This window comes from Lagopus leucura, unplaced genomic scaffold (assembly GCF_019238085.1).
Source record: "Lagopus leucura isolate 7727_CA_CO unplaced genomic scaffold, USGS_WTPT01 Super-Scaffold_100004, whole genome shotgun sequence".
Classification (NCBI taxonomy): domain Eukaryota; kingdom Metazoa; phylum Chordata; class Aves; order Galliformes; family Phasianidae; genus Lagopus; species Lagopus leucura.
This window is the reverse complement of record NW_024962264.1, coordinates 45,413,499-45,485,587: the sequence shown is the minus strand read 5'-3', so window position 1 is coordinate 45,485,587 and position 72,089 is coordinate 45,413,499. Positions and strand designations below refer to the sequence as shown.

Genomic DNA, 72,089 nt, shown 5'->3' with positions numbered 1-72,089 from the left:
AGTTGAAATGTAAATTATTTCTATGATTCATGTGAAAGAAGTCGCAAAGTAATTAAATAGACACGGTTTTCAGCTTTTACTCTTAGCTTCTGCTTCCTGTAGCACTGGAGACTGAAAATTAAGAGTTGCAGGGGCAAAATGCAGAGATGAGAGGATCTTGCAGGAAAGAGTTGGAGTGTGTACCATTCTATCAAAAGAATGGCAACTCAAAAGAATTTTAGAGTATTTTCTTTAAGATTTTACACGTGCTTGTTCCAAATTCCCTTTGCTTCCTGTGTCAAATGGATGCTGGATCACAAAGATTGGAAGTTGCTCCTCTTCAAACTCTTTGCATACAAGCTGTTCTTATAGAAGTCTGTAAGTTATGGCCAGGTACTCAAAGGAGGGGGGGAAAGGAGGACCAACCTCCAAGTCCAGCTGTTTCATGACAAGTCACACTCCTTCCAGAGCTGATATTCCCCAGACACCTGGTACTTTTTCTGTATTTTCTGGCTCATGTTGTCTGGAAACTGTCATGGAAAGCACAGGCAAAATTGTCAGAATGCTTATTACCGCAGGAAATTCACCAAAAGCTGCCAGGGTCTGACATCTCTACACTATCTTTTCAGTATAGTAACACACACTTAGTTACAAGTATTATATATGCACTTAAAATTAACAGATGCGTAGTTTGTGGCAGTGCCAGCCAGTTTTCCAGCACAGCAGAATGAAGACTGCTCACACTGGCTCCAGTGAATGCCAAAGAACATGCTGACTGGTGGAGTGTAAAAGTCAGGATTTCTCCCCCATCTTTTCATGTGTATTAAATATTACGTGAATTTAGATGATGATAATTAATGCTGATTGAGAGTAATTGGATGTGGTGTTCTGTTTTGAGCTCATCTTTCATTATATCATGTTCACCAGTGCCTGGATCTGTTTCATCCCCTGGCAGCTGGAAGTTTTTGAGGTGCAGAGGGGCTGCATTATTTGGTTTCTTGTCATTCCTGTTGCGGAAAGATGGCAGGTTGGTTTGGGAGGAAGAAAGGCAGCGTAAGAACAACCCACAGAATTAGTAAAATACAGTTACAAAGTGGATGAGAGCAATATCAAAAGACATCTGCTGCCAAGGAAATGCACTATGTTAGACAAATAATATCACAATTTTCTCCTAGAATCATAGAGCCATTTGAGCTGTAAGGGACCTTTAAAGGTCATCTACTGCAGCCACTGTATTCTGGTTGATATCTATGTTACTGTCTGGATGAAAAAGCCACATGAGGAAAAGCTGCTATTGTGAAATAATGGAGCACACTTGATATGAAGAGTAATCTTTTTTTTTTTTTTCTTTTTTTTTTTTTTAAAGTGACCTTAGAATTAGACTTGCTCTCATTGGCTCTGTGGGATGCTCTGGAGCACAGGATTCATGCACACCCTGAGGTTTGTGTCTGAGGCAGTCATCCATCCCTTTCTTCTTCACTTTTTTGAATTGATCTCAAACCTGATAGCCAGAATGTTTCCAGAAACATTCTTTGTGTGAGAAACTGTGTGTTAACAGAGGAGCAAGTAAAAGTACTTTATGATTTAACTGATCAGATAGGTTTGACTTTTCACTTAGAATTTTCCATGTTACACAACTTTGTTATTTATCTGATCCATGGTTTCACCCTTTAGGAGATTAAGCACAAGCTATCTAGCTTTCTTCGTGTCTAAATGGACTTGATGCATGTGGCCCATAAATACCCATAGCAGTTCTGAGGTGAATTTAGTAGGGACCCAAGTGCTGCTTCCAAATACAAAAGGCAAGTGTTACAAACGTTGTAATATTAAACCTGTAGAACTTGGAACTGTTTTTAGATCTGGGTCTGACTTTTCACAAAGTCTAGGAATGCTGAGATAATTGTTTAAAGACCGAGAAACCGAAAACTAACGGTAACACTTGGTAAATGTCCACAAAGAAAAGCCCTCAGAAGAACAAGATATTTTCATGTCCCATAGCTGATAAAGCTCAAAACTAAATTACAGTGACTCTCTGGTGTCTTTGTCACTTATTCAGCAAAATATTTCTCTGCTAAGCAGAAAAGCCACAGAGTCACGCAGGTTTTTTAGCTAAAAAGACAAGGTACAGTCCCTTCCTATTTGTGGACATGTTAAATGAAGGAAGGAAACAAAACCAGAATATTCCACTATAGTTGGATAGCATTATAAAATTCTTGTGTAGCTAAGTTCACATTTTCTTCTACAAAACATATATTTGGAAGAGAATAGCTCCTTTTTCCTTGCTTGGTGACCAGTAAGAAAGGTCTTGTAAGAATGAACACTAAAATGAACAGCAGCTCTTGAAGTCATCAGTTCGTCACAATTGTTGAGAATAGCTTATGTCTGTATATTTTCTAGGATTTATTCCAGCCTTGATATAGAGATTTCTGGAAACATGATCCAAGGATTTTTAGATGCTTCTGTGTGCTGCTCTGATTAAGGGATAATTTACTCTCATTCTACTAACGCTTTTTCATTCTATGTTGCCTCCTACCATTCCTGCTTTTAGTCCATCCAGCTTCTTCCCACTATCATATATCACCATACCTGCAGACTTGTTTTCATTGAGGCTGAGTACTGTGGTGGCTGCTACCTACATCACCCATTGTCCAAGTAAATTCTGAAAACACAGTGAGATGACATGGGAAAATCTGGATGTGACAAAAGTTGGTAGATGACTAGATCCTAAAAGCAAACTCTCAACCTATATAGCAACCATCAAGGCAGCTGATGTAGCAAAGGCCCATGGGAGCCATGTTTCAGGATGAAACTTAATAGGACATATCAAGCTTTTTTATGTAAAAAATAAAAATCAGGAGTATCTGTTTATTTCGCAAGAATTCTATGAAGAATGTAGCCTGATTCATTTTCAACAGAAATCAGAAGTAATGTTTGGGAGAGATTCTTACTGAAGCAAGTTTCCTGAAGGAACCATCAATATAGAAACTCTGAGTGTTAAGCCTATTTTAAACTGGGTTTTGGAAGAGAAAGTCGGGCACAAATTTATCTGTGGTTCCAGACTCAGGTCTCTCTAGTCCAGGGACTCGCTTTTCTGTAGAGAGATTTTGGCTCTGTAGAGTAAGCTTATTTTTTTTTAACATAGACAACTCTTTATCAAGCATGAAATAAGTCATGAGAGGGAAGCCAGTCTTGCACAGAATCATGAAAATACTTTGTCTATGTTTCTTAGAGTGGTCATAAATATATCTCCTGAATACACCAAATTATGTTACAACTTTTTATACTAGAGAGACTATAAACTTTAGCCCACTTATTTGATTGACATGAATTGGCTTGTTTCCAGTCAATTCAATAAAGCACCATTTCAAGGCCAGGCTTCATGGGTTCCTGGGCACTCTGATCTAGTGGTTCGTAACCCTGTCCACAGCAGGGGGGGCTGGAACTAGATAATCTTTGAGGTCCCTTCCCATCTAAGTCACTCTGTGGTTCTATGATTTGCAAACTCTTTCCATAGCAGAGCTGGGGGGAGATTTTTCTGAGGCTGAAGGACCCTGCAATTTGCACATGAACATCTTCACTGTTACCGATGACATGTGCTCTGATGTTGCAAACAGGAGACCAAGGGCTATGTGAGTCCTATGAGATCAGTAGGACATAAAGAAAATAGAACACAACTGCCCATGAGAGAGATTTTAGGAGGCATGCAAAATAATCAGCTTTTTCTTTGTGAGGATTATTTGCTAGCTTCTGTGCAAAGAAACTTGAAAATCTCCTCGTTACTCAAACAGAAAAATATCTCAAGCTGCCCTGAGTGTCTGTAACCTGTCTCAACTATTTCTGCCTAAGGCTGGAGAGACTTGTCTGATATGTGTGAAGTCCTGAATTACTCTGCAGAGCTTGTGCTCTGGATCCCTGGGAGATGGATGCCCTCACTCCCCCATGTAGTGCTCATGAGGTGACAATGTCTGCCACTGGAGTTGTGTCTTAGTAGCAGGGGAAAAAACTCTAGTTTATTTTTATTAAAAAGGAAGAGTATCTGGGGATGGTTCACAATGAAAACAATTTGTAGCAAAACTTTGCTAGTTTTAGATCATTGAAATTTATGGTGAATCCTGGGAGTAGAGTGGAATATGGGAGGAGGTGAAATATGTTTAACTTTGTCTGTGTTGGGGCCTATATTCTGACCTTATGGCTGAGAAAGAACGAGTGTATTTTTCCTGAGAGGAACCGTAATACTAATCACAGTTCTTCTCCATTTCTCTCTTCCTGTTTAGCACTGTAAGAAATAATGCATTATTGGGACATATACCAGCCAGTGCTGCTGCTCCCAAACTGGCTTATCTATATCTTACCATAACTTTTCCAAGGGATCTTTTCTGTAGAGATCCACTTCAGTGTTATTTCTTCATTTAACTTTCTGAAAATAAATATGTAATTAAATTCTTCACCTCAGATCTTTTCCTTTAAACCTCCCTTGAGTGATCCCTACTGTTGCAGATTCAATTATCTTGTCAGGTCTTTATATGACTTTTATTCCCTCTCCTATATCTGACTTGAAAAATAACATTATATCACAGTTTTTAGCCTAGCTAGTACTTTTCTCACTGTTGATTTACTATTAATTTCCCACTGCTGATTCTGTGTTGCTGTGAAGTTAATCTCTGAGTGATCTCCCTGTCCTTATCTCAGCCCTTGAGCCTTTTTCCTTTGTATTTTCTCCCCACTTTACTTTGAGGAAAGGGAAGTGGCAGAGGAGATTGGAATTTTGCCACTCATTAGGGGGAAAGCACTACAACATGGAAAATTAACTGGTCTGAGGTAAGAAGCCTGAAGTGATGAAACCCTGCTTTCCTCAGCTATTGTGCAATTTGACTGCCATTGGGTTTATGTCTCCATCAGAAAATATTTCATTGGGTAAAATTAGATTGAGAGAAGTGGTTTGTGTCAAATAACCTCTTTGGTCAGGACACCGCTAAGGTTTAATTGGCTCAAAATTATATCAAACTATTCTTTTAGCTTGATGTATAAGCCACTCCTGTCCTTTCCAGCTAAAAGAGAAAGCCCTAAGTTTTTTACTTGTCACAGAAAGTGTGCTTTCCTGCAAATAAATTAATGTGGTTTCCTCCTATAGAGTGGAATAAACAGAGAAAGCTGGGAATATTCAAGTAATTGATCTGTTGAGACCACAGAAAATAAAATGTGGGGATAGTAACAGAATAAATATTTCCTAAAGTAACTTTGCAAAAGGTTTGACCAAAACAAAAGAATGTTTTCTTCCTTATTGTTTCATCTCTTCTTTTCATTTCATCTTTCTGAATATTTATTGTGGCCAAGATGTTATTCTTTATCATCTGCCTGGGAAATAGAACAGCAGTTTTGCTGCCTGCAGGAAGTAGAGGAGAAAAAGGACTGATATCTGTAATGAACAATATTTGTAAATAACATGATGGTATCTGATTATCTGTGACATAAATGGAAAAATATTATGCGTAGCAAAACTTTACAAATATCTTTTATAGGGGAAGTGAGCTAAGCAGATACGTAAGGAACCAGAGAGTGCTTGTTGCATCAGCCTAATTCCTATCTGCAAAAATAGCTACCATTAGTTGGATAAACTTGGGAAGGAAGTTTCTTCTCCTTGGACACTTTTTTTTTTTTTTCTTCTTTGGAAGCAAATGGCATTCTTTAATGGGCTGTCTGCACAGAATTTTCTCCCTTCTCTTTGAAAACTGCAGATACAGCCATTATGAGAGACAGTGAATAGAAAGGAACATGCAGTACTTCCATTGCTTGGTCTCCTCTATCTCACCCTGGGCCCAGACTCTGCTCTCTGACTTTGGCTGATGTTATGCTAGGACATGTTACTTGGAAAAAAAACAACAGTGATATCTCCTCTTCAGGACAAATAGGGAGTGGATTTGTATCACTGAATTATTTCCTGTCATCCTGGGTAGTTGTCTGATCTTCTTGCGAAGATCTCCTCTTGTCAAATAGCAGTCAGGTAGTCTTAGTGTCTGCCACTTTCCACCTGTGGAAGGAGAGCTGCTCATTAACAAAAGATTTAGTGAGAAGGAAAATAAATATCGTTAGGACCCAACTGCTGTATGCGTGAGTGACTGAGGCTGCAGCCTCTGCTCCTCCAACCTTAGTCCCATGCATCTCTGAGATGCATAAATAATGGCATACTTATTTCTAGATGGAAGATGGAGGAAGAGAGAGATTGCATGATTTGCCTCATGTAACACAATGAGATTTTCATAGCAATGTGAATACTTGTATTCAGTCTCTTCTTCCTGAACATCCCCTGTTGAAGGCTGCATATGAGTTCTGTGAATGCGTCCAATAAAATATGAAATAGAGTGGCTGGTGATCTGGTACTGCAGTCTCTCAAAAGAGGGAGGCTGAGTACCCATCCACTCATGGAGAACATGTTCATGGATGAACATGTCCAGTGGATGGCCACAAAGATGGTGAAGGGCCTGGAGCATCTCCCCAATAAAGAAAGGCTAAGTGAACTGGGTCTGTTTAGCCTTGAGAAAAGAAGACTGAGAGGGGACCTGATCCAGGTCTATAAATACCTAAGGTGTGGGGGGCAGAGTGGCGAGGCTGGACTGTTTTTAGCAGTGGGAAGGGGAAATGGTCAGAAACTGCAGCATAGGAAGTTCCACACAAATGTGCGCAAGAACTTCTTTACAGTGAGGTGACGGAGCACTGGAACAGGCTGCCCAGGGAGGTGGTGGAGTCTCCTTCTCTGGAGATGTTCAAGACCCACCTGGATGCCTACTTGTGCAACCTGGTGTAGGGAACCTGCTTTGGCAGGGGGTTGGACTTGATGATCTCTGAAGGTCTTTTCTAGCACCTGTGATTCTGTGAACTGGATAGTGGGAAAAGAAGGCGTCTTTCACACTACTCTGAGATGTGCTATTGCAAAAGTGTGATTAATTGATACTTGAAGCTATGTTGCAACATAGACACGCAGTATGACCAGGCACATCTCCATATATTTTAACAGTAGAATTGGCAGCCTGTGCTTGAGTGTATAAAAAACTCATCATTGCAAAGGCAAGAATTCTGTTTAACTTTCTATGTGGAGGATGTTGTCCTCAATGCAGCTTCTGAGGCGCCACTGGATGCTGTTCTGGTGTCCCAGCCAGCACTAGGCTCTGTCTCAACTACTCATCTTGTGGGAACTAAACCAGCAGACATCCAGTGACCTTACCTCAGTATACTTTTGTTGATCAGCAAATGTCAGTAAAAATATCCAGAATAGATAAATAAACCAAATAAATGTCATCATCCCTGCTTTACCTAGCACTCCTTGATGTCATGTTAAAGTTGGCAGTTGCCAGAGAGTTGATCCATTCCTTGGAAAGTAAAGCACTGTCACAACAAAACTTCTGAGCAACCTCAGCTGCCCTGGAGCATTCCAGGCAAGCCAAGCTGTTTCAGAGGTAGAGAGGGATCAGGTTATGCTTTAGCCATGTACTACAAGTTCTGCACTTTGGACTGCATCCAGAAGTGAGTAGGTCAGTAAGGCGCCCACTGGGGAGCTGAGGAAAATGTCCCTACTATTTAAAGTTATCTAGAATGAGGAGTGTCTAGCTTCAGAGCAAGTTGCTGTAGTCTCAAATATGTAGAGATTTTGATACACATCACACAGTGTGTACAATTCCCAGTGAACTGCAGAGATAGAAAGTTATTAAATTGACTGGTAAACTATTTCAAAGATGAAAAATGCTTCATAAACGACAGTGAGGAATATATCACTAGCAACAAAATAAAGTGTAACATTTTGTTTGTGCACCTGAACCACATTCTCAGAGAGCAGAGATCATCACACTTGCATTTATCCTGCACTTAATGTATTCCACACATCGGTCTCCCTTACCACTCCTAGAAAGCACAGCTCTGCACACTGAAAGCTTTGGGAGAAAGTTGTAAGAAACTTTATTCTAGCTCCTATTCTTATGAATCCTACTATAGAACTGCAAACCTGTCTGGAAGTTCTTCAGAGCTACACTGCTGTGGTTGATGGTAGAATTTAGTCTCTATTGCATAGTTTGCAACATTGGGTGAAAACTATATCTTCTTTTCCGACATCTTTGTTGTTTTAGGACAACTTGCATATTTTTTCTCATGTGTGTAAAATGAAATCCAGAGGATAACCACAGAATCCTCTAGTTGGAAAAGATCTTCAAGATCATCAAATCTAACTACTGACTTGACTTACTGAGACCCATTACTGTATCATGCTCCCCCAAATACCTCCATGGGCAGGGTTTCACTCTGGCTTATTCCACATTTCATTTCAGTACTGGACTTTCTATTTTGCACTTGCACCAATTTGGCAAAATCTCTGTTACTTTCTATTTCTTGAATTCTCTTTGATCATGGTAGATCTCTCTGTTCATGCTGCATCGACCTGGAAAATCCAGGCTGCTTCTTCTCTGCTATTTCTGTATTCATGGTGAGATAAAACGCTCAGTTTGTTAGTAATAAGTGAAGTGTTTATGGCTGGCTAAGCTGATATAAGCAAAGACTGTATTAGCTTTGATTGATGATCATTCTACTGCGCTGAATGCCATCAGTGCTTCTTTCCCATCTGAATTCTGACATTGTGCTCAGAGATATAGGTCATCTGTTGTGGAGAGTGGACTGAGAATGCCTCTTCTCAAATGCATAAAGATGTGGAAAGGAACAGCAGTGTGTGTGGTGGTGGGAATTAAATTTGTTACAGTTCGGAAAGGTTTAACCTTCAAGGAAATCAACATCTTCAGAAACACATCTTCCACGTATCTATTTCTAATTAATCACTGTTTTCAATCTAGTGAGTGTATTTAAGCAAAGAATCTTACCGTGTTATCCTACCTCACTTGAGTTTTCAGTTAAGATGAAATTATATTTTTGGCATCTCTCTAATTGTCTGGTATACAGGACACAACACAGTCTAATCTAAAAGTAATTACTCTAACTCATGCTGAAAAATAAGGGAGATAGCTGAGCATTATACAACTTCTGGGAAAATGCAAGTGTGACCAGTTCTTCTGGAGCCAACATACAGTGAGCACAGTTCTTAGGAATATTTTCTTCCTTTATTTATGTGCACACTATATCATGTTTTAAAAGTTGACATTTGAGATTTGTTTCTATCATCTCTCACATTTCAAATTGGTTTCCCCATCCTTCAGTTAAAAACTTACATTGTAATATCCTAGGAATAAGTCTGAAGGAGAGGAAATTTGTGTTGCAAGCTGTGTTTTTCAGCTCAGTCCTTTAATAGTCTGATACACCATAAATCTTTAGGTGTGACGGCTATAAATTTAATAGACAATTTGACAGCTATGTTTGATTTTGCTTCTCTGAAACATTCTGGAGTAATAACAAGAATCCATTCAGGCAAGGGCAAGAATGTCTGGCCCCCTAATTTTCTCACTTTTGAGAAAGTACGTTGTGTTTGTTAATGAATAACTCCAGAAAAATGAACAGTCTGCAGGAATCTCTCAATTCTCTGACCCTTTAGCAAAACTCCTTCCCACTCCAATAGCAACAGTAAGATTTCACCTAAAGGGCTTGGGGTTTTAGTTCTTCTCTGTCACAGAATGTTATCACATTCTAGCTGCTCTTTGTTCTGTTGAGATTTTAGGTGTTCTCAGTAACTTTGGCAAGGTTGGTGCTTTAGCCGGGTACAGCTTGGTCATGCAGTTATGTGTATATTCCACGAAGATAACTCACACAAAATGTGTTCCCTTAAGGCACTGGAGAGACGGTCAGCCCTGGTGGTAAAATATTCCCTGAAGCCTCTCGAAATGCCATGACTGCAGTGAAACAGAAGTCAAGCTTCAGCAGTTTTTTTTTCCCATCTGTAAGCACAAAGACATCTTGCACTCAGAAGCATTTTTGTAGCCATTAAACGTCAATGTCCAGAGCCTTAGTCTGGCTCCAGATGAATTCAAAGCAAGCTGAATGGAAGCAACATCAGCTAGGGAGTTTATTTTATGTAAAATATAAACATGTTAACAGGAGAAAATACTGATTTGTTATGTTACAACCTTAATATCCAACATGAAATTTATCTTACAATTCTGCAGGTAGTGCATGGTTTAATTACATGTACATGATTAAAAAGAGTAGATACTCTGATACACACACACTGTGTATTGTCTGCTTTACAAGAAATTCAGTATTTTTGTGTCCCCAGTTGTATGCCTAATAGTTTTACTACCTCTTACTCTGTTTAAAAAAACTAGCACAGTATTTGTAAGTAGTTTTACTGCCATTGCACCTTTAGGACCAGTTAAATAGGGACTACATATTTACAGATATGCACATCCAAAGCCTCAGACAAACCAACTCTTTCTGTATTTCTGCCTCTGTTCTTTCTTCTTCCCTTCCTACATCCATATTCATGCAGTGATGATGATTTTACTCCCAAAGAGACATGGGTAAGTGACAGAGCTCCTGTTAGTGCTCTTTAATGAAACCACTGGAGCTAGAAAATCATCTCTAGGAAAAGCACTTGAATGTGTAATACAGCTGCCCTGGAGTTGCTTTTACAGTTAGAATGAGAGCTGTGAGAAGATGAGAAAATAACATCTTATTTGAACAGAATCCATCATGGGATGCTAGAATATGAATGCAGCGGCAAATAGAAAGCTGATGTTTGAGCATAGCCTCTTTAAGGAATGTATATGTACTAAGGATTTGGAGGATAGGAGAGAGTGAATTTTTGAATTATCTACTGTGGCAGGCAAGGTATTTTTTGAACTGCAAGGCATCTTCCCAAAGGGTTTGCTTCTGCCTTTTTGGAACCTCTGGGTGATGGTGTAGGGTTATCTAGAATGTGAAGCATCAACTTTATCTGGGTAAGATGGGGGTTAAGGTGCTAGATGCCAGTCCAGAACTAAAGCCCTACTACTCTGACAGAAAAATTTCTTAGTATTCAATAATCTTACATATAGTGAAGTTGCCACCTGTAACAGGCTTCATCGTATGCATTAGGCTGCCAAAATCACCACTGTGAATGGCACAGAAAAGCTAATTTATTATATACTGTGCAGTACTCCCAGCCCAGATAACCCAATGAAGTAGATTTATTAAGGAATTATAGCAACTCTGAGACCGTGAAATAAAGGGAATTATGTGCAGTCTTATATTAAATCCTTCAGGCAAAGCCAGCAAACAAACCTCCTAGGGGGTAAAGGATCATTAGTGTGTAAAAAGGTGCTGGTTTAGCCCAGCTGGTCCCATCAGGTGGGCACATACCTCCTGGTAGGTGTTATTTGACCTTGTAAGCAAAAGGGCTGTGCTAATCTAAATTGTTCTTGTGGCTGGGTTCAAGTAATCTCTTTGAAGTAATGCATGTTAGATGGAAAGAAATTCAAAGCATGTCTATTGAGGCTTGCCAAGGGACATTTAAATATTCAGTGCCATGTTAAATTGAGAAAAAGCACTGCAGAAACAGAAAATTCCAGGGCTTTCTATTGATCAAACAGAATGCTATGTCTAAAAACCTAGCAATTACCCTTGCCCCCAAAATTATGAAGTAACTTTCTGATATGGTTACCACCAGCACTGCTCCATAAGGAACGTCCAGTGTCTCTGATAGATGGAGTGCTATTTTTTTCTAACACTAGCACAAACTCTGCTTCTCATCTTCCCTTCATATGAAACCAAGTGGGGAGAGGAAATATTTGAAAAGATTTCTCTTCTTGCTTGTGCACACACAAAGGCCATAAATGAATGCAGCTCTTCAGATTGCTCATGTTAGAGATTGCACAGAGAGCAGATAAAATGGCAAAGAGCAATATGTGCATTATCGGTTGAATACTGGTTTAACTGTCTGTCTAGTAAAAAAGATTTTTTACTGAAAGAAGTGAAGCTTCTCAAAATTATGATCATTGATAGCTGTAGCAGATGAAAGGATTGCAGTCATTTCCAGACAGGCTAGCAGGTAAGAGTGCAAACAAGACAGTGAAACATGCGGTGTTATTGCATTCATCAGGTGTGTATTGCTATACAAGGTCAGAGGACAGGAAGGTAGTAAATACTGCACTCTTGTTACTTACGAACAAATATGTAATGAACAAATCTGGGCTTCCAAAATTTCCACCCATCTAGAACTCCAAACATAGAGATGGAAATTGGATTGATATGATGGAACATAAGCAAAGGGTTCCAAAGCAAAAGAATACAAAACAAAAAGCCAACAGCAAAGTGATAAGCCAATTGGAATTTCACAAGATTGACGCTGATGCTTAAAGTGCTTGGGTTGTTTACATGTAAAAATTCAAAGTACATAAAAATTAAAATAGAGAACTAATAATATTAACTGCTTAAATTATTATACAGATACATTAACGGAGTAACAAAAAAAGAAATAAATTAAAACAGGATTTGATAAAAAGTACTAACATGGAATGGAGCTAAAACTAGAACTTCTCAGTATTTCTAGTACACATTCAGCTGCAAGATACTTCTCCAGCTCACCAGCCACAAGCAGCAAAAAAAAAAAAAGACTAAACAAGAAGGGTCTGCTGCTGAGAGGTATGATGCTATAACAGGTGGGTGAATGACATGTCACATCTGGAGATGAAGGATCAGCACTTTAGGAACCACTGTGTAACACAGATTTCAGTTGCAGCTTTGATTTTAAATATCTTTACTAAGTCTAGCATGAAGGAAATGCCTACTGCCTTATTTTCTTCACCCCAGCTGCTGAAGGAATAAGATCTTTAAGATGCTATCTGTTTCTCTGTGGTTACTGTAGATTATTAATATAGAATTGGCAGGAGTCATTTCAGGACTGCAACAAGGTGTTCTGCTTCACTGATATGTTTCTCCATCACTCCTTCTGCCTTCCTCTGCTGTGTCCCAGAAATAGAAATTACATAAACCCTGACAGCTTGCTCTGTGGAAAAGTTGAGGTCTGAGCTCATCCTCTAAGATAAGTGATTAATCCGCACTGCAGTGCTTCCTTGGGTTTGGTGGGGAAAAAAAAGGCATAGGATGGAACTCTTCCTTTCTTCTAAGTAAGAACATGATAAGAAGTTTTTAAAGTTTAATAAATGGGCAATACTTCTCAGCAGCAGCATGTGAAAGAGGTAGAGAAGTTCAGATGCCACTAGACCTAATGCACTCAAAACCAAATACTAGGAAAGCAGTAATTTTAGGGAAGCACAGGGCACTGTTAGATAGGTACTATCTTTTTATTTTCTGTCTGCTGGCTGAAAAGCTGTGATTGTCCTAGATATTTTACCGTTCTTCCATAAGGAACTGGACATCTGTGTGTAAGTGTGAGAGAACAGATTGAATTTTATTTAATCAAATAGAACACAGTAGATCATACTGTTGTTCCTGCAACGATCCTAATCCTGCAAAACTCATGCAAACGTTTTTAATTTGGCATAGATCAGAACTTCTCCCACCAGAAGCAAAAGTGTTCACACAGCTTTGATGGACAGCTTTTGCCAGACTGAAGTTGAGACATTCAGCATGCTGTAGGTTGGATATCATTTATAGAATTATAACTGCAACTTTTTGGGATCAAAAGAAAATACCCCTTATTTTAGCTGTTACTAGACTAAAGTGAGCATTCCATGATATTTTAGAGTTCATGTCAGAACAGTGATGGGGGATTGGTGTCTCATCAGTTCCATGATCTTTTATGAGATGAACCTTTCCAATGGTTTGTCATATGTCTTGTGCATTTCTTGTTAGTTATAGTAGAAGATTTGGGAACTTCATTTTTGAGCATGGGTTCCATGGGTTTTACTTGGTAAAAAGCTTGTTCTATTAATTTTGTTCTCAATAACACATAGCAATTATCTGTATGTTTTACAACCCAGAGCTGTTTTGCAGCTGGAGAAAAGCAAAGAGCATCCTATAATTTATCATTTAAATATTACTTCATTTTCATAGAATCATACAATTGCCAAGGTTGGAAAAGACCTCTGAGATCATCCAGTCCAACCAATAGTTAAAAATACTTTGTCAGATAAGTTAATTCAATTTTTTTTTTTTTTTAAATATATCCTACAATTGAACCAATTTTAATGTTACTTCTATGCACAATGTACAAACATGAGCTGCATTAAGGATTTTTTTTCTTCCTTGTTTGGAAACTGAAGAATGCCCTATGAATGTTCTGCAGTAAACTGTGAAGTACAGACCCTTGGACCAACATTGATGAATGCTGAGCTGGAAACTGCCTTCATTCACAAGCAGGAAACACTCCTGTTTTGAAAGGCAATTAATTATTATATTTTTAGTATGGAAATTTGGAATGCACATAAATCCATTAAAAAAAAAAAAAAAAAAAAAAAAAAAAAAAAAAAAGGACTTACAGGTTTAGCTTTTCACTGGAAAAGGCGTCCTGGGCTTCAGTGAGAGCTGAAGTCTCCTGTAGGATGTCTGTCTTTTGTGTTACAGATAGAACATTTCATTTCATCATTGATACAAGAACAAGAATGGCATCGCAATTATGCTTATCTATAGCCTGCATAACAACCTTCATCCACATGAGTGATCTCTGCAGAGCTCTGCTATTCATGTACCCAAGGACCCTAAGGTTAATTTTTTTTTTTTTTTTTTTTTTTTTTTTTGTACTGGTATAAGGACATGATAAGCCACCAAAAAAAAGTCCTATGAAAAGGTCACTTCTGTTTGTCCTTCAGTGTAAAGTGCTACATTTCATTGGTTTACAAAATGGCCGTAGATAAATCCATCTGTTCAATCAATGTTGATGTAGAAACCAGTATTTCATTTTCCCCGTTATTCAACAGCAACAACAACAAATGTTTCACATTCACAGTAGATTGCAGTGAAAAGTATTTTTCTCTTTCCTGTGGAAAACTAGAATAGAAGATTAAGCCTTGCTTCAGAGGCAGTTTTCTGAAGCATGTCTGCCACAAAATGACAAGCAGGCTTCTAAAGGAAAAGTAGCAAAAGCAACATTGTCTAATAAATACTGAACAAGAGTCAATAAAATGTAACAAGTAGAAATACATCTCATGAGATGACAAAGAGTCCTAGAAAATGCTGGAACCAGCTCTCTGTTGCCCTGAAGGCAACAGGAGGTTCTTTGCTGTTGATCTAATTTGAACAGGTATTTGGGTGCTAAGGTTCAAGCACTGTACAACTGTGTCAAACCAAGCAAGAGAGATACCCAGGGCTACCTCTTCCTCATTCCACTTTCCATCCCTTCTCCTACCCTGCTGACACATTCTTTTACATTCCTTCTTTGCTGTAATCCAGTATGTGCGTTTGATAGTTTTATTAGCCAGTGTATTACTGTTACCAGCCCAATTCGCCCAGTAAAATCAGAAACAGCAGAACTAAGTCTGTTCAAAATGCTGTCAAATATTAAAAAAAAAAAAAAAAAAAAATTGTAGGATGGAGCTTGTTTTATGTATATAGTGTACCAACAGCACACCTGGAGCTGGACTGTGGAATTTCAGTCCTCATGGATACATTGCACATGAGCAGTGTTGTTATCTCTGCAAAATCAATGAAGTCAAGAACGTGTTATACTGTTTTAGCAGAACAATAAGCTCAATCTCTATAAAAGTAATTTATCTCTGTGCTACATGTGTCATCTTGCTGATTTTATTCCAGTGCTCTGTAAGTTCTGAAATCTCACCTCATCTGTACTATCATATTGTCTTGGCATATAATATTGCTTAGTTCCACTGTAATTTACATCCTTCTATGTGAATTTTAGGCCTAACATTATACACTGAAAGTTTTTAACAACGCCCAAAGCTTAAATGATTTTGGAAGATTAACTTTCTTTGCAGTTGAGAGTATCATGTAAAAAAAAAAAAAAAAGAAAAATACCCTATGACAATTCCAGTCATTGTGAAGCAGATTTTTTCCCCCTTACATTTAAATTGGTTAAGAAAGTCAATACACTCCAAAATCATTTAGAAAGCTTAAAACAACTTTGGCCTAAATACAGTGAGCTGTTCCACATAAAATACTGCTCTAGCCAGATTTGGTTTAACAGTTGACATTCAATTCTTTCGGTGTTATTCCATATAAATTCTACTAGAATCTGACTGCAATTAACTTCTCAATCAGACTTGAAAACAACAAACTGCCCTCCCCTCCTGAAAGAAAGTTCTGGATGTCAAAAATGAACAGTTACGGTCAATACCACATAGGCCATTTAATGAGAGGCAGAATATATCATTTTTCAGCCATACAAGATGAGGTTTTTGTAGAAGTCAATTCAGTGGGCCATCACCTTCTTTGCCTGCAGAGTTGTTGTGTGCAGTTGTCACAGTTTCCCAAGTCACTCTCTTGACTGGTAGAATAAAATATAACCAGACTCCGAATTTTTTGATATATCAGAGGTCAGTCCATAAAATTCTTCAATAGCTTGAGCATCTATTTTCTGTAAAATAAATAGAATCATTTAACGTACTCCTAAGCAAAAGAAATGCCAAGCATAGATTAGAAGGCTATATAAAAACAGAGGACAAATTCATTTAAGTGCTTCAGAGCAGCAGTTAGCAAATTCCCTTTGCAGTTCAAGCAGTGAAATGTTAATTAATGTTCAGGTGCTAAACCCTACTGATCACTGTCATTGAAATCAAAAGGAATGTTTGCCTTGGAGAGCCTAAAGGAATTAGGCTTTTTCAAATAACGCAGTGTATGGAATGCAGTAGTAAACAAAAAGCACAAATGTGACCTCATCTTTCCAAAAAGCAACAGAAACCCTCTTCAATACGAGCTTCATTCACAATGGTCCTGAAGTCCTACTTTACTCCAATGAATCTAAACCTGGGGAACTAGACTCAAGACCCCTGTTATGCCAGGTTCCACAGTGACATAAAGGGTTTGCTTGGGAACAAATTGTGCTATGTTTAGACAGTCTGTAATAGCTGTGGACCACATGCCTCACTAATTTTCGTCCAGACAATCCCAGACTGACCACAAAATTCAGATGCTCTTGTAACCTCCTAGTTGTTCAAGAAGTAAAACTCCAAACAACCCTAACCTTACCCGGTCCAATTCTGCCAAGTGGTATTGTGAAAGATTGCAAAATAGTTCCTGTATGTTTTAAGTTTTAATGAATTAACTTGATCTTATTATGTATAAAAAACATTCCAAATTAAACACTCTGAATCTGATATTAAAAATGTTTGATGTTGCTTTACAATAAAATGACTGTCTTTTACATTGACAGGGTAAGAACTATGCCATTAATCATTCTTTTTGCAATCTAACTTTCTAACAGAGCCGAGCAAAATGTCACGTTGCAAGCAAGCTGTGGCTTTGCAGACTAGTAATCTGTACCCAGATCTGGATTAGAACTTTAATTCCAAACAAAGAAGAGAGCACAAATGTTGTGCTCATGGGCTTCAGCATACTGACCTCTACAATGTCATCATCAAACAAGAGCCAAAATCCATGACTTTTCACAATAGTAATATAATGCCCACGATTCGGTCCACTGAAAAAGAAAATGAAGAAAAATCTCAAAACCCAATGTAACACTAGAAAGTACTATTAGGTCCATTTTGATAAGTAGCTTGTCTATATAAGAGCAGGTGAAATCATAGTTACATGCTAAGAAGAATACAGTAAACCTATCTCTAGCAGTACAGTATATATGTTCTATTTTTTGTCTGCCCCGTTGCAATGACCTAGTCAACTAAATTTGTAATGTATTGTTTTGATTTGTGTTATGACCATCTGCAAATTGATCTATACAGTACTTAACAATTTCCTCATATCTGGCATCAACTATGGCAAATATTTTTAAAACAACATGAAGTAATTTTAAGGGGAAATATTTTGAAAATACGAGCCATGAATAGTAACTTATTTATGGTTTTTGAGATTAAGGGAGAACAAGACATTTCTCCAACCCCAAAGGTTTATCTGTTTGTTTCATGTCTAACGATGCTTCACTTCTGAGAAGCTTTAATAAAGCTATCATTTTCATTGTCCTGACAGGAACTGGCTGACCTGCTGCAGAGTCTACCTGCTAACAGCCCATGGCCCTCACAGAGTCCTGTCTCCAAGTTCTCCAAGTGATGAGGAAAGAGACATCTTTCTTCTTCCTTTCACACGATTTCAATCTGTTGACTTTTGGGTGCCTGAAGTGCTATTTTTCACAGAGGTACAGATTACTATGAGGAAAGGTGGCTAAGAGCTTCTGGCCAAGATAAACTCAAGCTGGAGCAGCAGTACAGCTTATGTCCCCTCTTCCACTCTCCCTCTATTTTGCCAGGCAAGCCTCACCCTTGACAAATGCCTGGAACCTGTAATAGTTTGAGATGATCAACGTGAGGGAGTCTTACCTTCCACAGTGAACGACAACAGCTACTAAGTCATACATCCGGTCTAAGTTGACAGCATCGCCAGACGTGTTGAAGAGACGTAATTCCAGGGGAAATACAACACGATAAGACAGCTTAGTATACCTGTGCAATTGCTCCATGTACTTGAATCTCTTGAGATGTAAGGCAAGAATCATTGGCAACTTTTTTACTCGCATCCTGTGACACCATAAGAATACACATGGTAAAGACCTGTCCAGTTCAAAGCCACTCTTTCCTTAATGATTAAATGTTTGCATTAGAAAAGGACCTTGTAAGTAACAATAGTATACTAGCAGTAGCTTCTACACTAACAAGTACAATAGCTTTGAATCTGTCTGCAAGTTCTCTGGGCCACACAGAGCGTGTATATGGGGTGCAAGTTCTACAAACACAATAAATGTTAAAGAGAAGGTTTGTCAAAGTCCAGGAGTAACATATTGAAACCACCCTGCTCTTTACTTACCTTTTCTGTGCCTCTTGTTTACTGCAGCAGGTTTCACAGTAGTATTTCTGCTCACTACATAATGTCTCTGTGTTACTGAAGTCTCTGTAAGTAAATACAATTATCAGTTCTTCAAAGTTCTTAATGCTTTTGACCCAGTGCCACGCTTGGACTGTGGAACTGGAATCCTAAAAAGACACACGGGATGAAAGCTTATTACTGCTGAAATCCAGTTTTCTAAAACACCCGAAGAAACTGTACTGGAATTTGCAAGGGACTTACAGTACCTGGCTGTAGTGACAGCTTTGTATTAGGTGCTGAGACCCTCTGTGCAATACAGGGAATCACAGAATGGTCTGGATTGGAAGGGACCTCAAGGATCATGAATCTCCAATCCCCGTGCCACAGGCAGGGCCAGCAACCTCCCCATTTAATAGTAGGCTGATCAGGCCCCATCCAACCTGGCCTTCGTAGGGGAGGGAAGGACTCAGCTATCTCTAAATGGGACCTATATCCTCATCTCTTACATGTCAAGAGGCTGCCAAGATATCAGTGTAGGATCTGAAAATCTGAAGGATTTGTTTAATAATTAGGCATGAAATAAGAGCGGAACTGACTTAAAAACTTCTCATTATAATTTGATAAGATGTGTAGTAAGAAACTTACATGGCACAACAGAAGACTTCTGAAATCTTTTGCCCTCTAAGGACTCTAGTGCTCTACAAAGCACACACATGACTTTTAATATGCACATAAATCCTAATCAACAAAGCACTTGACTAAAAGCTTAAAGATAAGCACACACAAATCTCTTTGAAACCAATTATTATTCTACAGCAATTCTTCAAGATGACAGTGCAATCAATTTTTCCCCAAGAGAGAAATTGTTTTTTCTCTTTCAAACACATACATTGAAAACAAGAGAAAAACAAAATCCATTAGTGTGTATTTTGTCACTAGAGGAAGAACCCAGTTTATAGTAATTTTCTGCTTAGGAAAAGCTCAAAACACAATCCTATTCCATTTCTCTTTTTTGCATCTAGTAGATTTGGAAAATATAACAAAATCTGATAGAAACATTCATCAAAGGGATGCATTCATTTACCTTAGACAGTGTGTAATTGATGTGTTCTGCTCCACATCAACAGAAAGGTCAAGAAAATCTTCATCTTTACTACTAACCTGTAGCAAAAAATATACACGTAAAGCAGATTTAGTAAAACATCATGCATCAAAATGCTGTATGTATCTATGGGCAAATGCTATAAGATGGAACAATTTCTCAAAATAAATTACACAAAGTATTTATTTCAATTGGCTTTTCTTTGTTGTTGTTTTTTGTTTGTTTTTTTCCTAGATCAGCATGACCATATTCATTCTGCCAATTAAGCAACCAGGCCAACCCAGTTTCCAACTTCTGTCTACTCCAATTATCCAAACCCACTGACCACAGACTGATGACGGCACTTTGCTATCCACTAAACAGGGAGCATCATCCTGTACATTAGGCTCTGGTTGGTGTAGTACATATGTTCTATTGTTACAAAATACAGCCCAGCTCCTTATTATACTGGAATTTTATCTGTGTATAAATTGTGTAATCTCAGTTTACGCCCTACATGATTATTTCCACTATTAAGGATACAGTGAAAATAATTTCCATGCAGGCATTCATTGAGAAATGTCATATTCAAATGCTTTATATTTTTTCTCCAGTGAAAATTTAAAAGCTTGGCTTTGTGTCTCTTGTTGGCACACCTACATTTCCCCATGGAATATTACTGTTGATGAATAATTTTAACAAGACTGAATGAGAGGTTGGAGGAAAAAATGGCAAAGTGGCAATATTTTGTAAAATCACTGTGATTTCACCAATGTGGTTTTTTTTTTTAGGTGGAAGAAGATGAGAAAAAGTCTGATAAAAGTATTTTTTTCTAAAAAGTAGTCTTTCGAACATTTTCAGAGTGATAGATCCTGGCTTTGCTTGAAAATGACTTTTCACCTAAAATGTTTAATCTTGAAGGAGATTGAATTATATGTGTATACATATATTTATCTTCTACAACAGATAATTATTGTACTTCAGCTGAGCCAAAACATTTTTCTCCAGAATTCTTTTCATGGAAAATCATGGAATTTCAATATTTCTTTGCAGACCGGAAATATGATTTTTAAATGCCACTCATGTATCCTACAGGTCATCTCATTAATGGTCCTTCATCTTTTGTATCAGCTTTGAGATTCAAAATAAGGAAAATCTTCAATATATATATCAATGATATATCATATATATATATATATCACATAAATATATAATATATCAATATATAATATATTAATATTCATAATAGGTGTAGTTTAGCAACTCCCTGAGGTAGTTGGGAACTCTGAGCTCAAGCTTCTCCAAAATTCAAAGATGTTCTAAACTTTGGTCACATTTGGAACCTCTCTGCAATAAATATTAATGAGGACTCTCTCAGGAATGGTAGACAAACAGATCTGTAAAAGGTGACCCCATTTTGAGTCATCTCAGATCATAAAGAACAACACATCTTACTCAGCATCTTAATAAACGTTTTTGTAAATTAAATTAAAATTAGGACAGGGTAACCAATTAAATCCCAAAATCTAGTGATTTTCTGCTCATCCATTAACTAGTTTTTAAGGCCTTGAACACCTAGAAAAACCAACATGGTTATTTTTCGGATGAGATTAAACTAAGACTGTAGCAGGATTACTACAAATGAATTTAGTCATATTTGTAACAACCAATTCTGATTGTAAATGTTGCACAAACACTCCATATCTTGCTTTCTGTGAATGCATTTCTTTAGAATAACTTAATCTGACAGGATTGCAAAGTTCAAATCCAGAACTTCAGCAAGGGGTTCCATCTGCTGTTCTGACTCCGGACACTCATGCTCAAATTTCTATGCTCAAACTCATGCAGGCCTGTGGGTCTGGAAATTACGTACTGCTCTGAGCTCATCTTCATATTATATCATCCTATAAACATGGTGAATGCAATCCAAATCAACCTTGAACCCAGAGGAACACCTTTAGCAGGATGAATTTTGATATTACCAAGGATGTACAGAGGCATAAAGTACATTTAAATAAAATGAACAGCAGTTCTTCAAGCAAAAATCCTCTCTGAGATATGATTCTATCCAAAGAGCACAGGAAACCACAAAACTGGCAGCAATCAACTGCAGTGTAAACACATGTATAGAATTCAAAAATAGAGCAACAAAACCTCAGAGAACATTGTGTCTCTGCTGCTGGAAGTAGAGTTCTTTCAGGCACACAGCACATCAAGAGGGAGGTTAAATACTTGGAAAAGTCTTTGGCAAATAGAGCATTTCATCTAAATATCACTAAGCAGTTAGGAATCCTGATATTGACTTCAGCACATAACATATTGCTCAAACGGGGAGATGAGTCCAATCAAGCTAGAATAATACAGTTATAACTAGAGGTCACTGGAAACACAGATTCAGACTGCCCTCTTTGTGAGAATAACTACTGGAATCTGCACGATTCCTCATGCACGATACATTCACATTTTAGCAAAGTGTTACCTTTTAATCCATTTCATTTTCCAAAGATTTCAAGGTACAGTAATAAAAGAAAAAACATAAACAACTGTAGAATTATACTGTACAGAGCACCATATTTCTGCATTCACAGGAAGCTGCAGTGCCTTTCTACAGCAGCAGCACATAGTGCTGTTTTTTTCCGTACAGCTTGATCACTTTGAATTACATACTGGTGTTGTGCGGTTTTGCTCTTACTCGGGGACACATCCTGACTTCATTACAATTTGACTGAGCAAACTTAGAGCGTTAGGCCTATGTTAGGCTTCTTTAAACAGGCCACAACTGTTTAAAGAAGCTTGTCTGTCAAAAAGAATCCTATCCTTCCACTTTTTTTATCGTGCTATTACTATGTGAGCTGTCATAACTGAAATATACTAAAGAATTAATTTTCAATTTCTACCTCTCACATTTTCTCTTTAACAGTCTTGTTCCAGATTCGGTCCACCCCATTTCTCAAGCTGATTGTCACTTTATCACTCTGCCCTGTCCCTGAACACAAGCTCCCAAGGAGTCTTTTACTTGGAGTAGAGTTATCATTAAAGAATATCAGAATATGTTCTTCTAGACTTTTATCTCACCTAAATTCGGCTGCCTAGAGTTAGACCTGCAAGTAATCTAAAGCTGTGTTTTCTATAGACAAGTTCCAAAGTAGCAATATTGGTTTGAGTTGGAAACATCATTCTTAGGAGAGATCAGTTCGTTGGCCCAATTCACAACACTGCTGCACAAACAATTGCAACAACTCAGTGCAAGGACTGGAATGAGAACAAGCTGTACTGTGTAGATGGAATACCTGATATTGCTCAGACTTCCATCTCACAGAACAACCTGGAGACAGATGGAGAGAGATTCGTGAAGAAGGTCCTTTGCAAATTCTATCGGCTATAGAAAGTGCTGAGAAAACTAGTTCATCCTTGACACAAAGCAAAAGTTAGGTAAGATTTGCAAACTATGCTGTGCTTTACTGAGACTTCAAATAAAGAGACTTCCACCATTCTTTTAAGAATATTTCAGAAGACAAAAGAACACGTATGGTTTGTTAATAACAAATCCTTTGGCAGTCACATTCTTCGACATAAATTAATGCAAATCCATCTTATCTTTCCTCTGGTTCTTGGAATAACAATGCAAATACCTTCTCCTGAAATTACAGTAATAGAGAAGGATACTGATTAACTAGCAAGGGTTCTAAGTGTAGAGGTACATGCTATGACAGCCAGACTTGGCAAAGGCTAGCCAAGAAACACCTAGAAAAATAAATTTTTAGAAAAGAATATACTCACTTCAAGAAGTAAAGTCTACAGGAATATCCACAATTCTCAGATGTCTGAAAAGATTCATATGTTTATACATATAAAACATATCTATCTATTAAAGGGCAACAACCAAAAAAAAAAAAAGATCTATCCCAATGCTTACGGTTTCACAGTTCAAACATCTAGTTTCGTTAGTCAGTGTTCCCTGAAAAATCTCATGCACCCAGGTGAGTTCTTGCTTATTGTTCTCTTCAGCTTCGTTCATGTTGCCATTTTTCAATTTCCCATTTTGCTTTTCCTGTTTCTTCTCCTCCTGTAAAATGTCGGCGATTGTATTCAGCAAGTAATTCAAAAACTCATGTGCATCCTGCTGCATGTAGTTGTCAAATAGATCTGTGAAGAAGAGAGTCAAGATTTCTAAAGCTGAGTATATCTTTTATTTCAAGAAATCAAACTAAAGTCATTGTCTTCCAAAGACATGTATTGGTCCTTGCTCAGCAAACTACTTACAATCATGCCAAAGAAAAGTACACTGGCTTTCAGAGAAGCTACCTTGAGGGAAGACTTCAACTCACATAACTTTAGCGTGTCTAAAAGAGTGGGGTTGTATTTGGAATTAGCTGTGTAGGCTTCTACTACAGTCAGTGAAGAAAGCAAGAGGGTGGTCCTCAGTGCAGCCAACTATCTGTGCCCACTGTACAAGAAAACTGGTGACTACAGAAGGAACTTACATTAATTGCTTACACCCATTGCTTAACATCAGACTGATTCCCACCCATACATTCCACATCACTGAGTTTGGACAGTACAACCCTTGGCTGGGGAAAACGAAGATGCTGGATGCAAACATAATAGAATCATAGAATCACCAAGGTTGGAAAAGACCTTCAAGATCATCCAGTCCAACCGTTCACCTATTCCCAGTAGCTCCCACTAAACCATGTCCCTCAACACAACATCCAGCCTTTCCTTGAACACCCCCAGGGTCGGTGATTCCACCACCTCCCTGGGCAGTCCATTCCAGTGCCTGACCACCCTTTCTGAAAAGTAATACTTCCTAATGTCCAGCCTGAATCTCCCCTGCCGTAGCTTGAAGCCATTCCCTCTGGTCCTAAGTAATAATAATAATAATAATAATAATAATAATAATAATAATAGCAACATAATCTAACAAAGCTTATTTTTCACACACAAGATGAGTACAGACTTCTCTTTCATATAAAATGCTTTCTGGAGCAGAGACTACCTCAGTGGTGATGAAAAACAGGCTTCTTCCCTAGTGAAGGCTTAACTTACCCAAAACATTAAAGAAAAATAATTTGCGTTCCCAAGAAATGTGTGATTTTATCCCTCTGCTCCTGGAAAAAGCCCACATGGATTTCCTCAAAAATATTGTACAGTCAATAGCTTTGAAGCAGCTAGCCTGAACACAGAAGCACATTAATATATTCCAAATCTGTCCCTAATTTGAAAAAGTTGAAAACATAAGACCAGGTCCCAAAAGGTGATCCCAGCAGAGTAGGGGCATTTATCACTAAGATGACTTGGAGCTGACTTTGTCAGTGTTTACAATGCCTGCTTTGCAATGGACAGTCTGCCCATTTACATGCTGTCACCAGGAGGCAATTTCTCCCAGGTGTTAACTCACAATTCTTTCTTCTCTTCATTCAAAGCTCCCTTGTTTCCAAGTACAACACCCACACTGATACGAATCCAGGTTGAAAAGGAACTGTATGGCAGGCTTCCTTACTTCAAGACATTCCCCCCATCCCTTGGGAAGAAACACTAAAAGACCAGGCATATGCTGTTGCCAGTGTGGTGCTCAAAAAGGGCCTGATGCTTCTCAGTGTCAGACTGCACCCACTGCTCCTAAGAACAGCAGCAGTGGTTGACGTGCAGTCCACTGAACAACTCCAAAACACAGTTTCCTGCCCTCCCAAGGTATTTTGGGCTTGTAATGCCTGTAGCCCTAATAGGCCACACTGCTTCAGTAATGCCAGCTGCCCTCAGCATTTCTCTCTGCCATGCTACATTAAAAGTAAGAAAAAACCTGAGGCAGAATGGCACCTTCTCCCCAGCTCTAACTCACTGCTCAGTGTGGTCTGTCGTACCATGCACTGAATCATCACCTCTGAGAACTCAGGAAATCTGGCATAGCAATTTCAAGCATAGGACTGCATAACAGATACTACAATATTAGTATCTAAAACCAAAAAATGCTAAAAGTTATTTACAGACTTAACCTAACATCTGACTAATATGACCACATTGCTCAATGTTTAGATTTCCCTGATCAGCTTACAGATATCTAAGAGAATTCCAGTTTCATACTTACCATTCTCTTTTCGCAACCTTGATATGAACTTCTTTGGTGGAATAACTCCAACTTTCTTCTTCTGAGTAGCAATACTGTGAAAAAGATCTGCCAGGCAAGTCAAGAGGTTTTCCTTCTTTTTCTGTTGGGCCTTGTATGATAAAACATTTTCCCGAAATGGACGGCAAAAGTACAGTGCCTGCAGCACGGAGTTACAGTAGCAGGTGTTCCCAAACTGCCATGTAAAAGCAAAAACAATCTTAATCTTTGTGTATCACAAGAAACTACTCAACATCTGTCTTCTGTGACACAGCCATTTTGCTAGGCAGCTGCTGTAGGAATATATTTATATAACTTTTATACAACTCCATCACTTTCTACAAAAATTAAAGAGACTGTCCCTCATATTTTATAGGTAAAATTGACTTTATCAATTTAAGCTCTAACCACTGGAAACGCCCATAGAACACTAAACTGTTTTCTCTGGGGAGTATGAAGTTATCTTCAAAACATTTTAAACAATTCTGCAGCCCATTCTGCCTAAAACTGGAACGTGCACAGCACTTTTTAAAAACAAGGCAATCGTGCCTTAGAGCAGCATTGGGATGAAAAAAATAAGTAAAACTCAAAAAAGCATAGTTCTATATAGGATTTGTCCATTGAAAATGGTACTTACATTGACCAATCCAAAGTAGTGCTCATTGATGGGAAACTGCTCTGGGCCAATGTCTTTTTCCAGAGCAGAGGCATTGGTGCCCTAAGGAAAGAGCGAAGAATTAATGTAAACTACTAAAATTCCAAAATAAAGTCATGGACATTAAGATAGAAATGCACTTTTTCCTTTCAGTTACAATTAGCCAAGCTAACTCTGCTCTTCTAATGGCCAAGCACAACAGTCACCCGAGCCAACACAAATATTTGCAGTTGTAGGTAGTGAAGCTAGCCTGACCTGGGTGCTCTGATGATGGCTGACTTGAAGTGAACAGGTCACAACAACAGTGGTTCTCCCCCCACACGCCTCTCCCTTATTTCATACTTCATACTTAAGCAGCTGGATCCCATTATGCTCTTGTTTCATAAAGATACTTGACCTCTAGATGTTGAGCAGGTTTTCTAAGCATTACTGAAACTCTTCTGCATCCCTTCTAATTTGTCAGAGGCCTTTAACAAAACCTGAGATCCAGAACAGCACCTTGTTCTAATAAGAGCAGCACAGAAGTTAAAAGTAAGCATAATACATGTGGTACTTTGTTCTAATGTTGAAAGGTGCATAAGTCCAAGCACTGCCTTGCTTCTTGGTCAGTGCCTCAAATTATGTTCAGCTGTGTCTTCATTTCAACAGTAAAGTCGCTTTCACAGCTACTGGTTTGTAAAGTACACTCACGACTTCTTTGTACATTACCTGTAGCTTGACTGTATGAAAATGCTTATTTTTAACAAGCTTAGATCACTGAGCTAACAGGCCTCATTGCTGCCAGTGCTGTCACTCCTTGCTACTGTGTAAACGTACAGATCAGTCTGGACAGGAGGAGGCTGAGGGGAGACATCATTGCTCTCTTCCAGTACCTGCAAGGTGCTTACAGTGAGAGCAGGGTTGGTCTCTTCTCACTGGTGACAGGTGACAGGACAAGGGGAAATGGCCTTAAGCTGCACCAAGATAAGTTTAGGTTGGATATCAGGAAAAACTTAGTTACAGAAAAAGTTGTTAAGCACTGGAATTGGCTCCACAGGGAGGTGGTTGAGTTACCATCCCTGGATGTGTTCAAAAACCATTTGGATGTGATGCTCAGGGACATAATTTAGCAGAGGGTTGTTAGAGTTAGGGTAGTATGGTTAAGTTGAGGTTGGACTTGATGATCTTTGAGGTCTTTTTCAACCTGAGCAATTTTATGATCTCCGAAGGACATCAGTAAAAATGCTGTACTTGGAGAAGTATTCTCTATGTACAGTTATTCAAGATCTATTGGTTAGCCAGTTCTCAATCTGTCTGATAATTGTTTTACTGACATCAGAGAGTCATTTTCTTACCGAATTTAATCTGCAGTATGCAGTATTAATACACTAAGCCTTTGTAGTTTCTGTCACATAAGAATGGCACAGTTGGCTGACTTTCATTACAACATATAAACTGCCACCACAAAGATGCTAACATGTAAAACTTCATTATCTTTTTGCTTTTTACCAGCTGCCTCCCATACTCATATTTGTATTTTGTTTGTTTTTTTTTTTTTCTGAGATTGACATCAGGTTGCATTTACACAAGTCCATGCCGACTCTATTCAAATAGAGTAAAAAAAAAAAAATTTACATGCAGCGTTTCTTCCTAGTGCTCTGAAATGACCTGTGTTCCTGAGGTTTGTTCAATAATGGCTTGGAGAGCTCATCAGTTAAAATTTTTAAATTTAGTGTTAATCAGATTCAGTAATTCTGTTTTTTCTTCTCAACATCCGACTTTTATTTCCTTCCTCCACCTAATATCAACATTGCTTGCTCTATTAGATTATTTTTTCATGTCAGTCCATTAAAAGAAGATGATTTTACTCAACGGAAATGGTGTGAAACCCGGCACTGGTGCTCTTTAACAACCTATAAGCCTTGAAAGTAAAGAAGCTCCTTCAAGTTGGACCTTTTCTGGAAGCTGCCAAAGCTTCTGTGTTTCATAAACCCTTACCAAATCTCTTTCCAGTCTCTTCCTTTCTCTTACAAGCACAGAGATTATTTCTTAGACCAGATGTAGAGGATTTCCCTTTGAGACTAGGTAATTCATTTGCACAAGGCTCCATGAAAAGATTAAGAAATATGTTGTATGCCCTTGGAGGGCTCTACTAAGCCTCAGTGAGAAACTCAGAGAAGAAAGGATCAGTACAAAGCCATTGCTGGCTGTGTGTCAACTGATATGACAGTGTGATAATTACGTAAGTTCTATATGAGGATCAGGTTTTTTTGCTTGGAGAGGCAGCCTTGCCAAAAATGCTACATTCAGCAAAGCATCTGAGTTCCCATGAGGGAGGAAAATGATAGGCAGTTGCCTATCTGATACTAACAGCAAAGCAAACAGCTGCTGGTTTAATCAACGCCTTGGCTTATAGAAGACAATTCAAATACAGAAGATCAATGCAACTTCTGAAGAAAACCATCCTCATACAGACTTCACAGCACAGCATTCAAACCAATGCATAGGTTTTCTTCAATTATACATTCAGCATTCAAATTAAGTTCTCTAAATTAAGACTGAAATTGGATATGGGTTGGTTTTGTTTTTGTTTTTTCATTTCTGCAGGAAGATTTTTCCATGCCGGAAAAAATTCTCCCTCTAGAACTTGCAGGAAATAATGCCTCTCAAAAGTGACCTCCCACTCTTTTACAGAACGTGCATTAGTGTGTACATATACGTATAGTGTATATGTTAGCAGAATATAAGTGCTTGGCTAACTAATTGCTCCTCTGTTACCTCTTTTTCCCCAGGCCCAGGTTTCTTACTTCAGAGGATGCCAGATGGTTCTGACAAATCTTTTTCAACATTTAAATTATCTTGAACACACTGAGAGAAACAGCAAGACCTAGGATTTGCCAAGTAATTATCACCGAAAAACAAACAAATCCATGATGCGCACTAACTTATCTTCATGCAAAATCTATACACTGCTATGGAGTTTCCAACAGCTCATCATAGATCTGTTCAATGAGTGTTACACGTTTGACATACAAAAGCTCTTCAAAAGTGATTGATATGACACAAGGAATGGTTGGAAATATTCTAACCCAAATAAACCACAAACTGTACATCCAAACCAGGCTAAAGCTAGAAAAAGTCTTATTAGAGACGTGTTAAATGTGTGTGTGTGTTGTTCACCTATAGCAGTGTTCAACCATGACTACTTACATTGGGTTTTAAGCATGATTATCCTTGTCCCCAGGCACAGAAATCACTTTGGTCACTTTTACAAGTGTACAATTGCTCAAACACTCAAGGGTGGGTATCAAATGGATGCGACCAGGCTCTTCTGCTGTTGCTCAGCGACTGGACAATAGGCAGTGGGCACAAAGTGGAACACAGAAAGTTCCATGAGAACATGAGGAAAATATTTACTTTTACAGGAACAGATTGCCCAGAATGGTTATCCTTCTAATGAATACTCCTCTAATGGAGTATCCTTCTCTGAAGATATTCAAAACCCACCTGGATGCTTTTCTGTGTGACCTGCTATAGGGGGTTGGACTGGATGATCTCCAGAGGTCCCTTCCAACCCCTGTGACTCTGTGATAAAAGTTTAATTTGTACCTATCATCATATGAAAGTTTTTTAAGTAAAATAAAAACAAACAAACAAAACCTCCTGTTCCTTTGGACTTAAGAATAAATACAAAAGAACAGTGTAGGGAAAAGAAAACAATGAAAAAACCCACATTGCATTAGATCATTAAGTCATACAAAGCAAAATAACCAAATAAAATTGTTCTATGGAAGATGAGAAATGAAACAGTGCCAAAATGAAAGATGCTGCTAACACAATACAGCAAATCAAACTTAATTTTGCATTCTGACAGAGCTATAAATATGTCACTAAATTTCTAGGAATACATATGTGCTTAATTTAAAGAAAAGGAGTGCAGTAAAGAAATTGGAAACTTAAGTCAACTGTGGAAAACCTATTGCATAGCTATTTTCTCAATGAAACAGAAACACAATATGAATTACCATCAAACCAGAAAACACAAAGTAAGAAACAATAAATACTTTGTTCACAAGAAAATCTAAGCAAAAGAAGACAAAAGTTGAATAGCGAAAACAGATATTTAACAAATACATAAAGAAAAATAGATCAACAAAAGATGGCAAAGAAGGGCTTCAGATCACATACACAGCTGCAAACTAGATATTCTTTTAGTATTCGAGTGAAGTGAAAAGCTATGTGCTAGAAATAGTGTTGTTTCCAGGAGGAAGAAACTGAAAACTTAAACAAAGGGTGATGCTGGAACTGGTAGAAGAGAAATTGGAACAAAATAGATATGACTTTAGGGCCAGGCAGCCTGAGTTTCACAGTTTTGGAAGGCATAGTGTATGGAATGGGAGGGAAAAGAAAGGTAAAAAAGATGTAGAAGCCCCCTGACCAGCAAATGGCTGTGACAAATAACTGGAAAGAGAGCAAGTAATGGTAAAGAAAATCCAAACCTGTTTTCCAGAAGCAACACCAATAGAGTAAGAGAAGAGTGAGGGAGATCATACTGGGCAGTATTTACACAACGGTCCTCAACAGATATATCGCGTACACTCACCGTAGGACCTTGACTTCCCTTGGGGTCAACCTTTACTTCCAAAGAGAAATTGGAATACCTGAACACACCTCCTTCAAAATTCATATATATGAAATGTCAAAACTGAAACATCTTTGTAATTTCTAAAGTAACAAAAAATTGTTTAATTCAGCCAGATTAGCATCTTTTTTTTCCAGCAAATAAATGTTTTATTGTTCCACCAGAACAGCTATTTTAAGTTCTTGTTGCCAAGAGATAAAAGAGGAAAGAGAAGGTGCCATGAAAAACAGAGGGGATCATAGTAAATAGCAAGAGGATACTGACAGACCTAAAAGTGAGTATGTGATCATACTTTTTGGAAGAAGGATGATTTAAAATAATAATTTTACATATTTTCCTTAGAGTTTTCTGACCACAACGACAAATTATACAAGCTTCAGATGCCTGACTCTTTTTTTTTTTCCCCACTGGATGCGCTGAACTGTCTCCAAACATGGATGTACACATTATATACACCATCAATAACTTCAGCTCTTTCATTGCATTGTTGCCAAGAAACAGGAAAAAAAAAAGCCTTGAAGCCTAAAATCCTGAATCACTTGGCTATTCTGTCCAAGATTTTCAAGGTACTCTGCCTTATACGCCTTAAAGGACAAGTATGGGATGCAAGGTTCTAGTGAAGACCTACAAGTTCCACATTTAAATATTTAAATCCAAAAGTAATTTTGTTTTTACGTATTGACCTTCAAAGTTTCCATAATTAGGCAACATTTACCAAACTGCAGTTCAGTATTCTTTTACAAATCCATCTCCATTCTTAGTTTATTTGTTCTTGGATTAGTGGCACTTGGTCTTTTTCCTGGCACAAATAGCAATATTTTTTTTCCCTCTCCCATTTACTCTGCAGAACAAATAAACCCAGTATGGCCTCACAAATGAGAAAGAAACTGAGGTTTGTTCACAGCCTGTAATTTCCTCAGCAGCACTTTTGTGTGGGCCATAGTGATGACACTCATCGTGTCTCAGTGCGTCTTTAGGGTAAGGCTTCTTCTAGACTTCATCACAGCTGCCCCAGCTTTGTTAACATAGAGGACAGAAGATTAAATATCTTCATTAAATCTCATTATAACATGAATTACAAAGGCTGCAGATATACTGGAGGACAGGCTTAGAATTCAAAATGATTTTTTGACCCATTAGAGAAATGCTCTGAAAATGGTTGAAATTCATCTAAGGCAAGTACAACATTTTGTACAGGAAGACATGAATCACCTGCATATATGCAGAATGAAAGAGAGCTAAGCTAATTGTTCCTGAAAACAAACAAACAGCACTGTCTAAGAGACTCTAGCATATTATTCAGATGAATAAATTAATGATGCTGCACTTTTTAAAAAAGACAACACAAAGAAATTCTTACAGACAGAGGCCTAAAAAGTTCTTAAAATGACTTTCCAGTTTAAATTTGTCACCAGGAAGACTTCACACAGGACCTTGTGGCCAGGTTTGGGTGCTAGGCTTCAAGAAATACAAACACAGCCGGAGAGAGTCCAAAGGAAGGAAATAAAAACAAAAAACCCTAGAGGAAAATGACTTGTAAAAAGGGCTGAACGGGGTCATGTATAAGATAGAAGAGACTGAGACAGCACATGAGAATACTTTAAAGCACGTAACATTTATTACAGAAGGGAATCAGTCTGTTCTTGGTCTCAAGAGTGGACATGAGAAGAAGTGGGAAGCTCAAATTATGGTAAATTCAGATAAGACATTAGGGAGTGTTCTAGCCATAAGGACACTGAATCATTGGGATGGATTGCCTAGAGATGTGAAATAGTCACTGTCACCACAAGTCTTCAGGTTAGACAGACATAGGTCAGAAACAATACAGGTTTATCACATGAAATTTCAATGAATGGTCAGGGATGTTGTGGTTTTATGGCAGTTCAGAGGCACATATTATTAAGTGATCAGTAGTGAAATCAAATGAAATAATCAGAGCAATATCCAGAATTCAAGCTGGCCTGAAAACATCAGCACAGCACCCTTCTCTGCAAAGTCTAAGCATGTCCAAGAGAAGGCTTATAACAGAGCTTTGTTATAACAGACACAAGGCTCTCCAGAAGCACTCATACACTGTGGAGTTGGGTGTACACAAATGTACAGAAGTGTATTTAGCAAACAGCCAACCAAGGACAGATTCACGAGGCAGAGGAGATTTTGCTGACTGCTTCTCTAATTGGCCATAGTTTACAATCCATAGACTGGTGTCTTTTCAAGCCCACCAGAATCTCACCTCCCAAGTGTTACTTACCTGCCACACATACTTCATCAGAGCCCAGAGTTGCTTTTTAATCCACCTTTTCCACAATTCAGACTCACTCAGCCTTAATGAACTGTAACTAAGAGGTTCCTTTTCTAAAGTATTTAGCATAACCACTGTTTTGCTCTTAATTCAGCAACTAGAAGCCAATGACTATACGCAACAAAAATAAAATATTACACGGTAAAACATGAATTGTTATGAATTGTCCAAGTGTGCTTATAATTTTCTAAATAACTGGGAAGTATTTGATGACCACTTTTGTCATAAAAGCAGTATGCACGCAAGGCAGTCTCTGTCACTATATTAGGACATTTCCCACCATCGTATATCCTCTAATACTACAAGTATCTTTCCTGGAATTCTGATGAAAAGAACACTTTCTGTTTGTCATTCTAGTGCCCGTTTGCCAGCCATACTCTCAAGTTTTTCTTTACTTCATAAAGATGCTACAGTAATTAGACTTCACATTCCCTATATTTGTCATCTTTCTTTTCTGATTTCCTGTAGGTCATGCTGAAATGCCACACTCTTCTAAAATTGTATTGCTTGAACTGCCTATATTAATATTTTCAGATGTAGCAGTTTATTTTTCTTTATCAAACCACAGCATTTTTTAAAAAGAATACCTATATAACATTTACTGAGAGCAACTGTGAGGTATTCTAAAAGATATTTTGTGTCAGAAGCCATCCGAGTGTGTTCAAAACGTACTGCTCATCAATTTGGCAGGGCATGCTGAAGTGCAGATCAGATTATTTGAAATACTCTTATGAAATTATGAAAGGGGAAACTAATATCTCTTTTCGGCAGAACTCTAAAAGGTATTTAGGAAAACATGGCCCACAGATCTTGCTAGCCATCTTTGCAAAAATATGTCAATACATTCTGAAATGGTTAGATGCTGTCTGCTGCATATAACAGTAATATTGCCCAGGCCACGGCTGCTGCATGAACTCAAGGCTGCATCAAAATCTCATAAACACAGAAACATACTGCAGGGGTTTTTAGTGAGCAGCAATCTTGAAATGACAGCATGCCTCTTTGCCTTTGAACCAGCATTCTGTATTGAGTTGTCTGGAATGTCTCACAAAAATGATACCAATGAGGATTACAACACACCTCTAGTTCATGTCTAGAAACTACAAGGCTGACATGGCACAGAGTGCTGATATTCCTTCTAAGAGTTTCCTCAACTTATCTCATGCTTCTTCACTTCTACTGCATCTGCCCGACCCAAAAGCTGGTAATTGCCCATTGCAGACCTCCTGATGTGGCCACCAGTATACAGACCTCGTAGATGACTTTCCAGCATCTGCAAGGCAGTAAGAGGAGCTTTTTGGGAGCTGGATCTCCATCTCATCGAATGGCCACTGTGCCCACTCAGGAGTGTCACCAATTCCTTCAGGTAGAGGGGCATTCATCACCCTCTAGCCTCAGCAAAAGACGGCTTTGTTAACCAAGTCAGTGAATAACTAATGCTATTGTAATTATAACCAGGGGGAGGGTGGGGGGAGAGGCAAACTGGGAAAAGACAACGAAGTAATTTTAAGTTATGCATTGCAATATATGCAACAAATACATATGTCAAGTGGAAGGGGTAAACCTGTTTTTCTCACTGTGTTCCTACTGTGTTTCCCTCAGCATATGGGAGTTAATCCAGCAGATCTACAGTACTGAATCTCCTTTGCAAGCAAGTTAAAAACTGTCCCTGGCTTGCTTTGCTTCACTATACTTGTATTGCCTATTTCTTAGCCACAGACTGTGAGTGGCTCAGTTCTTCAAGCACTGTGTTATACTGAAGGAACAAGATTGGGTAATATAGATCTTTGATAGATTTCTACACATGCCTTCTGTCAATCTACAACAGCAAAAATAGTTTATACAAACAAAAAGTTTGCTCATGTAACTCTAACCTTCCTAAGTCCCATTCTTATGGAGAGAGGTCCCAGCTCCTCTTACAGTTCACCACTTTATCTGGGCAGGATCATCTTCAGAGGAGCCATAATGGAGTGTTACTGGTACTTTCAATAGTTTATGTTTAGCTTAAAGACCCAGATTCCTGAAACCCAGCTTTTATATCCTAAAATAAATTAATAATCCTATGGGTTACACACAGAAGAATGAATATGACCAGTGTAACACAATGTATATAAAACCACATACGTATAACCTAAGGAACACACAGCTTTCAAACATCATTACTGTCAAACCAACTTCACCCTCTGTCTTAGCACTGATACGAGTCAGAATTGGCTTGAACTATGAGCTCTTGTGTGACTTTAACTCTTCCATTTCTGACATGCCACTTTCACAAGATCTAATGGCAGCAGCTGAGCAGCACATTTTTAGAATAAGCCCAGCAGCTTTGCTCTGTCTATGCAGGTTTTGGGAGAAGCAGGCTGTATGCAAGCACATGCCTGAAGCACACAAGAGAAATCATGGAGCTCCTAGAACTTTAAGCCAATGCTAAAGCCTTACAACCATCTTACAGCCTCCAGCTCCCCTTCATGCAGTGCTTGTTGCAGTATCCCTGACCCACAGGACTGGAAGGTATTAAGAGCAGTGGAAAGCTGCCATTGCCACAGAAGGGAGCAGCTCACAGCCCGCGCTCCCTCCCCAGCTTTGCTGACCCACAGGAGCCGGATCTCTGGGCTGTGCCTGCTGCCTTACCCCGGAGGCAGGCTCCGTTCTCCAGGGCAGCTGAATGGTATGTGTGGCATTGCCAGCACAAGGCATGCTGGGACACCACATGGAGGGAAGTTGGCAACTGTGTGGAGCTGCTCTTGAAGAACCTGGAAATAAGGGGGAAAAAATACAGACTAAACCAACAAAATGTGCAGCAATTGGCTTCTCTTCTGTTTGCGCTGGTGTACTTAGCACTTGCTCGTGTCTTTGGCAGGTGTACCACTTTCTCAGTTCATTAATAAACCTTAAACTGATGTACTTTAAGCTCTCCCCCACCAAGAAGTTTAAGAAATCCAAACCGATCCAGATGCTCTGAGTCAGTAGAGTCAGGACTGCAAACAGACCTGGGCACAGTGAAGAAAAGGTCTTTTCAACTATTCCTGGGATGGGAATGGCAAAGCAAAAATATTAATATTTTCTTATTTCTTCCTAATTACACAGCGGGAGTTAGAGAAAGCCAAGTGTTAAAAGAGTAAGCAGCAGTCATCTCTGGGTGGCACTCAGCAGGAGAAAAACCCTGACAGCAGCTACAGCTGAGACTTCCTAAAGCAGTCCCCAGCCTCGGGACTAAAGCCTCTTACACCAGAACACTCCGTTCTGTGCATTCCCCGGGGGCTGCTGGCCGCATGAGCCCGTAGGGCGCCTGCCTGGAGGGATTTAGCGGGCTCACTGAGCGGGTATGCATTCAGAGCCGAACTCCGGGGTTCCTCAGCAGCGTTCTTAGGGCAGGAAGAGGAAGGACGGAAAGAAGGAAGGACAGGCGGCTACGGCTCCTTCTTCAACGTGCGTTTGCCGGCGCCAGCCCCGCTCCCGTCGGTGCCTCCGCTTCCCCCCCCCCCCGGGACGGTCCGCCGGGCCTCGACCGCTCCCCGGCGCAGCCTGCTCGGCTTCCCGCCGCCCCCCCCTCCCCGAGCCCTCGAGCAGCCCCCTCCGCCGGCCCCAGCAGGCCTGCCGCACCGCCCCGCCCGCGGGCACTCACCATATTACAGATGGAGGCGATGTTTCTGACAGTCATTAGTCTAAAGGTTGCAGCGATCCCACACCGCCATCTTTACGAGGTGAAAACGGCCCCGCTCATGGTGGGAAGAGGGCAGGAAGGCAGAGGGGGCGGCGGCGGCTCCGGCTCAGGGCTGGGATGAGCTGGAGGAAGGCCTGCCCGCGCCCCGCGGCGCAGCGGGGAGGAAGGAGCTCACCGCCCTCCTTCCTCCTCCTCCCGCGAGCGAGCGAGTGACCGGCAGTTTTAGCGGCGTGGCTGGAGCAGCCGCATCTCAGCTCCTCCCGCCCCTGCCTCCCGCACGGGCCGCAGGGTCCTGGGCTCCCGCCGGAGCGCTCAGCTGCGCCTCTGCACCAGCCGGCTCCGCACTAATCCCTGCCTTCCTCCTCCTTCTCCTCCTCCTCTTCCTCCTCCTCCTGCTCCTCCTCGCCCGGCAGCCGCAGCTCCATCGCGGCGTGGCGCGACACGCTCAGACCCGAGCTGGCCGGGCAGTGAGAGGCACTCGGCACCGTCGCAGCCAACGCGCCGCGGGGGGGGGGACGGGGGACGGGGTGCCCTGCGGCAGCAGTGGGGGATGCGCTGCCCGGACAGCTCCGCGATGCCCCTGGGGGAGCCGCCGAACTCGGGCTAAAGGGCATGAGAAATGTCATTTGAGGGCAGGAGGGAAGACGAGGAGGAGAGCAGGCAGGCAGAGCGATGCAGCGTGTGACAGTGACAGCATCAATGTGCTTTGGGATGTGCTCTCTGCACCCAGCTTGAAGGACTCATGAATCCAGGCGTTTTACAAATCATTTTACAGCACGCAGGAGTGTAATTTACTGCCTACCCTATGTGCTTTGTAGTCACTGCCACTCGTGTAGACATTTACTTTTACAACAGCTGTGCAGGGACCATGTCTGTGTTACGATGTATCATAGTGCTCAGTCACAGACTTACAGCACGTGGCATTTACACAACACCGCTGATGCAGTAAGCTCAGTTCATTTTCAGACACTACAATAAATGAAGGCCCATGCCATCCTCCAGGGCGTGAGAGCATTAAAAGCTATGGGCACCTTAAATTTGCACTTGTGGTGAAGCACAAAGATGTTATCTTGTGGCCGTGTGGAAAATCTCATGGAGAAGCATGGATGGAGTTCACCTACAATCACCCCTCCTCTGAGGAAAGGTTGAGGGAACTGGGCTTATTTAGCTTGGAGAAGAAAAGGCTCCGGGAAGACCTCATTGTGGCCTTCTAGTACTTGAAGGGAGTGTATAAACAGGAGGGGGAATGGCTGTTTACATGGGTGGATAGTGATAGGACAAGGGGGAATGATTTTAAACTGAGACAGGGGAGGTATAGGTTAGATATTAGGAGGAAGTTTTTCACACAGAGGGTGGTGATGCACTGGAACAGGTTACCCAAGGAGGTTGTGGAACGAGGAGGCACTGGAACAGGTTGCCCCCATCCCTGAAGGCATTCAAGGCCAGGCTGGATGTGGCTCTGGGCAGCCTGGTTTGGTGGTTGGTGATCCTGCACATAGCAGGGGGGTTGAAATCCGGTGATCATTGCGGTCCTTTTCAACCCAGCCCATTCTGTGATTCTAGGATATGGCTTCAGCATCCCTTTCCTTAGCTGTTCCCATCGGGAACTTAAAGTCCCTGTGTTGTTCTTTCCCTACATGTAAGGGATTCTTAAGAGAGAAAGCTGGTAACATTTTGGTGCTTACTTGGAAACATGGCAGCTCATGTTCGGCTACACTTTCCAGTTCACACTGCTATAATGTAATAATTTCAGTCTGCAGAGCCTGGCTCCATGGGTATTATTTACAGGAAACATTCTGAAATTTTCTGAGAGTTTGGGTTTGAAGAGAAGGTCTTTGATTATTATTAAAAAATCTGGCAGCAGCAGCAGCATCTGAAAGATGCATCCCACCCTGTGAAGGCTGCTAAGACAGCTGGCTGCCATCCAGCTCCTGGTGGATAAGTGCCCACTTTACAAAAACTGCACCAAAACTAGCATTACTTGGCATTCTGTTGGCTGTTTCGGCAAAGAAACTCTAAATAGAGCTGTCACAGAGGCAGAACTCTCTTTCCTCAATAACTGAAATTAACTGTATCAAATCACTGTGGACATGTTTGAAATACAGTATGGAGGAAGCTGTACTTCCAGCATCCCTCATGGAGACTTTTGGATGTTACAGACTGAAGTCAGCAAAGCCACTAAACTGCCTCATAGACTCACAAATCACTGTGTAAAACAATCATCAAATAAAATACTACAGAAGAAAAAAAATCATCTTCGGTGTAATTTTATTAAGTCAACCATCTTGCACTATATGTCAATTTGACTCACTTCAAGTATTAATTTGCACAACCCCTAGGGTCTGGATTAAAAGTAATATTACAGATCTTGTTGAATTAACCAAAGGAAACAGGAGCTCAGCCCAGGTGTCATTTCATGACTGGCCACCTCCAGCTGCAGTCATGAAGCAATTGAGGCCTGAGTCCATCTCCAGTGCATTTCAAAGTAGCCCACAGAGATTGAATGTACTATACTGTAGCTGTTTTTTAAGCCCAAATCCCTTTAATTCAGAAGACCACCTCAATTCTCTTTGCTACATAGTATTTATTTTGATTTACTGTAGGGTATCATGCTCTCTCTCAGTGAAAATCAATGAAGCAAATAAACCATTTTATAAATGGTTTATAAATAAGGCAACAAAGTAATTTACATACATGGTAACAGCAAGGTCACAAAACCTAAAGAAATACAAGGTAGATGTTCAAAATGCCCCAACCCCCGGGGCACCCCAAGGATAAGAGGTATTTCCATACTTCTGCTTTCTTGCTGATCCACATTCCCTGATTTCCAGAGTAAGGTTCCAGGCAGTTTCTGTTTGTTACATGTTGGTGCTGCCAAATAAATTGCTACTAGATAAGCTCTTTGTCATTGTTAAAGGAATTGGACATTGTGGAAGATATGCTTATTTTGAAATATGGACATACAGACACACACATGTATTCACATACTGCTCTACAAAGCATTTAGTACCTTCTGTTTAAGGGTTGAATAAGGAATGTGCTAGTTTAATGATCATTTAGCACCGACTTATTTGCTCTTAAGCCACAGATCAGGCCAGACAAAAAGAAACTTTCCCTCTTGAAATGGGTTGGTGAGTGCTATGGATTTTCTTCGGGGTTGTTGTTTTCAGAACTAGAAAGTTCATTTCTGTAGCTTTTTGAAGATAAAAAACTGCTAAGAAAAGCAACAAAATTTAGCTGCAAACACTATAGGATCTGTGTAAATAAAGAACAGTGAGCAATTGTTCCCACTCCAAAGCACTGCCCTATCTCTTCATAACAAACAAGTAACCCAGTGTTACTTCTGAGTGCTAAACAAAGAGAAGGAAAACAAGGGGCTATTTATAACCTGAGAGCACTTACATAATTTCTGTTGAAAGGTCAAAAAACGTCTCCTGCATTTACTTTTAGAGCGGTCTTTCTCCTCCTGCATTCACTTTCAGGTCAGTCTTTTTTTCATCTGGTTATACATTCCAACATTTGTATTTCACTATATAAAATAAGTACCTATTGTAAATACTCCCTTTGGCTGGCTGAGGCTGTGACTTTCCTAATGGTTTCCACCTGAAAGTCTCAGACTACTTTGCAAACATTCACTTAGAGCTGTCAAATTACTGGGAGACGAGTTAATATCAGCCTATTTTACAAAGAAAACAGGCAGCAGAAACTTCGTGTGAGTTGTCCAAATGTACACAGCATAGTTGGTAGCAAAGCTAATACTGGCTCACTGTTAAGAGAAAACATTCCATTTCATTTCCAGAAATGAGGAATTTGCAGAGGGTTCATTTAAATTTTTGTTGTAACAACCAATCCCTGAAATAAGTCCAGAAAGGGGAGATCATCCATCAATTTTGCTGAAAAAGTCTTTGGAATAATCATATTTGGGTTCAATTTCTAGGAAATAGGGACAAGTTTTAGTGGAAAAGGCAGTTAAAACAAGACTCAGATTTTCTGGGAGGTGGGAGAGTACGTAACAGAAATTAAAGAGAATTCAGCTATCCAAGATAGCTGAATTCATTATCAGCACTACTATCAGTATGGTTAGAATTTTAGAAACACTTTATCATCTTTCACATATCACAATATTTATTCTACAAAAATGATCACTGTAGATTTAAAAGCATGAACAAATATGCTGATAGAAGCATGAGCACTAAGGACAGATACAAACCCCTCAGATTACTGAGACTACAGTTTTTAGGTTGATTTCTGTTGAGAAAAGGGAAATTTCAGTGACTGTTGTTCCCACAGCATTGAATTTTTATTCTAGAGATACAAATCTGCCTGGTATTCCATTTTTCTGCAAGGTAAGACAGTCACACATTGTATAAACACTAGGCCAAAGCTTTTTAACCTTATTTGGGCTACATAATGCCTTCAGCTTTTAGTACAACTCATCATTAACTTCAGTGAGAAAGATCAGCTCTTTGGGCTGTCAGAGTAATAGGAATTCACCTATGTGGGGACCACTGCAAAGCTGAAAAATTGCACTTTCTAATGCTACATCCAAGAAAAAGAGAAGACAGAGTAGAAAGCTCCATGATAATCCCTTTCTAAAGTTAACAACAGATATTTTCCATGAAAGTTGGCTTCCATTGCAGAACAGATTGGAAGCTTTAGTACAATGCCAAATGCCAGCTTGCAGCCCATGGACTGAACTTCCTAACAGGTCCACAGGAGATATTCTATTGACTTCTGGAGTTCTAATGATAGAAGTGTGTTGTGTTCTAAAGTTCATGGCAGTCCATGGAAAACAAATGTGGAGGGGTTCTCGGGCGTCCCTTAGTCCAATAAAAGCCTCAGCTTTCTTCTCTAGGACATTATCAGCTTCATGGCAGTTACTACCCACTTTTTTTTTTCCCAATTCTGTAATTTTTTTTAAGTTACATTGTTATCATCATTTATTTTTAGAATTTTAGCAAACTCAGTTGTCACCTACCAAACTTAAAGCAGAGAAAATGAAAGTCTGCATTAAATTCATCTGTGAATCCAGCCTACCTGTGCTAATATTAACATTATATTGGCAGAGTGGAAAGCACCATTTGAGTTCTAACCATTATGTATTGCTGAGATGACCAGACTTCATAGCCATGGAAGTAATTTGCCATTCTTCAGAAAAGGTTCACTGAGAAAAAACACCAGAAACCTTCAGAAATAACAAATCTGGTTTGCATACCCCCAAGGATTTCTTTTATTGTTTTTATTCTATTCTACAGGCTCTAATTTTGTCTCACATAGAGAGAACAAAACACAAAGGATATTTTGATAGTAGATAGGCTGGAAGCTGTATTTAGTCTATTTTGGGCATGAATTTGAAACGGCCCTTTCATTTCATGTAAATGGTGGCATAAATTAATCAAATTGCATTTTTAATGAATTAACATCCCACGGATTTAATTAAGACACAGTCCTATTGCATCGGACATATAGATTAAAAAACAAACAAACAAACACACATAGAAACAACTGCTTAGTAAGGTTCCAAATCTGCCAGTTATATAATGCAGACGGATACTGACATTTATCAGCAAAGATTGACAGCTATATCAAGATTTTGCTTGCTTGATTTTCCTTCATATCTATGTGGAGAAAAGAAGTGAAACTGAATAGAAACGTTAAAAATAACTGTGCATTTTGATGAACTCAGTGTGATATTTTTGAACAAATGAAATTCTGTCCACTTAGAAAGGTATCAAACCAATGACATAGAGAAATTCATGCATCCTACAAAGAGGGACCTTGATGACTAGGGCACCAACCTACAAAATCTGAACAGCTGAATTCAGATCACCATAGGCTCCTTTAAAAAATCAACACTAAGTGCACAAAATAACCAAGACAGCCAGTTGTCACTTAGGTAAGTTCAAAACACAGACCTCAAAATATTCTTCACGGTGACTGCCTAAAACAGAGGTGCCCTGGTGTCAACAGGAAAAATGGACCACTGGCATGATCAACAAGGGACTTGATGAGCTTTTCCTGGGCACGTGCACAACCTGCCTGCTAACCCCTCACACTCATAAGAAGTGATGGCTTTGCTTTATCAGGAGGTAATCACTGTGGATCAAAAACAGCACAAAAAACCTGAATCTTAAGGTCTTGAAACAGCTCTCCTTAACCATTCCTGTCCCCCCACTCCCCTAATACTTTTGTGTTTACTAGTCAAACTTTCATAGTAAAAGCCATGAATGGTAAAAATGTAAAGGCTGAATGCCTCTTTATGCTGTTGACTAAACTACATGAACAGACTGACCCAGCTTACTTGCCTACCTGTAGAAAAATAGCTATTGTGCAGACCCTCACGTGAAATCACCTGAAGCTAGGTGCATCTGCAAACTCGTAAACAGAGTGGCTTACCTGTAGTCAGGAGGCTGCTTTTCAATCCTGATATCGTGGTAACAGGCATACTGTCACAAAAGGACTGCACCTGCAACAGTGTTTTAAGATTTATATTTTGTATCAAGATTTAGCCAAGTATCTACAAGTGGTAAGAAAACTTCTCTAACTATCCCTTGGTTGTTACTATGTGTCTGTTTTAGCCTGAATCAAACCAACTAGGCTGGTTGACTGTAATTCAGAGATCAGAAACCTCCAAGGCCAGGCAGTGCGTCCAGGGCTGGTGACACGTGCTGTGTGTAACTCGAACGTGCCGGGCCGGCCGGCCCTGCGCCTACTGCCCAGGCGTGCTCACCTGCTGGGAGTCAGCGGGATATTAGCACGGCCTTGGGGCTTGCCTCGCCAGCCTTACACGCAAATCCTAAGTCTCCTAAAGAAGGGCTTAGACGGGAGTTTAGACAGAGATCAGCTGTATTTAGCTTCTTGAAACCGCTATGCAGCTGCTACTTTACACCGAACGTCTGCACGTTAAAGACCTCCGGACCCACGCAGCTGTCATCCGGGCAGAGCTGAGTAGCCACGTCCCGACAGAAGCCTTACAGGCCCTAGCTCGCTCCTGACTGAGAGGCCTGGAGCCCTCCCCGAGCTCCAGCGACCCCGAGACCAGCACGCACATCCCACTACCCGTCCGGTGAGGAGCGGAATGCCGCCTGCGGTCACGTGCTGCCGCCTCCGGTCACGTGCTCCTACTCAACCAACAGGCGACGGCGCCCGTGCCACTGGCTCCCCCTCCCCACCTTCTCCGGAGACGTCGGGCTCGCGCGGATCTCGCGGGAGCGGCGGGCCGTATTTAAAGGCCGCGGAGGCACCGCCCGCCCTCTTTCCCCGCCGCCCGGCGGTGAGGCGGTAAGGCATCCGCCTGGCGTTCCTCTTGTATGAGGGGCGGGTGGCGTGAAGGCTGGGGGAGGCTCGTGCCGGTGGGCGGAGGGCGGGGCGGGGGCCTACATCGCGTCTTCCCTTCACATTTGCCCTCTCGGAGCCTGGCAGTGCCCCGAGGAGTCAACACAGGGGGATAGAGCGCCTTCCTCACATAAACACAGTGCGGAGCCGCCCCTCCGTCCTGCATCCTGTCGTGAGGCACAAGCGTCCCTTCCCTCCGCCCCACGGCTCCTTCCATTCCCTTCCCGTGCTGACTTCTCTCTGCTTCCCCAGCTCCGGCGCGAGGTCCCCACGAGGTCTCCCGATGCTCTCCGGGGTTCTGCCCAGCTGGTCGCTCCCCGTCCCGGCGGCCGCTGCCATGGCCGTGCTGGGGCTGGAGCCTCGCTTGCCGATGCCGGTAGGTGGGCGTGCCGCCTCAGAGTGAGCCTTCCTCTGCCCCCGCTGGGTCTCACAGGTCGAGCTCAACCCGTCGTTGCTCTGCCTCTGTGCGGTAGTTTTCCTTAGGCCCGGCCTCCTCTTCTATCTGATACAGTAGCTTTCGGTGTCTCCCTGTGATTTGTTGCAAGGTATAGCAAGTAGGCACACAGTGGTAAGGAATTAGCCAGTTAAAGCTTCTCCTAAAGCTGAGAACTCCCAGCTTCTGGTAATGTCAGCACCAGAAGTAATTTAAGTGCTCTGTTTAGCAGTGTATTTAGCAATATTAAGAAGATATGTATTATTTACTTTAAATGGCTGCATTGGATAAGGATATTCTCATCCGTTTGATTAAACCATCTACTATACCTTGCTGTAGATATTTGATGATGAACTTCATAAGTGACTTCTGAAATTTTACACTGTAATAATTGGCCTCTCTGTTATTAGGAGTCACTTAGTGATTTCATGATTGAAGCGGGCTAGAAATGGATGATCACACCTAAACTGAAAGCAGTCCTCAGGATTCCTTAGGAATGAATAATACCTCCTGTTAAGAAGGTAAGTGCTTTTTACTTTAATGAGTTATTGACCATTTTAAGTCATGCTTTTTTGATAATTCATGAGTTTCAAGTAAGTTGTCTGATTGGAGTAAATAGTAAATTCAAATAATCTTAGAACAAATTGGTATGATCTACTCCCCTTTTTAGCTTTGCCCTCTTAAGTCTCTCAGTGTCTTAAGTGGCCAGTATGGAGGGGTATAACAGTTCTCTCTCAAACCCAGAGGTGAGGCTGAAACTCTTCTTTGGATCACGCTGAGAGGAACACGTTAATGAAACCATAAAACCACTTTCATGAATTTCAGAAAGTTAATGAGTCAACTTTATAGCTTTCAAAGAAGCTTCTAGGATTGAGGAAGTCATCTGATGATCATGTTATCTAATTCTGTTTCACATTAATCTTTTTCAATTTTCAGAGTTCAAGTGTGTTGGTGCTCCTTGACTGCCTAGAATATGCCTCATGAGATAAACAATATGGAGTCAAAAGAGTTCCTTGTAAATTGATTGGTCTTCCAGGTACGTAGTGTAAAAAGTCTTATCAGACTTGAGTGGATGGGGTTGTGTTGTCTCTATCTAAGTAGCTTAAATTATTGCTTAACTGAAAGTTAAATAAACAAACTAACAACAACAACAACAACAAAAAAAAAAAAAAAAAAAAAAAAAAAAAAAAAAAAAAAAAACCCACCTAGTTTGAAACTAGTTTGGACTTCTGGAAGCCTCTGTGGAAGTCTAGAGTTTTTAAAACTGATTTTATGTAGATCAGTCAAACTAAATTAAATAATATCTTGGTAAAGTGGATCTGTTTTTTCTTCCTAGACTTGCCCTGGACCAGAATGTGTGCTAATTGTATGGGCAAGGAAAATCTTGTCCTGGGAAATGTAATCTTTATGGAGAAATGCCCTTGATTAAAGGTTAGTGTCATGTAGCTTGTCCATGTGGTTCAATCTTAGGCCATTTAACTCCATTCAGGTATTTGATGCTGACTGCAAATTAAATAAAGCTTTTCTTTTATAGAGAGAAAACCAGCAAGGGATGTGCAAGGCATCAGAACTGATCTGTTGAGTGGATGATTGCAGACTTCACACAAGATCACTCAGTTGTCCTATGTAATGTTTTGTCTTGAACTGAAACTGACTCAGACTATTACATCTTCAATGCTCATGTTTAAACAATCTAGCCATTGGTTGCAACAGAAGTTTCTTAAAAGCTGGGGCAATTTATTTCTGTATGGATTGACTGAAATAAAGTTAATACACGAAGCTTGTGTTGTGAAGTTCTCTCATCTAGGTGTTCCCTATTCAAAGGTATTCAGAAGTTAAGAGTGTTAATTTACTTCACTTTGAAATCACTTTAGTTTGAGGTCAGTGGCCCACTTCTGAATTATTTAAATAGGCTATGATAATTTGCATATTGTCCAATTAGTCAATAGATGGTCTCAAAATTGCTGAAGACATAATAGATGAAGAGATCCTCAAAGATTGCTATTTAAAATACAACAAAATATTTTTCTGCTGCAGGCTTCCTTTTAAAGAGCCTATTATGAAGGATTATGGAGAGCAGGAACAATGTTCTCCAGCAACTGAAAGGCTGCATCTCCTAAGTCAAAAATGCAGGTTTCCATGTGAAAGTGTGAAACTGTAATTTGTGTATTCTGTTACTAGCTGATGCTTCAATTGAAGGCATAAGCAAGAATAACAATAGCTCCAATTGGCTGTTAGGCAATCCCTACTGCTGAGTTGGTGCAGTGGATTCTTGCAGGGTTAGGGCCAAATGTAAATAACCTTGGTCAGATTAAAATTCCATCTAGACTGGAAGTAAGTTTCTGGTTCTTCACTTAAGCATCTGCTAAATGGGGCAAGTATTTGAAGGTTTATAATTTCTAGCCTGTCGGATTTACCTTAAGTATAAGCTTTGAAACGTTTTCACTTCTGGAAACTAACTTTGGCAACAAGACACTTGTTCCTCTTCTTTCTGCACTGAGAAAAGTGCCCTTGGAGGACCTACTTGAAGACTCTGAAAATGAAGCCTGTTCTTTCAGGCCAAGATTTGTGATTACCTGTTGACTTCTCCAGAGGCTTACTGCTAAGGCATTACTGCCCTTCATAGTTAGTGCTTTTTGCATGTCTTGTAATTCTTTGCTGGATAACACTCAGAGGCCAATGAGTGGCTTGCACTATCAAAGATTAGTATTAACTACTTCTATTTCCAGCTAAATGATGTCAAGCCAGACTCATTTTATAGGTTTCTGTATAAAGGTTTTGTGCAATAGGGATTGCAAGAAAAAGCTAAAGAGGAATAAAAGTGAATGAGAGCTACTAGGTAGCTTTTAATCTGTACATTTCTTGTAATTCTGATTATTGACTGCACATCTAAGGGTGATGCTTGAGAGTTTTGTTGGCTAGACCTGCAGCAGATTCAATTCTGTTCAGCAAGATGGTCTGTCAGGCAGGAAGAGTGCATTTTCTATTCTGTTTTAGCAAGTTATTATAACTGGGTTTCAGACTTGATCAAAGGAGGCATGGAAAGAAGATGAAGTATATAAGATGCTTAGGGAGCAAACTCATACAGAAGAGAAGCCTTTCTAAAGAGTCTAAGTGTTTAAAAATGATCTTAGGGGGATTCTTTTATATAAAAGGGGCAAGGAAAAGGGACGAAGATAAGCCTAAAAGAAACAGTGGAGCACCTTGTTCTGAAGAGATGATGAAAGATTCTATTCTTACAGGAGAATAGAGGATAAGAGCTTTTTCCTGGAAATCAACATCTCTAGTGATGTAGTGGTAGACTGTGAGTTTTGTTTTTCTTTTTGAAGTTCTTCTTCCATTTTCTCCCTCTATCTATTTTAAGCTTTTAGAGGGCTTTCTTGGAATGTGAGCAAGTAGTCCAAACTTATTGGGACTCACTTGGAAAGAAATTTTAGTCAGGATTCTCTTTCAGAGGTAACTAACATCATTAATTGTAGATCGTTAGTGTCTCTTGAAATGCAGGCAGTTATATTCATTAGGCTTGAGAATTTGTGGTTCTGCAGCTGGCAAACACAAACTCTGGTTAACCTTGAAACTTTATGGAAAGAAAACCAGCAAAATATCAGTAGGGTGAGGATAATGTATGAATGCTCTTGTACCTAAGGAGCAATGGGTGTGCATCCTGTGCATTAATTTGGATTAAAGCAAGCAGGCAGGCACTTCCTATAAAGCTGTAGTGGTCTTTAGATATTAGGTATGTACTTTCTTAACACTTTTTACACTTGGTTTCAGATGGAGCTAACATTGGATTCTTCAACATATCAGTACTTCTAAGTTTATCTAAGCAAAGTTGAAAACTGCATGACCTTCACAAGACATTCACTGCTGCAAACAGGGTCTTTGCTGTTTGGTGCACTTTGATGTAAAGATCAGAGACTTCCTCACAGTGGTTTGGCATTTGAGTTCTATGGTTTTTACTCAGTGCACTGAAGACGTTAATACTCTTTCAGGCTGAGGTATAGAAGCTTGGAATAACGATTTATTATCTTCAGATTGTATTGTATGCGTGCTTAATCTAAGGTGCCAAGGTAATGTAATCCAGAATATGCATTTTAATTTAAATAATCCTAATTAAAATCTTGAGCAGGAGGAGTAATTGGAAATAGGTAAATCCTAGGAAGATGAGTGTGCCCAAAACCAAGGGAGAAATAAATGTGGGGAGTTGCAGCTTTTAGCACTGCCTGGCCATGGAGACAGCAGGTGATGCAGATCCCTAGTTTGTCTCCTGGGAGCATGCAAGGTCATTTATTATTTCCTTCTCAATGGTTTATTGCACACCAAAGCAGAGGTGGTATGTGGCCTATGAGTCAGAGTGTTTTTTAGTCCTTCTCCTGAGAAGTGAAGGTGAACTTGAAGATGAAGTTGTATAAGGGAATTTGGCTTAGGTTTTATTAGCTCTTCTGCCATTGAGTCTCATTGCAACTGATGTAGGAGGATGAAATTGCAGCTTCCTTTTGGTTATGTCACCATCTCTCCCTTATAAATAGAATGTTATCTCATGCAATTTGGAAAGTGAAAGAAAATAAATAGGAGCTCTCTGGAATAATTTCTCTGCATTTTCTCCACAAGCTACTTGAAAAGATTGCTCATTCAGCCTTCCCAGGATCTTAGTACTGAATCCTATTAGATTCATCACTTCATTCTTTTCCCTGAAATGTAATCATGAAATGCACACAACATACTTAGTAAGGAAAGTAAAAAAGGAGGGGAATAAAGCCAAGTAAAGTATGCAGAAGGATGTAGTTTGTTTCCAGCAATAATGTGTTCTCTCCTATTCATCCAGACTTGAAGATATTGGATTCTCATTCCCCCCGATAAATGAAAAGAGAGAAATGGCAACAACAGACGCAGAGAAGCCAGAGGTACTCAACAAGTTCTTTGCCTCAGTCGTCCCTGGCTGTCAGGCTTCTCATGTCCCTTGTGTCCTTGAATCTCTTGGTGGGTACTGGGGGAGCAAAATCCCTCCTACTGTAAGCAAAGACTTGGTAAGATAGACTCAGTATTAATATTGTTACTCAGGATAAAAACAGGAAGTTATGAAATAGCAATAATTCACTGATATTCAGGATTAAACTGCAGAAACTGCAATGAAAGAACAGATCACTTATCCAGAAAGGAAAAAATTATAATTCTTAAAGAAAAAAGCAAAGGTAAATTATTAGTCAAATTGTAAGCTGAACAAGATCAGAAGTGAGTTCAGGTTAGCAGAAGTGAAGATTTGTGAGAAATGGAACAAGTAACCCCACTTCATATAACCCAATCCCTTCAGGCTGTGCAGCACAGGAGAGGTGAGCTGCTGTGACAACGAGGAGGCACAGCTGAGGACAGGACCTCAAATGTTGTTATACATTACTATTATGAACAGCAAACTCAGAAAGATAACCAAGTTTTGTAGACAAGTGATGGGACCTGTCCTTGCTCTGCTCAAGTAAAATAGTGCAGTTTCGTTGAATTTCATGCTGATTTACACCTCTGGAGACCTGGTCTTGCCTTTGTGCTAGCATGCTTATCACTGTGCTGCTTTACAGATCCCAGTGGCCTCCTGCCTAAGAATGGCTTGAATCCTCAGTTTCGGAAGTTTTGAAGTTACCTTGATTTGAGCAGCCCTTTCAGCTCCTAATTCGTAGGTCTGAAGTCAGCGAGAGCTGAGAGCAGCCCTTCCATCATCCTATGGTTTACATGGGATGACATCTTTTAATAAAATACGCAACAACTCTAATAATTTTCTTTAAAATACATTTTTAAAATGATAGCACTTTATAACTTCTTCCTCTTAAAGAAGAATTACATGGCAGCAGTTACTCACCATGTAGCAAATGCTGTTCCTGCAGTTCATAAAGTGACAGCAGCACTATTACTCATGGTACTGTGAAGCAGTTTGAGATGCATGGGGCATTTCAGAAGGTAAATATTCTCTGTTTTTCTTTACCATTTTGTTTCATATCATGCCAATAACTTGACATGCAGACAGAGCACTTGTCTGATAGCTGATTCAGTAATCAATTAATAGTCATTATTCAAATCAAAAGGAAAACTCTCAGCCACTTTCAAATAAATAAAAATTCTCATGTTCTCAGTGTTTTATGATAATTTCTTGGCACACTTTCTTTTTCCTTAGTGATTTCCTAACATCATTCTCTGGGTCAGACCAAGAGCACGGAGCAGACCTACCTCAATCAGGATGGCTTGGATCACATCCTTGTCTCATCTGCACCTTAACACAGCTTCCAGGAGGATCTGTTCCCTGATCCCTCAGACGCAGAGCTGAGGCTTACTGGCTGGTAGTTCCCCAGCTCTTCCCTTCTATCTTAAAAATGGGAAGGATGTTTCCCTTTCTATAGTCACTGGGGACTTCACCTGACAGCCACAGCATTGTGAATATGAGTGAGTGAGGCTTGGCAACTGCCTCATCTGGTTCCTTCAGGACCCTGGGATGCGTGTGGTCCGGTCCCACAGACTTGTACAAATTCAGTCTCATCACGTGGTCTGGAATAAGGTTATTTTATATCTTTCTGACATTTTGTGTAAGTTTGTGTGACAGCAGAAAAAGTTCCTTATAATCTGAAATAAACATCTTGGACTTTGAAATAGCATGTGATTTAAATACCTCTGGTTTTTATTCTGATGGGCTTCTAAATAGTTTATATGCATTTTTATTGTCTTGGGGTTTGAGTACAAGTTGGAAAGCTTGAGAGGTTTGTGCACAGAATGCAATTTGCAAAATGCTGTTGCCATTTCCTCCTGGAAAAGAAAATTGGAGTTGAATATTTCATGTACTGGAAAAGAGATGGAGAGGAATTAGTTTTCCTTCCAAAAAATTATTTTTAGTTGTCAGATTTCAAAGCTTCAAGTAAGAGTATTATATAGATCATCTGTTTGCTTGTATTCTCAGCCGCACTGCAGATCCACTCTGGCAGAATTTCTCATGGTAGATCCTATAAACTGCATATTTTAAGTAACATAAAGTAAGGATTTCTAAGGTAGGGCTTTTCAAAAGTACTCAGAATTAGTTTCTTTCTAGTCTTTCTGAGTTCAGTGTTGATGACAGTAAAGCAAATTTTGGCCACTGCTGAATGCTAAAATCAAAATCAGCGGTGTTCCTTAATCAGTTCAGGTGACAGAGCAACTTTGGATCAGTAAAATCATTTTGATTGGCTGCACTGAAAACGTCAATGATGTTGTAAAGCTCAGTAAATCTAGTCTGCATTGAAACTAAACTTGTCCTTCCTGTTTGATGGCACTTACCTATCTGAACCTGAAGCATTTCACACACCTCGCATTTCCAATTGCTAATTCAGCCAGAGGCGGGGTATTCAATACCAGGCATTGGTTATCAGTGTCTGCAGATGAAAAATTTAGGAGGCTGACGTATCATTTGTTCACAATCATAACCTGCTGAAAAAGTGTCTGCAATATAAGCCACATGATTAAGCATTTTTCATGGCAACCCAGCAACATTGCTTTAAAAGCTCGATTTGAAGTTTCCATATTGCATCATTTTTCCTCTCTAAATTTGTTTGCAGGCAGCTTGTTTATGTTTGCAGCAGAAAATGAATCGTTCTTTTATGTAATTGCTGTTAATTTGGCTGAAAAGCAAAAGCAAAACACCCATAAGGTAATTTCACCTGTCTTTGTTAGAAAAGCAGCTCTCAAATTGAACATGAATGCCTCTGAGTTGCCAAATGCAATTGGTTTTACTGTCTGTGGTTTCTGTTCTTGTTGAGTCTGTCAGCAGCAGGTGAGGTCTAGAGCTAGAGCCTCCCAGCCAGAGCTCTGCAACCTGTGCTGGGGGAGGGAGGCTGAACAAGGCTAATCAGGATGAGGACAGACAGAAGTATGGGACTGGTTGTAAATAGTGATCCTAGCCAGCCCAGGGGCACTGTGACTTCAGAAAAGATTCAGGGATGAGGAGAAAGGTGGTGGAAATGGATGGAGCTCCCTTACTCTTTGCCTTCCAGTGGAAATACACATTCAGAGTGCTGCAGGCAGGACAGGGCACAGGATTCTCACTTAGGAGTTTATTTTCTGTTCTCTCCTTGATCTACAGATCTGCAAGTGATTCTGAAGGGATGTGATCAGTGCAGTGTAAATGAGTCCACAGTCATTTGTATAGAATCAGCCCTTGTTGTGGGAGCACAGAGAAGCATCATAAATAAGCCTACGAGGAACATGATGAAACTGCCTTTATACTTCTCACCACAAGCAAGCTAACCTAGTTAGACTTAATTGTGCAGGGGGTTATGAAGCCTGTTCTGTCCTAAGGGATCAGATTCCCTGTTGTGTCGGGCATTCAGCGGCAATGCAAGATCTATCGTGCTAATGAATTTATAGCAACGGTAATTATGATCTTCTGCAACAGTTTTGAGCAGCTGGAATTAGTGTTAGATAAGTCTCCTTATCATCACACTCCTATAAATAATGGATTTTGCTGCATGGAGAGAATGAATTCTTTCCTGTGTAATCCATTACCTCTGTACAACAGCCAAACATTTCAACTGTTCAAAGAGGAAAGTGCTATTTTCTTTGAGGTTACTTCTGCCCCATTTGTTTGAAGCATCTTGTTAGACATTCTGCTTACAGTAACGGAAATACTTTTTATCAGATGATAATGTGTAGTAGGTTTGCCTTGATTCAAAGCAACATGAAAAGAGCTTCCTTAAGTCCCAGGAAGAATGAAATTCAAGAAAAAATGTTTTATGTAAGGTTTCAAAACTTAAAAAATTGTAAAAGAAAGGCTTTTGGTCTTGGGAAGGAAATATTTGTGTATCACATCCAGGATACTGGGGATAGTGGAGACACCTGGCTGTATTCAAATTACAAATCAAGTGAAATCATGACTTGGCTTGAAAGGAGAAAAACAGAACACAGGGCAAAATGCTGAAAGACAAATACTGCTGAAAAGCAAAAAAATACTGAACTGTATCATCAACTACTATAAAACTTCCTTCTGAAAACTAAGTTTTATTTATTCAGTCTTGGCAATCTCAGATTTATGCTGAGGAGACAATGGAACTAAAAATCAAGCAGAGAGTCACACCCAGGTTTTCTGAGCCTTCGTGGGATCCAAACTCACCCTTAAAAAGAGCAAAGGGTGAATAGTCAGCACTGAAGGAATGCAGAGTTGGTAAAATGGGATTGGAGGGAAGAACAGTGACTTTTTCTTCTTTATCTGTATTTTGAAAAAAAACCAAACATGCAAACTCTGATTGCTGAGACATTTGCTAAAGAGTTGCTAATAATAACCATATTAATCTCATTTTAGAATTCCTGTAGATCTATGCCAGAGCCTGGCAATTTAATTTCTTAATGTGTGTATGTATGTTATGGAGGCAGGCAGGCCATGCACTGCTTTGTGCTCATTTAATCCCCCAGCATACTGGGGAAAGCAAGAACTTTTTGTTCTCAAAACTATTTTTAAAGGGGTTTGAAATCATTAAGCTTTAATTTTTCACCACCTCTATTCAACACTGTACTGGCCTACTCTATTTCTTCTTTTTCCTACATGTTCAGCTTCTAGCAGGTAAGGGGAAAGAACATCACCCAGCTTTCCTTCTTGTTCCAGCATGAGAGCAGGGAACTTAACACTGTCACACTGTAACACTTGAGATGATTTTCAGTTGATACGAAAACAGTGAGGGGTGAAAATAACTGAATGCAAGGTGCCAAAAAAAATATCTCTGGGGCTTTTTGTCACCAGAAGATAAGTCAATCCGCACTATTTTTAAGGATGCTCGTGACCTTGCAGGTAACATTCTAATTGGCTTGGCAAGGTTCAAATTACAATTTGTTTCAAAAATAATACCTGGGTGCTCATGTTGCCAGAATGCAGAGACAGAAGACAACAATCTTATTGATTGCTTAATTGAGTGAAGCATGTGTTGTCCCCATTTGTGCTCCTAGCGGTCTGTTGTCCCAGCAGTCGTGCCAAACTCAGGGTACCCGTGACCCTTTTCAATTAGCAGATCAATTCAGTTAAGTTGCCTAAACTTCTTGTACCTTTTCCACGTTCCTAATTGGAACTGCTTCTTGTCAGTGGTATCAGGGTGTCAGCACTCAAGAAAGGAACTGTTCCTTTTGTTCCCAGTGCTAGTACAGTGTGAGCTCTCTCACCCAACTGCTTAGGATGGCTGGGATGAAGAGGGAATAGTTTCCATCCTTCATCTATAGAAAGGGCAATGAAGAACGGCTGATCTTCAACTCAGCAGTACTAGAACTAATGGAGGAGTTGCTGTTGAATCATATGAGATGTTATGAAAATTCTTCTATTACAGTCAACAAAGCGTTTTCTCCTTGCTTGACTGCATGTTGGAAATTCCTGACCTAGTGCTCCCTAGAGGAGGCAACGCTACATTTGTCTCCCTGTAATCATGCACCTTTTTATGAATCAAGTAATTTAACAGACATATTTCTTAAAAATATGTAAAGTTATATGCCTGACAGTCCACCTAGAGTACCTTATTCAACTGTTAAAGAGCAGCTTATTGTGTACTTGAATCATCTCCATGTTAGTAACATAGACAAGATCAGAGAGGCCAAACAAGCATGTGCTGAAGTTCTTGCTGATACTGCAAGTTCCACTAGTCAAGACATCTCTGTCTTCCTTACCTTGGAACACATCAGCGGAGGACAGAAGGTGAATAGAAGATTGCATTAAATGCTGTTTCTCTCCAAATCCGAATGTTTTGTTCCCTTCCATGTCTTCTTTCCACTGCTCACCCTTATCCCTCCTTCTTGCACTGTGGGACAGGGAAACCCACAGTCGTATTGTCCAAGCTCTCCCCAGTCCATGTTGGCTGCACTCCCACCTGCACGGAGCTTGGTGATAGGGCTGATCCGCACCTGCTGGAATGCCCCACGGCTCCATGGCAGCACAGTGGCTCCTCTGTGTCCCTGGTTAAGCTGTAACTGATACATAAACAGGAACAAAAAGCCGACTTTTTGTTTGCAGCAAGCAGTGCGTAAAGCTGAGGTGGATTAGATTTGTGTTTGGAAAAGAGAAAATTTCATTGACTTTCAAACACTTGGGTTGGGTTCAGATCCTGCATCATCAGTGCAAGTATGCAAACCCAGATCCAGGCAATCTTCTAATTATTAGAAATACATTTCTCTTCGTAACCTGCAACTGTTCTCGTATGTAAAACCAAAGTAACAGCTTTCCCCTTTTCAAAATATGGGAAAAAATTACAGCAAGCCTTTTAAAGAGCGTATTCCTTTCTAGTGCTTTCTTCTGAGGATGAAGTGTAATTGTGTGTCATATATTAACACCAGAGTGGTGCTAACAATGAACTGACCCTGAAGCACCAGTTGCTGCTCGTCACTGCCAGTCACATTGCACATCACAGTCAGAGGCCCCAGCACTGGGAGGGGAATGGTTCTCCATAGCCATCATTGCTCAGACCAGTGGGTAATCGAGACAGATTTCTCGAGGAAGGCTGCATCGTTCCTTGAGGTCAAAACATGAAGAACAGACAGATGTGTTGTCTTGGCACAGCAAAATTCTATGCGTAGGAGACTGCTTTAAATCAGAGCCTATACCTTGATTTTTCCCCCCTTCTTTTAATTTAAACACAGATAAACTCAATCAGAATAGCTTTCAAACCACCCTCTGTTTCTGCTCTCCAAAGAGACAAGCAGCAGAGCATGGGGGCAGTGTCTCTATAAGTGGGCCATATCTCTGAGTGACTTGAAGAGCTTTCCTGACTAAAGAGATTTTCCTGACTCAAGGCCCAACCTGAGACAATGCAGCTCCTGTGGCAACTGCTTTTAGTGTGATATCTGAACAGCTCTGGAGTCCCAAATGAGTTTATCTCCTCTGAGATAGGGGATAGGCTGCACAAAAATTGCCTGGTTAGACAGAACACCTATGGCAAGGAACGAACCTCAGAAATCGCAGTCTATCGACTCCTTGAAAGCATTTTTGACCTTGTTATTGTTTTATTAATGGAGTAGAAGATTTTTTTTTCTTCTTTTTTTTTTTTTTTTTTGTTACACATTTCCAGGTGTCTTTGCTCTGTCACGCTTTGTTTTAGAATGTACTGATTTCAGATCATAGCTCAAGTTGAACCCCTGGGCTTGCTGATAGTACCAAGGCAAAATTGGATGAATTTTGCCATAATTCAATGGCTGCACTTTCGCAGGAGAGAAGGAAAGATAGCAGAACATGCTGCTCTCAAAATGTTATTCCTCCGGTTTCTCTATAGTCAGCCTCTGACTGCGCTGTACCTTCACCTCAGTGGGACATGCTTTTGTGAGGGAGCACCTACAGCAATCCCCCTGAAGGATGTTGAGATCACCACCGCTGCAGCCCCAGCACACCAAGCTGGATGAATTGCAGTCTCCCAGGCCTTTTTCTCAGTCACAACATTGGGTTCACAGTGCTGCTTGTAATAGGGGAGATGGCATTAAAAGTGACTGAGAGGGTGTGCTGTACGACCTCCACACTGGCACCACTTCCTACCAAGACACTGGTGAGAGCTTTTTTACAAAGGGGCTGTTTTACAAAGCTTAGCAAGGAAGAGGAGACTCCAGCATTGCCTCTGACCTTCAGAGTGATCCCTATCAGATTACTCCCAGCTCTCTTATAAGGGCTGCGGGGTGCAGTGCAGTGTTTCTCTAAGGCCCGCTCTGTCCTTCTGAATTATTTGTGGGTGACTTTAGCCTTAAAAACATATTGGAGGAAAAGTTGGTACATTGAGTTCATGGCATGAAACTATCTTAACTTCCAGCACAGCCAATGCATATTCTACATTACTGACGAGATGTTGTGCCAGCTCACTGACATGGGTGGCAGTTCCATGATGCTTGGGTACTCCTTGCTTGCAGAAGAGGTGAAACTGAAGTTAATCAGGCCTTTTAGAAAGGGCATGTTTACTGAGAACACACTGGGACAGGGAGACTTCTGTTCATATTTTATTTTCTGCTATCTGCTATGTCCACTGTAGTTTACGCCAGCTTTTCATTCTGGTCTCTCTCGTTTTGCAAGGTTTTACAGAGGCTGGAGGCACAGTGTCACAGACCAAGAGATGACACAGTACCAGTAATGATCACTGCAGTCTGATTCGTGCTGGGAGCCAATTTAGAAGTGTAAAAGCTGTAGAAAGGTGCTTCTGCAGCTTTCCTTCCCTAAGTCAGCAGCATCCTGGCTGGAGGTGTCAGCAGGGGGGAGGGCATGCTCAGCAGGCATCAGCTCTCTCAGGGCTACCAGGAATATCTTTGAGAAAAAAAAAGAAAAAAAGAAAGAAAAAAATAAAAAAGGAAATCTGCATTTTAATTTACTTATGATGATCTATTTGCTTTCTTCACTTATTTGCACTACCTATTCTGGGCAAAAGAAAGATTTTTTTCCTTTTCCGTTCTTGTTGTTATTGACAGAATGTTCTGACTGCTGTCTTCAAAGAGCAGTTTTTTTTTTTTTTTGTCTAAAATTCAATGGTTTTAAGATGAAATGGAAATTGCTAATACATATTTTCATTTTGCTTAAGGTTTAGATATTAGGCAACGTGGAACTAAATAATAACCCTTTGGCAAATGAAGCTCTTGCCCACATATTCTATATATACTGTTACCCAACAACCCAGCGATGTGGCAGCCAACATATGTACAAATCTATATCCACTTTCCCTGTAGTTAAATAAACTTTTAAAGCAAATGCTCCATTAGCTCCTGACCATCCATCTTAACATAATAATGGGACTGTTTAAAGCTGGATAGGCTTTTCCCCTCTATTCTATTAAAATATTTACATTGTAATAACTCAGTAGTGTTTTTTTTTTTTTCTAAATGGAAGGCCTGTAAGTGGGTGAAAGTATTTCAGAGCAAGGTGAGACTGAAGAGAGGTGACATTTTATTGAATTAAGGGCCTTAGAAGGTGAGGGCTGTGCAGCCATAAATTCCAGGAATGCGGATGTGACTCTCCGAATGTGTATATGAAGCTGACAGGGTCTGACAGCTACCATCTGTGAACAATAATGTATAGAGAAGCACGGCTGCATGATGCCGGCTGGAATGCACCTATCAAGCTTGGAGGACTCCAGCAATTTACTACTCATTATCAGCGACCATGGTCATGATTAGCTGCAGGGGCTGGAATGAAACTTGGAAATTATGAGAACAAAGTTCCCCTTGTTAAAGCAGAGTAATTAGTTTTATACATATGAGGAGAAAACAGGCAGGAGACTTCCTTTTTCCCCCTCTTTTATTAAGTGTTTGCCATCCAAGCTCTGCTCAGGAACACTAAAAAAAATCAGCACGGTGAAAATGGATAGGCTGTTACTTTTTTCTGCATCGTTTGAAATATGAGAAAAATGGCTATTTTTATTTTATGCCCTTACTCTTCCAGAGTTTTCCTGGACCTTAAAGGCTTTGCATCAGAAAATGACAGAGACATAATTATGTGATAACTGTGCTTATGCTACATTTGTTGATCAAAGCTGATTTCTTGGGGTCTGTACTTTTCTGTGTTCAGACAGAGCACAGCATTTTGGCCAAATTACACCTTTGAGTCATAGCATCTTGTATATAAAATCTCTATTATTTCATACTTTTTTTTTTCTCAGTCCTGCATATTACAAACAAACCTGTGTATTCCCAAAGGTTGATACTGTTCCTTGGTGAGTGCCATGTGACTGGAGTCACTGGAGTGACTGGAGCTGTAGAGAAATACTGCAAATCCTCATTTGAGATTTCTCAAGTACGCTGCCAGCCAACACTGCCATTAACCTTTTTGCATGGTGTAATCCAGCACAGGTCAATTGCATGTGAAACTGTGCTGACATGAGCTTAGAATCTGCCCCAGAAAATCAAGGGAATTATTAGGTAAGAAACAAAAAATCTACCATCTACATAATGTGTGTCTCAAAACCGAGTGTAATTGATGTTCCTAATATCTTTTGGCAGTCATATGCTCTTCTTGTAAAAATGTCATTGATCCCTGTTTCCACACCTTGGTCAGCAGTAAACTCCAACAGCATTTTTAGCTCCAAAAACAAGGTGCCCAGGTTTATAAACAGGCATTTGACTTTGAAAATTCCACAGCAAAAACAGCACACAGAAAGAGAGAAACAGCATCAAGTCTATTGAGCAAAAAAGATACCATCAATCCTCTTTTAGTTGAAGGAGAAATGTTAAGGCTGGTTTAAAATGAATGTGTGAACAGACAGAAAAAGTAGTGTAAGTGATGTCTGTGATAGGTGGCTTGAATTTAGTTATTCCTGCCTGGGATGGAGATGTGGGGTGGGCTGTGTGATTTGGTTTGGTCCCTTCTACTGCTGTTGTTCTGTGACAGGAAAAGATGAAGAGTCAGTTGTATGCTGTTTTATTACCTGCTTTAGAAAAACATACACAAGCGAGGTTATTGATGGAAAGCTATTAGTAGAGATGTGTTGTTGTATCTATGTAACGTGACCTACTAACACAGACATGACTTAAAGGTGTCTGTCATGGTTTCAGATGTGCACATTCTCTCTTGGATAAACTAACGCACACAGAGCTGTGAGCTGGCAAACTTCTAGTGTCCAGGTCAGCCTGCTATGCTTTTTTCTTCTGCATTGGGAATACTGAAGGCTAAACATGCCATTGCACTGGTGAACAGCTGAGACAAGCAAAATAAGGTATGCCCCTTCTCATTTGTGTTCCCAATTTGCACACTGAGTAGCAATGTCAATGTGAACATGATCTTATGAGCAGATCAGAGTGTTTTTCCTGGTCTCATAATAGTAAACTAAAAGTGGAAAGAAGTCAATGGTTTTTTTTCCTCAATATTTTTTTACTTTTCTTTGGAGAAGCTGTATGTCAGAATTGGAACAAGGTTGAATTTTGATTGAAACATTTTACTTTTCAGTGCAGAACAAAAAAACCAAAATCATGTTTTTTCATCTAGCTCTAACTGGTAGTGTAAGATAGTTTCTTTACGGTAATTAGCATGCAGATGAGTCTGGTGTTGCTGTAGAGAGCGGCAAGGAGTGTAACTATGCCATGTTGCAGTGAGGTAATGCTGGCAATTATATAAACTTGTGTTAGCTCTTGAATGATTCACCCTGGAGGAATTCAAGGCCAGTCTGGATGGGGCCCTGAGCAACCTGGCCTAGAGGGAGGTGTCCCTGCCTACAGTAGGGGGGTTGGAAATAGATGGCCTTATAGGTCCCTTCCAACCCAAAACATTCAATGATTCTGTGATTGGAGGTAGGTGTTAGTCACTTGTCTGGCAAAAAGCACAGACACAACAAGCTGCCACTTTTGGCTTTACCACTGTGCCATGTTGTGCCTTCCCACCTTTTCCAGAGCTCACATAGGTGCCTGTTAATCCAAATCAGTGGCATCTGCACCCTTTCCCTTACATTAGGCTTCTCTACTGCTTTGCCCTATTCCTACAGGACCTGCCACAATGCAAATGAGAGAGTTAATGCAACAGTTTAAAAATAAGTTAGACAGCAGGCGAGGAGTGCCATTAGTTGGGCATTGTTGCCATCTGTACCTACATGTGTGCTCTGTCTGTAAGACAGAAAACATGCCTACACAACACAGGGTGGACTGACAGATTGGAGCATAACCCAAATATAAACCAGCCTGGGGCTCTGTGCAGATGTTACAGACAAATGCTGGTGTGGAAAACCCTTTCTACCTTCTCTGCTCTTCCTGCTTTTGTTATCTGTAATAGAAAGATAAAAGCCTGTTGAGGTTCGCCATTCTATTTCATGTCCTTTATTTTGCTGCATAGACATTTCCAAAGGCATTAAAGTCTTTTAGACTTTCAGCAGCTTGTAAAAGAGAGCCTTTTTCTAAGCCCGCCTGTCTAATGGAGGTAATCTACCACATTCTTTCAAAGCAGTAAAGAAAATAGCAATGGGCCTGAAATTGCCTGTAATTTTCTTCCTTATATTTTGAAACTGGAGCATTTCAGTGTTATTTTACCTCTCTCTTTTAGGTGGGAGCAGTTTCTGAAGATTTGGGATTACATTTCTGTAAAAAGCCCCTCTTTAAATGCTTTAAAATTTCATTATGACATTAAAGTTGGTAGAACAGCTAGCAAACACTTGAATAGCAAGTTACAAGCATTTCTTATCTTTACCAGTTTCAGTATCTGCTGTGCTGCATGTTTGTTCCTCTCCCCATCCCAAGTCAGTGGGGTAGTTGGACCGGGCAGCCTGACCTCATTCCCTGTTCTTACTGCTTGTTAGTTTTGAAACCTATTAACTGTCAGCCAGGAATTTGTCTCATAAGTTCCTCCAGCTCTCAGTTCTCCATTGCATTCAGGCTGCCTTGCAGTGATTAACTAATATAAACACAGTAGGAATTATTACCAATAATGGGCCTAACCCAAAAGGATGGTGCTCTCAAAGGCTTGTGTGGCCACTTCATACCTCATAAGTACAACCTCAATAAGCTTCCAGAGTTAACACGTTAATTCCTGTAATATAAAGTGGTTTTGAGACATTGTTGGGATTTTTAGCTTACTTTATTGCTTTTGATTAAGCAATGTTTCTGAATACACTTTCAACATGCGACTCAGCAATTGCTCAGTGATAATTTTCATTTGTTTTCACTATTCTCCACTTCTTTGCCCCTGTATTCATATGACTCTCTACTCACACTAATCTCTGTACCTTAGAAGAGAAAATGTTCATTCTAAGTGATCAGCTACCTTATTGTTGTCTGTCCATGTAAATCGATGTAGAAAGCTAACTGTGTACTTTCAGTTTTACTGGAGAGTAGTATTTCTTTCTGCTGAACACAGCTTTTAAAAACATTTTTGTTTCTATTTAAGATCTGGTGGAAATCTTACTCTTTCTGTTGAGTATACACCATTGTTTGTAAAGACATGCAAACCCTTTTTTATTCTGCTTAACTGAGTGACACAATTTAAGACACAATTTAGGTACAAGGAAAGCCTTAGGGATTGAGTGTCCTTGTTCCTATGGGATTCTAGAGACAACACCAGATACCCAGAAAAATGGATTTGAGAGAAAAATCTGATGGGAAAACTTGATAATGAAGGACAAAGCATCAGTCTACAGCATTATACTTCTCTAGCAGGCAGGCCAGAATCAGCAGCTAGCCTGAGGTGAAGGACACACACAGACATGTTGCCCTGTCTCCACATCCTAGCTGTTGGCTCCATGGTTATCAATTAAGAAGTAATTGAACTTGACCTCACTCCCCTCTCAGAGCTCTGGATCACTGTCAGACTCGATCCCCTGCTGTTCTCCAAAGCAGAGGCAGCGGGGGGTGGAAAATGAATGCCTTGAAATGCATGCATTTGGCCACGACCTTAACAAATTCACCCCAAGCTGGTTATTTCTTGTCTGCTGAGCTAGCAGTTTTAGAAGACTGCGGGGCTTGTTTGTGACTGTAAGTCAGAGAATAGGACTGATCTGTGAAACTATCCATTTTTTTCTCCATTCCCCATTTCACTTAGCACAAGAGGGCTCAAGGCCTAACTGGGAGGTCTGAAAACTTGCCACAGCACATATGACTCATTATACTGCAGAGGTGGACTCAGGCTTGCCTCTAGTAAGTGCTACAATGAGAGATGGGAGATTACTTTCATCAACAGGACAACAGTCTGTACCTTTCTAATCATCACTGAGTCATTGGCTTGTCTGTGCTGAGATGGGATATGGCATTCCAGCAACAATCATCAGGTCTGTTTCCTTGGGGAATGTTTTATTTTTCAAGAAGATGCCTGTTCATGTTAATTATTTTCACAGCAGTAATGGTAGCATGTATCACTTAACTTATGTATAACTCATCTTACAGCTGAGCTAGCAAATGCCTATAGTTGTCAAGTATACTTAGATTGAAGATCTTATTTCTTAAAATAACAAGTGCAGATTGTTACTAATTCTCTTCCTGAATATTTAGTGCAGAAGAATTGGATAAAAATATGTAAGCTCTTCTGGAAGAAGACAATCCAAAGACTCCTTCCCTTAGCTCAATCCTGACATTTGTGAACTATGTACAGAGGTGCCTTTGTGCTTCTTCTGTCTCTTTCTGGCCCTTTGCAGTTTGTTTCTTTTCTGCTCTTCGACTCTACTTTGAGAGAAGAGGTGGAGAATGCTGCGTCTCCATGGAAGAATGCAGTCCAGTGGCTGGAGGAGATTCCTAGAGGGGTCAAGACATAGCTTGAAATCAACACTGAAGGTAGCTCTGCTGCTTTCTGCATAAGCACTTCAATATCTAGGAAGTCCTGGGCAGCAATGCACCACTGTCCTTCAAAGAGAAAAAAAAAAAAGAGACTAATACCTGCATCCAAACTATTGACCTAGGTTTCTGAGTATCACTGTTTCTAAATGTCTAGCTAAAGCTAGATCAAACAGACATAGCATCGGTATTAATCCATCCAAATAATCATGTGACAGTACCTCTTTTTGGACATGGCAGTGTACAAAAGCATCATCCTTCCCACAGATTCTGGCCAGTAGCAAAGTTTCTGTGAAGCTCTGTGGGCCACAGAAAGCCCTGTGGAGGACCTTCTGAAGCAGCTATGGCCATATCCCAGGAAAGGAGCAACACAGACACAATGATGGCATAGAGCCTCCAGGACTTTTACCTCATCCATGGTTCAGCAGAGTTTATGGCTTGCTCTTCTATCCTTCCAAGGTGATAGAAATGCTAGGGAATCACAAGACTTAATTCCCTGCAGATTCCTCCAAACTTTGTCCTTTGCCATCAAAATCTACCCTTGCCTTCATACCAAAAGCACCTGCAAAGGTTTTGCAAGCCATTTTTACTAGCAATGCAACACACCTTTGTAGTGTTTTTCATCCACCCATATTAGAGCTCTTGATGATGCTGGGAAACATTACTGCTCTCATTGCAGAGATGGGAAAATGATGAGAGAGTCAATGCAGCTTGCATTATATAGTTTAGAACTGGAAGTAATACAGAATTAAAAAAGCATGTGAATGTATTTTGGAAATACACACTCCATGGCCACAATTTATACACAACTCAGTGTCTATCAGCCAATCTGGTGGAAAAGGAGAGGAAAGGGAAAATTAAAAAGGAAAGAAGTTTCTTGAACTGTGCATAAATCAATATTTTGCCTTTTCTGGAATTGGAAAATCGGCTATAGATACTTTTAAAAAATATTTTTTATTGTTAGTATTGTGTTTCTGTACAACATGTTTCCTATGGACAGGGTTGACTGAATGCTGAGGCATGCAGGAAGTGCATAGAAAAACATTAGCAGCAGGCCTAAGGAACCGCCCAGAGCAGTGGAGCTGCCCCAAGAGTTCATTTGGTTCTTGTATCAGATGTCTTGTTTGGGGTTTCTTGGCACTGCCCTACCAACCCTATACAGGCTTTCTCAGGAAACAGTGTGTATCATGAGAACACAGCCCACTAGTACTTAATGACAGAGCACATATTATTTCCATTTGTCTCCCTGAAAGATATTGTATATCTTTACCTGCAGTTTATCCTCTCTGCTTGTCTGAGCATATGTGAGCTCACAGAAGCTTGCCTGAGTTGTGACTTTGCCAGCTAGGTCTGCTCTTTGTTTCCAAAGGGCTGCAAGGCAGGACAGGGCATCTGAATTTGGCAGGCAAATAAAAGCTGTTTGCCGACTACAAGAAAAACAACTGCTACACAGTTGAGAAGCTTTTGCAGAATCACAAAGTGACTCAGAATGTGTCCCTTAATGCTTCATAGCAACTCTGCTTCTGAGAGCACAGTCTTGCACTGCAGCCTTACAGGGGATATATTTTCACATTGTAATAATGGCTTCATTTTCTAGACATGAAGTACATGTCCTCCAGTAATGATGAAATGTAAATTGTATGAATTCTGTCTCCAGTCTTGTCACCCATGCTGGCAGCCTCTCCTTGGAAGTTTCTACATCCACGTGCACCTGGTAATGCTTACATTTTCTTATACATACGCCAGCAAAGCCTGAAGACACAGGTTTCACCTACAAACCACTATCTTGCATGTTGATAGATTCAGCCAGGGAAAAATATTTTACAGGAAAATATGTGAAAAGGTGGTGAAGGAAAAAACAAAAAAAGCCTTGTGACAATGAACAGATCAACTTGGCCTGACAGCCCCAGCTTCCTGACCTCAGAAAAGGCCATTCACCTCATGTACCACTGCTGAGACAAAGAGATGGTGAGTAGCCAGACCTGAGCTGGCTCTGCTCTCCTCCCAGTGTCCCTGGGCAGTCATCCAGCATCTGGCTGGGTGCCCTGTCAGTACTGGCAGGGTGGAGGTCTTGCACTTCTTGCCCAGCAAGATCTCACATACAAGGGTGGCCTGGCATGGGTAAGCCCAAAGTCTGCAGGGATGCTGCCAAGGTGGCAGCTATGCTTTTATTTGGGGCACAGCTGCAGATATGCAGGGATGAGGACTAGGCTTGGTGCATGAGTATGGGATGGGAAAGGGGTAGTGGGGAAAGGCATGGGGTTTAGTTGCAGCTGGCCTGATGTTAGGGTAGCCAAGCTCTCTTCTGAGGTGCAACCAGCAGCAGGTCCACAATCACTGCTGCTTGAGGTGCTGGCCATGCCTTGGAACCCACTGCTGTCAGTGTGGCACCCAAACAAGCTACCTTTGGTACCTTGTATTGAGGGAGACACTTACCTCCTAAAAGCCCTATCTGAAACCTCTAAGCTCAAGAAAAGATTGGGCTGAAGTGAGAAGAAGTGAAGGCTGTCTCCATGTTCCACCTGCAACTGTGCATGTGCATCTCTGCTTGTGACAAAAGCAAATCTGTTTTCTGATGCAGATGAACTGTGCCTGTCTTTCCTTCTGCTGCTTCGACTGCACAGTGAACCGTCACCAGCAGAGCAGGCAGAAGGTGTCAGCAGAGCTCACCTGTCAGTGCATGGATATTGCTGCATGTCATTGCCACAGACATTGGTGATTGACAAAGCTCAGAGGATGAAGTGACTGAAGAAATCGCCCACAAAGCACAGTAGTATCACTCAGTTTAAGAAACTTATACACTACAAACTGCAAAACATAAGCTGAATGTACTCTTTCCAGACTCCTCACTTTCCAGAGAGTTTCATTCAGCCTCCCTGCAGTGCCTTCCTCCTCCCTATACTAAGTCCCACTTGGGCACTTAACAGAGCCAATCTTTCTTTCTCTACTTGTCACATTCTTTTCTCATATTTGCAGTCTTTCCCTAAAATTATTGGGCATTTTTGCAAGTGTAAGTAGAACTACAAGTCTCAAAAACACATAATTTGCCTTCGGATTTTAAAACAATAAAAAAATGATGATCCTTGCCTTTTGTTTTATTTCTTTGCTGGCTAAAGGACAATCTGTCCTAATTTTAGGAAAAATTGTGAGCTCAGTTGTTGTAGACAAACCACTGCACAGCTTCCAGAGGATTTTGAAAAAATAAGACCTAACTCTCTGTAAATGCAATTGCTTATTGAGATTCTGAACAAAGGATTCTACTTCAGCAGTCAAATGATTTGCTATTCAAAGAAAGTGAGGCCTTCACTAATAAACATAAATGTTGTTTTAGAAACTACTGCATCAGTAGAATCAGAAAATTATGCTCAGCCAGTTGATCTTTTTTTCCCCCAGAATATTTTTACTGAATACTGATTTTTTTTTCAGGGTTTTTTATCTCACAGTTAATTAGAACATCATAATCTGTCCCAAATCAGTAATAATGTAGTTCTGCTTGCTGAGCAGACAGCAGAATGAATTGCAACTTCAGTTCTTTCATGGCTGATTCATGCACCAGAAGAGAATGAATCTTTTATGTACCACTGCCTTCTGGAATTTTGAAAGAACACACATTTTGATACAGCTGAAATTGCAGTTAGTGCTCAGATACAAGTGAAAAACATTCCAGTTACGTGTTGCTGTTTTATTCATGACTGCATGTAATATTAATGCAAAATACTTCTTTTTTAGAAATCTTACCTGTTTGCGATGTTTCTGCTATTTTAGAGGGCAAGCAGTGAGAGGATGAGTGATTCTAAGCAGTGACTCAGCTGCTGTCTACATCTGTAGCTAAACAGTACGTCCAGGGTTACACCTCGTTTAGCTGGATCTCCTAATCATTGCTGTGTAAAGGCTGTTCCCCTTGATACTCAAGGTAATACAGTTGAGATGCTGCCAGTAACTACCGGGGAGAGTTACTGCTGTTTGTAGTCAGACCTTCAGATACAGCAATTCTGTTCCTAGAATGCAGTAAAAGCCCAATATGTATTACAGTGCAACACTGCCAAGTTTTCCAGCAGTTGATTGTAGTTGGAATTGCTCTTAGACCTGACTTACTTTACGCAGACTCTTCTATACGCTCCTGGTAAGTTTTTTTCCTATGCTAAGAACAATGATGCTGATTCTTAGCAATCTTTTCAGCAATTTGAAATGCCTGGGGTTACAAACCAGTCTTGATTAGTATTCTTTTTCAAATAAGTAAGATCTTTTGGACTGTTCTACAAATGCTATTGTGAAGAAGCACGCATTTTCTCAGACTTTCTAGATACAGAGTTGTGTTTTGTTTTTGTTTTGGTTTTTTTTTGTTTTTTGTTTTTTTTTTTGCCCAAGTTCAGACTAAACGTGGCAATGCATTTTGTAGTGAATAATCCTATTTGTGTACGATGTACAAAATTCATGTAGGCTTTGTTACCAATGCCAACAGAAGAGGGACCAAACCTTTAGCAAAACAAGTACTTTATAACAGTAGTACCAGCAGTACAGTACCATTAAATGGAGCATTAGATACTTTAATGGATAAAACATTGTTATTTTGCATTCAAATTCTCTTATAACTTAACTTTGAAGAGTGGTGTGTTTCAAGCTGATATTTAATGGAAACTGTATCTGTAGTGTACAGCACATATGACTACTCTAACTTCACCAGTTAATGAAAAGAGACAGTGAAGGCGTAAGGTGGCATAAAGCCCACTAGCAGCAAAGTCACACTGAAGCTCCAAACACAGGAAAGCAACCCTGTTCTTAGGTCTAAACAGGAGCAACACTGAAATGAAGATGAACCACTGGCTGTCTTGGTTGCTTTGGTTATATGGCAGATATTTTAATATTTTGTAAGAAAAAGGAGCAACACCAAGCCCAGTCTTACTTTCCAAAGGTGGCTTGTCCATTTCTGCTTGTCCACTGAACCTTGGAGGAGCTCAGTTGCTTCCTGATACATGTAAGACTATCTCCATCCCAGGGTGTTCATCCTACCTGCACAAAGGGCAATTGCTGCACCATACTCCCATCCCTTCTGCGGTGCTTCTGTGACAATGGGACTCCGGACATCAGGAATGAAGTAATACCTACTTCCAACACAACTAGAGAGAAAATCTTTCTGTTGTTACCCAGCTGACCTGCTCCACCAGTTACAGAGTCTGTTTCATACAATGTAGTTTCAACCTGGCTTGGTTTGCATGCAGTTTCCAGGCAGCTGGATGAAATTCACCGCAAAGACACGGTGCATCTGTTCACAGGGTTTTCCAGCACAGCCCATCCCATGTGCTCACATTTACAGCTCCTACCTTACCTCTTCCTCATTCTTGTCCTCTATTGTTTTTCAAATATCATATCATAGCCAAAGAACAAGCGATTCTCTGTTAGTTTTTTTCCTTTCTCATTTAGTGATTTCTGCAATTTGTTCACATTAAAGGAAACCACTGACCAATGTTGAGGCTTTTAAATGTTTTTTTGGAGAAATTACTAACGCTATGGCAAACGTTATCCTGTATTTCCCAGGATATTTCAGGCAAATTAGAGCTTTTTTTTTCAAAATCCTTGAGTAGCTGGGGGAGTAAAGAAAAGCTTGGAGACAAAGTGAGCTGATGCAGCATAGGAAACAAATGACATAGCTTTCCTTCTATCTGTCTGGAATCTATGCCTTTCTTCCCATCAGCCAGATGGTGTTAATCCTTAAAGTGGCATACACTGCAGTGTCCGTGTCCCCTTTGAGTTCGGGGCAGTGCAATTGCCCAGGAGCCTGCTGCCCAGAGAGGCCCTAACAGGGTGAGGAGGAGGAGGAAGGCTGGGGGACGAGGCCCCATTTCCTTCCTTGCCTGGGGACCCATTCCAGCCATACCAAGCCATGCAGGTAGTGCAGGGCAAATAACTCCAGGCTTCAAGCAAGAAAGCAAATATAAAAATGACCATGAAAATTGCACAACCAGTTAAAACTGGTTCCAGCCAGGAACTGAAGTCCTACCTTGAAATACTTACTTAAATCCCATTTGAACGGCATAGATTTACATTCCAGATGAAGCATTAATGGCTTTCACACAATATCCTCAGCAGAGATGCCCCAGCATACCAACCTCTGTGTTTTTGGTAGCTGGAATTTGTAAGTCCTCAAGGAGCTGCATTCTTTTGAGTGTTACTTCTATTTTTGGACTGAGTGCTTTCTTTATTTAGAAAAAAAAACAACTGTGCTCTTGTCAAACTGTGGAGACTATATGAGTCATCTATACAATAACACTAAATTACCCCTTTCTGCTACGACGCAGTTCATCATAATCACAAAGGGATTTATAGAAAAACAACAGAGCTGATAAAGTCTGCTCTTAAGCTTCCTGTGTTTAATCCTGGTGCCTGTCACCATCCTAGCAGTGTATTATTGAGAAATGGGTTGTTATCAGAATGCTGGGTGCTGCAGTAGCTCCAAAGTCTCATTTTTTTGCTAATAAAAATGAATGTCTTTTCCTTGACAATTTTTGGCTTCCTATCTGCAGTCACCTGCCTGCACGAGAACTGTGTGAATGCTAATGACTGTTCTGAAGCTTTGATGAATAAAAACTATTTAAAGCTGTCAAGGCTGCCTCATAGGCAGCAGCGCTTGCTCATTCAAATACTTCAAACACAGCCCCCACAAAGCATCACCCGTGGGCTCTGACTTCAGGCAAAACAGAACATAGAGCTTTAGAAAACAGGGTGTTTGGGTGTCATGGGATGAGGTAGCATACACGATCTATGCAGCCTAGTCTACTTACAGCTTGAGCTTTCCTCACATAACTTTGCCATACACCATGATAAGCCTAAGAAGGAGTTTGTAATTGCTGTTCTAAGGGAATACTTCATGTGTTGCACTACAGACTGATCAAGCGAGGATTTAAGACATGCTGAATAACATTCAGGTCTTCAGGTGTATTTAGGTGCTCTTTTCCCACGAGAAGATAAAAGACAGGCTGCCAGTAAGACAGGAAACACTGTAATGTTGTAACATTATGCAATTAAGGCTGTAACAAAATGCATATGCATGTGGGAGGATGGGTTAAGGTTGCCCAGGCAATCTTATTTCTGGCATTTCCTATATTTTCTGTCTTTGACTTTGTAACCTACGCATTCACTCATCTCAGCTCTGTTGTAGATTGTAGGCATGACTTGAATATATGTCCTTCTTGCTTAAGTGACTGCATTAGAAAGGTGAATCTTTTGGTACCTTTCCACTGCAGTGAACCACACAGGTCATGGCAGGGGAGTGTTTGTACCAGCCTGACACCTGCATGGGGCCATTTGCTGCCAGCCTGAAGGCCATAGGAGAGGTTTGGAGAAGTGGCAACTAAAACACTGCTTCCCCACCTGTATCTCCAGGGATGCGACTGCTTCAGGATGAGCCCACAGCGCCAAAGAACCTGCAGAGGCTGAACTTGCAGATGGTGCGAGTGAAAAGCTCTGTTTTGCTTAGCAGGATCTGTAATGGCCCCAGTGAGTGTCCTCCTGAGGCTGGCCTGGCACAGCAGGACTTTGCAGTGAGCTTTCCTAACACTGCCCAGGTGTGTCGCCCCTTGACAGACTGACCCCAGTGTAACACAAGATGGGATGCAGAGAGGCTGACAGAGGCACTGCAGCAGTGTTTCAGATAGCTTGATATGGAACACAAGGCATTCCTAAAATGGAAAACAAACCTTCTGCTAGGTGTTCTCATATGCATTTTTGAAGGAGACTTAGAACTTGAACTGATTCAAGGGATTCTGCCACTGGGCTTTTTCTCTGCCTTTTCAGACCAAAACGGCATTCCATGCACACAACAGCTGCTTGCACCGTGGGGGCACAAAGCAACCCCTAAAAAAAGCCCACAGTAGCAGCAGATGGGCAGCTCTGAACGGAAAAGAAAACCCTCAGCTTTCTTTCCTCAACATTTCAAGCCATTCTT

General features: G+C 40.4%; 1 protein-coding gene, 1 long non-coding RNA gene and 1 other non-coding gene across 8 annotated transcripts; 2 read left to right on the top strand and 1 right to left on the bottom strand.

Annotated features, from left to right (window-relative positions):
* Positions 1-13,943: 13,943 nt before the first annotated feature.
* On the bottom strand, positions 13,944-37,632 carry USP46 (ubiquitin specific peptidase 46). Of its 3 annotated transcripts, XR_006178865.1 has the most exons (11): positions 37,162-37,632; positions 36,168-36,289; positions 26,596-26,676; positions 25,941-26,154; positions 23,769-23,998; positions 19,856-19,932; positions 18,772-18,855; positions 18,288-18,485; positions 17,356-17,434; positions 14,322-16,372; positions 13,944-14,211 (listed from the first exon to the last, which is right to left on the bottom strand). XR_006178865.1 is itself a non-coding variant. In XM_042871166.1 (10 exons), exons 2-10 carry the CDS (start codon positions 36,246-36,248, stop codon positions 16,271-16,273), a joined length of 1,146 nt encoding a protein of 381 aa, XP_042727100.1. In that variant the 5' UTR covers positions 36,249-36,289; positions 37,162-37,632; the 3' UTR covers positions 13,944-16,270. The 3 variants fall into 3 exon arrangements, 2 of the variants coding, with proteins under 2 accessions (XP_042727100.1, XP_042727101.1); XM_042871166.1 differs by having other exon boundaries at positions 13,944-16,372; XM_042871167.1 differs by lacking the exon at positions 36,168-36,289 and having other exon boundaries at positions 13,944-16,372; positions 37,162-37,628.
* A 2,976-nt stretch (positions 37,633-40,608) lies between these two features.
* Positions 40,609-51,603, top strand: LOC122179976. 4 transcript variants are annotated; one of them, XR_006178872.1, is made up of 7 exons: positions 40,609-40,682; positions 44,076-44,481; positions 44,788-44,911; positions 45,379-45,489; positions 45,905-46,004; positions 46,305-46,399; positions 46,503-51,603. It is a non-coding gene; the product is annotated as an uncharacterized LOC122179976 (long non-coding RNA). The 4 variants fall into 4 exon arrangements; XR_006178875.1 differs by lacking the exon at positions 40,609-40,682 and having other exon boundaries at positions 44,379-44,481; positions 46,503-50,914; positions 51,129-51,603; XR_006178873.1 differs by lacking the exon at positions 40,609-40,682 and having other exon boundaries at positions 44,389-44,481; positions 49,794-51,603.
* Positions 45,641-45,758, top strand: LOC122180562. Its single transcript, XR_006179158.1, has one exon. It is a non-coding gene; the product is annotated as a small nucleolar RNA SNORA26 (small nucleolar RNA).
* Positions 51,604-72,089: the final 20,486 nt, after the last annotated feature.

Bases quoted from the DNA above. Each gene is read 5' to 3' on its own strand.
- USP46 (XM_042871166.1), bottom strand. From the start codon at position 36,248: ATGTGGTGTCCCAGCATGCCTTGTGCTGGCAATGCCACACATACCATT. The intron at 26,155-26,595 runs GTAAGTACCATT...TTTACATGGCAG, and splicing joins ACTACTTTGGATTGGTCAAT to TTTGGGAACACCTGCTACTG. The intron at 18,856-19,855 runs GTAAATGAATGC...ATTTACTTACAG, and splicing joins TCAATTACACACTGTCTAAG to AGACTTCAGTAACACAGAGA.